Genomic DNA, 66,117 nt, shown 5'->3' with positions numbered 1-66,117 from the left:
ATAGAAAAAAAAACTGTTTTATATGTAATGAGTGCAAAATACTCCAGCACTAAATGGATCTGAATTAAATTAAATAAAATGCTAAAATAAAATTGAAATAACTATTTGTCTAATACACCAAGGGGGTTATTTACGAAAGGTAAATCCACTTTGAAAAGTGCACTTGAAATTGCACTTGGAAGTGCAGTCACTGTAAATATGAGGGGTAGATCTGAAATGAGGGGAAGCTCTTCTGATTTTCTTATCCAATCATGTGCAAGCTAAAATGCTGTTTTTTATTTTCCTTGCATGCCCACTCGAATCCACAGCGACTGCACTTCCAATTGCACTTTTAGTGCAATTTCAAGTGCACTTTGCACTTGTAGTGCAAAGTGGATTTGCCTTTAGTAAATAACCCCCCCCCCCCCAAAGTGTTGCTACTGGCACATGTGTTTACACTTGCACCTATGCACCTGATGAATTATAATAATCAACTGTGCCTGCTTAGTTTGAATTACCAATCTAAAAGTGTGTAGAATTACTTCTATACAGTAAAAGTGCAATACGTGTAAATTTTAAGGAAAACAACAAAAAAATCCATAAAAATAATAGTGATAATAAATGTGCAAATCTCATGTGTAAAATAAAGTTAATTCTCTTCCAAAAGTGAATATATAAAGAAGTATATAATATCGGATTAAAAATAATTTTCACAATAAATATTTATGTAATTGATTCAGTGTCTCATTTATGAATGTGCTCCTTTTTTTTCTTTTTTTTTTCTTTTATCAGTGCTCTCTTCTGAAACAGATTTAAAAATATATACAGGTGCATCTCATAAAATTAGAATATCATCAACAAGTTAATTTGTTTCAGTTATTCAATTCAACATGCGCAACCCATATATTTTATATAGATGCGTTACACAGAGTAATGTATTTCAAGCATTTCTTTATTTTAATTATGATGATTATGGCTTACAGCTAGTGCAAATCCAAAATTCAGTATCTCAGAAAATTAGAATATTACTTTAGACCAGGGATCTCCAAACTACGGCCCTCCAGCTGTTGCGGAACTAAACATTGTAAAACTCTGATATTCACAGACATGACATCATAGTTTGGAAACCCCTGCATTAGACCAATAAAAAAAGGATTTTTAATACAGAAATGTGCGCTTACTGAAAAGTATGTCCATGTATACTATAGTACTATGCACTCATTAGCCTATGGCACTGCTGAGGCATTTTGGAAGAACAGGTTGTTTTGATAGTGGCTTTCAGCTCATCTACATTGTTGGGTCTGGTGTCTCTCATCCCCCTCTTAACAATACCCCACAGATACTCTTCATAGGCTTTAGATCAGGCGAGCACAATGATACCATGATCTTTAAAGGGGTTGTAAAGGTAAATGTTTTTTCACCTTAATGCATTCTATGCATTAAGGTGAAAAAACATCTCACAAGGACGTGCCCCCAGACCCCCCGTTTTATTTACCTGACCCCTCCAAAGTCCCGCACTCGTCCCCGAAGTCCTCTTCGCCACTCAGCCTGGCCACTGATTGGCTGGAGTGGATGGATTGAAAGCAGCGCAGCCATTGGCTCACGTTGCTGTCAATCACATCCAATGATGCGGCGCGCAGGGGGTGGGGCCGTGTGATACAGTGAGTGGCTATAGCCGCCGGCTGTATCGCGAGAGCGCGTCCGCAGGTGCTTCTCACCATGCGAGGGAGCTCGCATGAACGTGAGAAGTACCTGCGGGAGGAAGCAGACACAGCTGCCAAGGGACCCCAGAAGAGCAGCAGGCGTCTGCCTGCACTGTTCCTTCACTCACTGACACGGTGCCTGTTGACCCCTCCCTTTCAGAAAATCATAAGCACATCTGCAATTCGCTAGCTGTTCCCGTGCACACCGATAGGGAGAGATTAACCCATTTGCTAACTCATCACTTACTTCTCTCTATAACATTTTATTGTTCACAAGCACCCTTATTCTTTGCAAATACGTTCCATACATCCACATACTTTTCAGGCACCGCACAGTCAATCAAGATCCACATATCTGTATATGTGGCTTGTTGAGTTCTCTCCATCCACATCATCCTTTTGTACCACTTTTTTGAACATTTCTCAATATTGGGTAGATCAGCAACGATTGCCCTAATTTTGTTGGGTTTCCAGGGAACATAAACTTTCCCTATCTGTGCTTTATATGCCCCATCCACCATGCCTCCTGGTGAGGCAACTTCCCTCAAAGACATTTGTTCTAGTTGTCTTTCATTTAATAGGGACTTAAAGTATTCCCTCCTATCTTGCACACTTTCCGGGGTATGCTGTGACCCTAAAGCTCTTTGTGTTTTTACTGCCTGTTGTCTTGTTAATATTGATGAATACTTCTGACTTATGGGGGTATGTAATCGGTCTACCTTTGTGAATTTTGCTAAAGCACCTGGCCTTGATGGGGTATATTGCCAAGCTTGTCCATCTTGGTCATATGTTATCATACCCTCACTATCTGATAATGATCCCAAGCTATACCGACGTTCGGTCGTACCTTGGGTAATATCTAGGGCTTTGTTCCTTCCCTCCTGAGCTATTTTATGAGTAGCTTGCTGGTGTCGAGGTGTAATCTTAGTGTCTGGAGTTCTCCTCCTGTGGGTCCCCCTTATTCTGCCCTAGCGGCGGCTTCAGACATAGGAGCAGATGCTCCTCCAGACGCCTCCAGAGTGCTAATTCTCTTCTTATGAAATCATAAGGGGAAGCCCAAGCATTAGGTAATTCCTCTTCTTCATCTAAATTTAAGGCAGCTTTTTCTGTACACATTTTATAGGGGGTGGTTTAACATCCTTTTTAGATATTTCTTCCCAATCTGCGAAGCATTCAATCCCCCCACAGTCAGACATTTTAAAAAGTAAATTTAAATAATGCATCAATTGTGGGTGTACTGAGGGACCCCTCTGGCGGCCACCATTTAGAGAGGTCCTCTTTGTACTCCTTTTTTGTAATTTTACACCATTTTACATGATTTTTCAGAGCATCTGGGTCTCCATTCACTTTCATTTTGATGATAGGAGTGCTTGTGTGCAATTTCGCAACACTTAGCCCTGTTTTTCTTGCTATTTTTAACAATTTCTTTGCTCTATCTTTTGTTAACCCAAAGGTATTCATGATAGGTAAAATATTTTTATCTAGCAAATTTCCCATGATTTCTGCTATTTCTTGTTACTTCCTTCAGAAATGACAACAATTTAGAACTCCAGGACAGAGAGCTCTACTGTTTACCTTTTATGGCTGTGTACCAGCAGCCCAGTACACATATTGAGATATCTCACTTTGTTCTACTCTCAGAAGGACGTCTCCTTTCTGAGTGGTAATAGGCTAGTCCCTATCTCGACTCCCTATTCCAGAGAACATACAGCAGGTCATTCACCCATTTGTGGCTATCCGCTGAAGGCAAACCTACCCGCCTTAGGACCACAAACATTCAAAAAAAAATCACACAAAAGATTCAACATTCACCACCTTCTATTCACTCATAGAAATTGTGGTACCTGCATTTTACACATCCCTTAATAACACAACTATATTCATTTCTGGGAGTAAGAAGAAAGGCAAGTAAATATTTTTGCATGCTTAATATTTAGTTTGTACCTTTTAAGATTCTCAGTAAGCATACACAGACAGAATGCAATAAAATCAAAAGGAACATGTCTACCTTCTGTGTCCACACGCCCCACCCGGCTCCTCAATACCGCACAGAAAAGACTGTACTTTTAATATGAGAAAATAAAAATGTTCTCACCTGCGGCCTCTTTGACGTCCCTCCTGTTGCAGGTTGAGAGCCGGTGGTGGAGCTGTAGACAAGAAGACCATTCAAGGGGTCACCAATGTCAAGTACAGCCTTGAAATAAAGGACATCTACGAAGTAGCATTTGTCTTCATGTATGTTTACTTCAGAATACACACTGTACAGAGGATCACACCTTCCAAGGGGATGTGATACAGAATACAATTTTGGTACAGCTTTTTATAAGAAAATGATAACATCACAGTGTAGGGCGGGCACAGGCCCAAATCACAAAAAACACAATACATTCCTGAATAATCTCCTCCACACCACATATGGTCACACAGACCCAACCGCAATAACCAGTAAAAGGTCAGTTTGACAAAATAAAGATTAATTAAGTCAGGAGAGAAATTATATTATAAACAGGGACTTATCCATTTCAATATTTCTGGGAATATTATCTTTTATCACTTCATTGGCAGGACATTTCATGTCATCTGGAGAGCAACAGACACAATCAATATATGTGTTGCAATACTTAACAAATACCAAAAGAATTCAGAAACATTTTTCTAAGAAATACATTTTTATATTGAAGGGGAACTCTGAGTAGTATACAGATATGTGCTTCATATATTTTCATATCTTCACAGTACATACTGTTCGCTGTCATACCCTCCACACTCTTCTCCTGTACATACTGTCCCCTATCATACCCTCCACACCCCTCTCCTGTACATACTGCTCACTGTCATACCCTCCACACCCCTCTCCTGTACATACTGCTCACTGTCATACCCTCCACCCTCCTCTCCTGTACATACTGTTCACTGTCATACCCTCCACACTTATCTCCTGTACATACTGTTCACTGTCATACCCTCCACACTCCTCTCCTGTATATACTGCCCCCTGTCATACCCTCCACACTCCTCTCCTGTACATACTACCCCCTGTCATACCCTCCACACTTCTCTCCTGTACATACTGCTCACTGTCATACCCTCCACACTCCTCTCCTGTACATACTGCTCACTGTCATACCCTCCACACTCCTCTCCTGTACATACTGCCCCTGTCATACATTCTTCCTCTCCTGCAAACACTTGTGTTTGAACTTCGGGATGCACACCCTAATGTAATATGCTCATGGTTGCCAACGGTCCCGAATTTCCCCGGACATTCCCAGGACTAGGACATTTGTCCCAAAATAATTTTGTCCCGGGAAATTCGGTTTGTCCCAGGAAATTCAAATTTCCCGGTTTTCTCCGCCGGCCGCTAGAGGTCCGCGGCCGGCGGAGACAATGTCTCCGCCGGCCGCCATTTTTAAGAAGACCAGAAGCTGGTCTTCAATAGAGAACCTGTGGCGCCACCCACCCCCGCTGCCAGTGTGTGTGTGTGTGTGTGTGTGTGTGTGTGTGTGTGTGTGTGTGTGTGTGTGTGTGTGTGTGTGTGTGTGTGTGTGTGTGTGTGTGTGTGTGTGTGTGTGTGTATAAAGTGCAGTGGGCGGTGCCACAGTTCAAAGTCTCCGCACGGCAACGACGGGATCTCGGGGGCCAGTCTGAATGTCAGAGGGGGCCAGTCTGTGTATGTCGGGGGCGCAGTCAGAGTCTGGATGTCAGAGGGGCACCAGATGGCAGGCAACGTGGCTAGTGATGCGCTCATGGCTCCCACTGATTCTGCATTATGGTGAGTTAAATGATTTGATTTCATATTACAATGTAATAATAGAAATAATGCGCTTCAATCCTCCTGACACCATAACAATCATGCCGCCGGGATGATTGAAGTGCTAACACCAGGTATTTGGAGTATCTTTATCTGCTGATTGTCCAACTCTGGAAAACACATTGCTATTGTGGTGTAGGACCGGGGGGCTGCTGGTCCCTCCAGCCCTCCACCCCCCCCCCCCCTTTCCCTCTCCATCCCGCATTCATCTCAGACACTAACCACACCCCTTTGAGCCATGCCCCATGTAAGCCACACCCACTATTTTACGTAAACCACGCCCATATTTTGCAGCGCTGCGCATGCTGCATTTTCACCTTTTCCTAAGCCACACCTATAACCGCATGTCCTGCCCCCTAATTATAATACAACTCTGCCTACTCTCAAAAAAGTGTCCCGAATTTTTTTTTTACAATGTTGGCAACTATGTATGCTATGCACACCCACCTATGGCCTGTCACTCAGCCACAGACAGAAGACAGAGCAGCCCGAGTGGCCAAATAGAGTAAGGCCACAGTGGCCGCTCTTTCCTCTGTCTTTGGCTGAGTGACAGGCCGATGTGATGACGCCCCCGCCAGGGAATGCCAGTCTGTGCGAGGTGGAGGACTATAACAAAGTCCTGCCTCCTAGGAGGATAGAACACTGATCCAATAATACATTAAATCAGTGTGACGCGTATCATAGGAGGCGGGAACCTGTTACAGTTGCTGCCAGGATATTTGTAAGTGAATCCATTTCAGAGCTCTATGTGATCAGACTGCATTTCATGGGCATCAGCAGGCTTGCCACTGCTTTTAAAGTTCAACATCTAAACTGTCTGACAGATTTTTAAATACTGTATTTCACTATATCAACTCAGATTACTGTTAAAAATAAGTGTGAAATGCATGACCCCGGTGGGTGTAACAAGATGTCCGCTTGCCGCCTTCTCACTGTATCCTTAATGTGGACAAGTGTGGGGTGTAGCAAGATGGCGGCGAGGTAACAAATTCTGACGGGACGTCAAATCCTCACATAACACTGTTCTTTCTCCGCCCCCTAATGAAGTCCAGCTTCCAGTTCAGTTCACGTGCGGTTTCTGTATTATCTAGTGCCTGTTTCCTCCACCCCCTTCAGTCTATCCCGTCCTGCCCTAGTCCTCTGTGCCCAGAGAAGCTCCATAACCAAAAGTTGGTTGTCATGCAAAGGACGAATCGCTATCTATTTAGGTCCTTTGCTGGATGGACAAGTTCTGTGCGCCCCATGCCCGGCTCTGATCTCCCCCGGTTCGGACGCCCCACGTCCGGCTCTGATCTCGCCCGGTTCGGGCGCTCCATGTCCGGCTCGGTAGAGTTGCGGGTGTCCCCGGAGCGCTGCCTGTTCGATGATCCTCTCCGGTTGGAGGTGATCGGACTGATCCCCGGGCAGGAGGTGTCTCTCCGCACCGAGCTGACCGATGAAGGCGGGGAGCCGTTCACTTCACTGGGCCGGTACCGAGCCGGGAGCGGAGGGGAGCTGGATCTGAGCCGGAGCCCGGCGCTGGAGGGCGGCACGTTCACCGGAGTAGAAGCGGAGGGGCCCCTGTGGGCTCTGGAGCCCCGGAATGGTATGAGGAGGATGGTGAAGAAGGACGTGCAGAGCCCCCTGACTGTCCGCTTCTCCCTCCACCGGGAGCCGGCCGGAGATGTGCTCAGCACTGCGGTCCAGGAGAGGAGCTTCATGGGGGAAGGAGTCAGCAGGATCCCGGTGAGGGAGGGCAGAGTGCGGGCCACTCTCTTCATACCGCCCGGTGAGTGACCCCGGGACATGGGGGGACATTGGGGTCACCGGGTGTGACACAGGCCATTGGAGTCACCAGGACATGGGGGAACATTGGGGTCACCGAGTGTGACACAGGGCATCGGGGTCACCAGGACATGGGGTGACATCGGGGTCACCGGGTGTGACACAGGCCATCGGGGTCACCGGGTGTGACACAGGCCATCGGGGTCACCGGGACATTGGGGTCACCGGGTGTGATATTGGGGATCGGGGTCACCAGGGCAGGGCACCGGGTGTGATGGGGGATCAGGGTTACCAGGTGTGATGTGGAAGGATGATCAAACTGCGGTCACGGGGTCACTGGGTGTAACATTGAGGCACATCGGGCTCGCTGGATGTGACATGGAATTGGGGGTCACCTGGGGTGTAATGGAGGAATATCGTGGTCACCGGGGTTACTGGGTAAAGCTTGGGATTGGTTTCACAGGGTATGACATGGAGGGACATCAATGTCACTGGGTGTGACATGGAGGAATGATCAGATTAGGGACAGGGGAGGCTGTATGCGGTCTAAACCTGTGACATTGGGGGACATCAGGGTCGCTGGATATAACACGAAGGGACATTGAGATTCCTGGGTATGACATGGAGGGACATCGGGGTCACTGGGTGTGACATGGAGGGACGTTGAGGTTCCTAGGTAAGACATGGCATCAGGTTCACCAGGTATGACATGGAGGGACATCGGGGTCACTGGGTAAGACATGGGATCGGAGTTCACCAGGTATGACATGGAGGGACGTTGAGGTCGCTAGGTAAGACATGGGATTGGGGTCACCGGGTGTGACATGGAGGAATGATCATGGACAGAGGAGCCTGTGTGCTGTCTGAACCTACACAGGACCGCCAACTTTCCTGCTACTTTCTTTTACTGACTGAACATTTACTGACAGAGCACTTTTTCTTTCTCCCACAACCAGAAGTATTTCAGATCTCATATTGGAAACGGAGACAGTCAATTTTTGAACAGTAGAGCCACAATATGAAAACATTGACAATAACCAGTAACTTGCCAGGTTTATGTTTATAAAGTCAGTAGAGTGTGATAAGAGATCAGTCACCTGCTGGGATACGGTTGCACACCCAGGACAGCAATAGGGATCACCAGGTTGTAACAAGCGGTGGCTTAAAAGAGGACAATTTAAAAAGAGCTACACCCTGGCCACTTAACTCCTAAATGAACATAGCACCTGCATGGGTAAGTACAAATTGCTGTGATCTCGAAGCTCAGCTGCACTTTGCGGCAATTTTAGCTTCACGTACCAAGTTTCACAGGCAGCACCACCTGTCAGACTTGCCTATTGAGGGCTCTGCGCTAAATACATAAGCAAATCACTTGGCTTGCGGTTATGATGCAGTACTTCAATGTCAAATTCCCTTTCGGCTGGATAAAAAACAAACATTCAGGAAGCAGCAGTATCACCTTCTGAATGGATGCAAACTGCCTCTGCAAAGCTTTCCACCATGAGTCGCTTCATAGAGGAGCAGAAGGGACTGCAGCGCCTGGGAAAGCAGCCCACTTTAAGACCCAAACAACTTGTTCTGACACTCATACGGTCCATTTATTTTGTGGACATATGGCTTGGTTTGAGACTGCATTCCAGTGATGGTGAACTGATGAGATTTTGGGAGCCTCAGTTATAGCGCCTGACTCAAAAAAGGATTGTGCATACTACAGGACACGAGACTGCAGACATGGAATGGGAGACGAGCGGAGACTGCAGACGTGGTGCGGGAGACGGTGGGAGACTGCAGACGTGGTGCGGGAGATGGTGGGAGACTGCAGACGTGGTGCGGGAGACGGTGGGAGACTGCAGACGTGGTGCGGGAGACGGTGGGAGACTGCAGACGTGGTGCGGGAGACGGTGGGAGACTGCAGACGTGGTGCGGGAGACGGTGGGAGACTGCAGACGTGGTGCGGGAGACGGTGGGAGACTGCAGACGTGGTGCGGGAGACGGTGGGAGACTGCAGACGTGGTGCGGGAGACGGTGGGAGACTGCAGACGTGGTGCGGGAGACGGTGGGAGACTGCAGACGTGGTGCGGGAGACGGTGGGAGACTGCAGACGTGGTGCGGGAGACGGTGGGAGACTGCAGACGTGGTGCGGGAGATGGTGGGAGACTGCAGACGTGGTGCGGGAGACGGTGGGAGACTGCAGACGTGGTGCGGGAGACGGTGGGAGACCGCAGACGTGGTGCGGGAGACGGTGGGAGACTGCAGACGTGGTGCGGGAGACGGTGGGAGACTGCAGACGTGGTGCGGGAGACGGTGGGAGACTGCAGACGTGGTGCGGGAGACGGTGGGAGACTGCAGACGTGGTGCGGGAGATGGTGGGAGACTGCAGACGTGGTGCGGGAGACTGCAGACGTGGTGCGCGAGATGGCGGGAGACTGCAGACGTGGTGCGGGAGACTGCAGATGTGACACAGGAGACAGTGCGGCCAACACTACACTGTGAGAGACTGCAGACGTGGTGCAGGAGGCAGTAAGGCCAACGGTACATGGCGAGAGACTGCAGACGTGGTACGGGAGGCGGCGAGGCCAACGGTACACTGTGAGAGACTGCAGACGTGGTGCAGGAGGAGGCGAGAGACTGCAGACGTGGTGCAGGAGGCGGTAAGGCCAATGGTACATGGCGAGAGACTGCAGACGTGGTACGGGAGGCGGCGAGAGACGGCAGACATAATACAGGTGACGGTCAGACATTATTAATAGCTGATTTTGGCACCTATTATGTAAGTGTGGAGCGCTTCAGTGACCATTACCAGAGTCTGTGCAGAAGAGGGAGCATAACAATTCCTGCATCTTCATTCCCATGTAAGATTCTTTTGAAAATATATATTTTTTGTCTTGTCCATGTCCCTGTCCTTTGCTGGAATATGTAGCAAGATGTAAAGTACATCAAGCATGAACAATAAAGGCCAACAGTAAACAGCAATTCAAAGATCATATATCCATATGTCCTATTGATGGTGTAAAACATGACTTCTATTCCATACAAGGCATTGTTTAACAGTTGAAATTGCTTTGCAGTTACATTTGGCTAGTACAGTGAAGGAGATCCGTTTGCAGATATAATAATGTGTGTGAATTATGCCCACAGGACCCGGCCCATTTGCCGGCGTAATTGAAATTCAAGGGACAGGCGGAGGACTCCTGGAATACAAAGCAAGCCTATTAGCCAGTAGAGGGTTTGCCACGATGGCATTGGCGTACTACAACTATGAAGATCTCCCAAAGGATATGAAAGCTTTTCATTTGGAGTATTTTGAAGAAGCGGTGAACTATATGCTGCAGCATCCTAAGGTGAGCGATATTGTGGGAGGCATGAATTTATATAATTAAAGGATCAGTTCTCTTTCGGAACATTTTCCATGTTACACCTGTGTTTAGGGTGAAACATGTAACCTGTGCCAGCTCCCTCCACCTCTTCCCCTGTGACATGTCCTCAGACTTTTAACCACTTAAGCCCCAGACCAATTTGCAGCCAAAGGACCAAGCCCCATTTAGCGATTCGGCACTGCGTCGCTTTTACTGACAATTGCGTGGTCATGCGACGTGGTTCCCAAACAAAATTGGCGTCCTTTTTTTCCCCCACAAATAGAGCTTTCTTTTGGGGGTATATGATCACTTTTGCGGTTTTTGTTTTTTGCACTATAAACAAAAATAGAGCGACAATTTTGAAAAAAAAAAAATCAATATTTTTTTTTTTTTTGTGTGACTGCGACATTATGGTGGACACATCGGACATTTTTGACACCTTTTTGGGACCATTGTCATTTATACAGCAATCAGTGCTATTTAAATGCACTGATTCCTATGTAAATGACACTGGCCATGAAGGAGTTAACCACTAGGGGGCAGTGTAGTGTTATGTATGACATGTGTTTGTTTTTTTTTTTTTATTGTAGGGGGTGTGGCCTGGCATGTGACATCACTGATCGTCCTTCCCTATAAAAGGGAAGAGTCGATCAGTGACAGCCACACAGGGAAGCACGGGGAGAGGTTTGTTTTAGACAGACCTCTCATCGTTCTTCAGCTCTATGACCCGATTGCGGGACACCAGCGGTAATTGGGTCTGCTGGTCCCACGGTCACGGAACACATGACCTGGTCAGGAGCGTGCCGCCAGCGGCGCTCTCCCAACCCACGGCTAGGCACTTAAAAAGCAGCGTACAGGTACGTGCTTGTGCCCAGCCGTGCCATTCTGCCAACGTACATCGGCGTGAGGGGGTTCTTAAATGGTTAAACAGAAAACCTGTACAGAAGTATGGTCTGAAAGCCAGAAGACATGTCCGCAAGATCCTACATTGCAGCTGTCATCTACTGGTCAAAGGAGAAATGCTTTCCAGGCTCTAGCTGGAAATAATAAATGCACTTTTTTTTTTCTGCAAAAATATCTGCATTTATTTTTATTTTTTCCATAAAGGTCAAACTATCCTTTTAAATCAGAGGTTGGCAACCTATCGATCGTGAGCGGGTGGTGGGTAGATCACACGCCCAAGGTGCAGACCTGCTGTTTTCATATGCAGTGACTGTGCAGTGCGTCTGCACTGGCTCCTGTCATCCTTCCCAGCTGTCTCCCACAATCCACCCCACACAGCTTTCCTGTCCACTTAGTATTTCATATTCCGGCACTCAGGATAGATGTGAGGTGAGGATTAGCGGAAATGTAGCATGCCAGGTCAGGTAAATTTACTTCAAGGGCCACTAAAAGGCACTTGTTAAAGAAAATTAAAAATGCATTCTACAACACCAGCCGATGAAGCATGCAGGTTTAAGGAGGATTGTGGCAGCTGGATACGGGACATGTCAGAGTCATACATGTTATCAGCCACTCCTAATATCTGAACTCTGCACTACTTATGCATGACCTGCAAATATTACTTACTCATAACTTGTGAACTCTGCTTTGGGGCTCATTCAGATGGACGCCGAGTCCCACCCTCCATGCACGGCTGCTTTTTGCTGTGTCCGCATCCACCTCAGAGCTGCATGCAGGCAGCACATAGAAATAGATGTGCGCACACAGCAGCTGCATGGAGACAGTGGCAATTATACATTTTACATTTGTGCAGGAGCGGGTGCACAGATCCAAACACGGATGCTGTGTGTTCAGATCAATGGACCCACTCCTACATGCATGTCAGATTTCAACATGTGACTGTCCATGCAGCTGCTGCACCTACATCCACTTCTATGGGCTGCCTTACATCCTACTGACCTTTGTACACTGCCCTACATGCTACTGATCTCTGTACACTGCTTTACATACTACTGACCTTTGTACACTGCCCTACATGCTACTGATCTCTGTACACTGCCCTACGTACTACTTGCCTCTGTACACTGCCCTAAGTACTACTTACACTGGCCAAAGCTTAGAGCACACAGCCAGGTTAGCGTTGAAGCCTAGGCCTGAAACTAGTTGAGCAAGTCAACATATGCAGTACCACTCTTAATTAAATTAAATGAAAGCGAACGCTGAGTTGTTCAACTTTTTTTAACTTTTAGGTTGGCCAAATTTAAAATGGGCTCTGCTGACTGCTGCTGCTCTCTGACATCTAACTCACTGCCTAAGACAGCTCCCCCCACCCCGTAGAACACTGTACTCCTCACTATATACTCTGCTGCCACCGCCATTGTTGGTAAGGGAACCCGGCAGTGTAGCCTTACGGCTGCATGCCGTGAATCTTGCTGTGCATGTGCGAGGCTCCGCTCCTTTCTCCTACTGGCCCGGGAGGAGGAGGGGGGAACCAAGCAGCAGTGGCGTCAATGGCTGTGGCCCCTGGAATTGGAAACCGGATACTTGTCAAAAAGGCAAAGGGACCAAATGTGACACTGGAGGGGGAGGAGACAAATGAGTGGGGTGGAACTCCGCTTCAAGCCATGTAAAGTGATAGTTTATTGGAATTTTGCGTGTCGGAATTGCTACGGACGATCGCAATTTCCAATCTGAACTTTTTCCGACCAAAAAATTGAGAACCTGTTCTCAATCTTTTGCTGGCTGGAATTCGGCCAGCAAAAGTCAGATGGAGCATAAACAGGATTGTATTTTCCAACCAAAAGCTTTCATCTGTCTTTTGCTGGCCGAATTTCCGATCATGTGTAAGTGGCATCAGTCTGGTATAATTGGCTCATGCAATCAGTGTAGCAAAAATCAGCAAATGGGTAAGAATGAGTTAACAACTTTTCATATTTTCAATGTTCACCCAGACATGCAGGACTAAATATACTGGGTGGATAGTCGGAAAAAAAAAAAAAATTCTGACCACTCAAATATTGTTGCTTCAATCCACCCAATATTTCTCAACGTTGTTCTGACCTAATTTAGCCATACTTTCTCCTGCAAGGTCTTGCATTACATGCATTTGATGGAAGGCAGTAAATTGTTAAGCATCTAATCCATCCTTTTCAACACAGAGGAACCCTTGAAAAAAAACTTTCTGGTCTTATGGAACCCCTGCTAAAAGACTATATCTACATCTCATGATACATTAGTGTGATGGTCAGTGGGAAGAATGCTCCCTACGCTTGAGGTCATTGGGAAGAATAATCCTCTTACAGATAGCAAAAAATAATCAATGGTGTCAACGGGAACTTATCTGAGAGGCAGAAATAGCTCATTGCTCAAGGAACCCCTAGCAACCTCTGGCAGAACCCTAGTGTTCCATGAAACCTTGCTTGGGAAACACTGATCTAATCAAATGTTTCTAAGTCCTGGCACGCCATTCATAGTAATGTAGACATATGTTGACATGTGTAAAGGCTGGCCTGTATTTGTGGGAGGAGCCTGAGAGGGCTATTTAATCCTCTGTTGGGGCCAGTGTTGGTGTTTCTGGGTGATGCATGTTACTCCCGACTACCTTTCAGAGCGGCGGCCGGCCATAGCAATGGCCCCCCCCCCCCCCCCGTCATCCCTGGGTTCCACCGGCTGTTTGTAGTCTACCCTGCCTGTCCCCCCTTGCAGCCCATGTTCCAGCATCGTGGGGGGAGGCAGCCACCACTTCTCCTGACGCTCATGGGGGGGGGGGGGGGGGGCGGCAGTCCATCTATCCACCACCCACTTCCCCCACTGCTCCATCTATCCAGCCTGCCGCCTGCTTCTCCTGGCATTCATGCCGGTGGGGAGCAGGGGGTGCATTCGTCCTGCCTCATACTCTTCCCCTCTCTCCGCCCGCCCTCTCCCCATGTACTTATGGCTCCATGTGGCAGCCGCCCACCGATTCTCCCGGTGTGGGGGGAGGGGGGTTAATCAGCTGCCGCCAGCTCCTCTCTCTCCCCATGTGCATATTGCTCCGCCCGCCCACCGATTTTTTTTTTTTTCTCCCGGTGTGGGGGGGAGGTGATTGGGCACATCTATCCCCACGAGAGAGCCACACACCGGGGGGGGTTAGTGATCTGCCGCCCACCTGCTCCTCTCCTCTGGCTTCACGAGGGAGGCGGGCCACCGGTGCTCACGGGGGGGGTGGGGGGGGATGGGTGGCTGCTCCTTTCCTCCCCACAGAACTGACATCTCTGCAGCTGTGACTGAGGATGTCAGACCACCCAGAGCAGTCATGACAACGACCAGACAGGAGGTGACAGGTCTGCCAGGGTTGCTGCTGTTATTTGTGAATTTTTTATTTTTTTATTTTCTTTGGTTAGTGTTTCTATCGCAGCCAGCGTTTGTTTTTTCTGTCTTGGTGTTTTTCTGTCTTGGTGTTTTTCTGTCTTGGTGTTTTTCTATCCAGCATGTCTGTCATAGCGTTCTGCCCTAGGTTTTCATTCATAGGGATTTCTGCCATAGCATTCTGCCCAGCATTTCCGTAATAAGTGTTCAGCCTCTGCATTTCTGTCTCGTCATTCTGTCTTTGCGTTCTGCCCCAGCATGTCTGTCTTTGCGTTCTGCCCCGGCAGTTCTGTGTCTGCGTCTCTGCCCCAGCATCTGGCTCGCCATTGTCTCAGTATTTCTGTCATAGCATTTCTCCCCCAGGATTTCTGCTCTTACATTGCTGTCTCAGCTTTTCTGTCATAGCGTTTCTGCCCCAGGATTTCTGTCATAGCATTTCTGCCTCAGCGTTTCAGTCTTACTGTCATTGCGTTTCTGCCCCTGGTTTTTTTGTCACTACGTTCTGCATCAGCAACAAGTTCTGTCATTTCGTTTCCGCCCCGGTGTTCAGCCTCAGAGTTTCAGAGGGGCGTTGTTCACTTATGGCATACTCTGGTAGTTTTCGTCTTTGATTGTCATGTCTCATTGTATCTGTGTTCATGTTTGTACCTGGGTCAGTTAGCTAGGGTTCGGATGTCAGGATCGGTAACGTCTACAGATCCATAAGGGCTGAGGTTTTCGTTTGTTAATTGATTGTTCACAATCTTCTATACATGATACGATGCATGTTCATTCACCACACCTATACGACTACCCACTGTGGTCTGTGGGTAGACTAGCCCTGAGTTTTCAGTTAGTTACCTGTCTCTGCGCTGCAGGTTACTCGGGCTCACTTACCACTTACACGAGGGGGGTTCCGCCATCAGGTTAACTTACGCGCAGTGATCTTGACATTTCTGCTCATGTTCTCATGGGTAGGTTCTCATGTTCTCTTGGGTAGGCACAGAGGGGCGTTGATATTCTCATGTCTGGTTGTCTGTTATTTCTCTAGTTTTGTTTCCAGGTTGGGCTGTCTTGGCATCCATACCAATATCAACCATGCTTGCACTCACTTCCATCAGCCCGGCCGTTGTTGGGGGCTAGTTGATTGGTGCTGATGTTGTTTCGCCACTGGGCTCACCCTTTGGGTCAGAAGCAGTCGTCAATTGTTTCTTCAGTTGACGTCCTGTTGCGTAGAGGTCCTGGTTGTATAGATGTATAGTCTCTCTCAGGGTGTGTGCTAAGCCACATCCCCGTAATGGTGCTTGGGTGGTAGGTTTGGGCAAAATGTCATCATGATTCTGGATTCCACTCTTGGCTCTGATCTTGTCTAGCAGGTTGCCTGGAGTACTGCTCGGGGACGTCAGTCCAGTCGTCTTTTCCGATCCCCAGCCTGTTCCAGGTAGGGGGGCTTCAGTCACTTGGGTATGTCTGTATCATGCCATAGGACTTCTTTCCCTGGGATGGAGTCTTGCCCTCCTTCCTCGGTTCAGGATTCAGACTCGGCAGTTAGGTCTCAGGCTGAAGCATGCCCCAATCATATCCGGTGGGACCAGTATCCTTTGTCTGGCATGGTTTCTCCATGTTTGAAAATATTTATTGCCATGGCGCATGAGCCTTATCCGCTTACTCCATCACATCCATCAGGTATCCAGCATTTCACACTCCTGCTAGTATTTTTTTGCACTCCCTCTCTCACTTCCCCATATCAAGTGTGGGTAGGCCAGGGATGGGGGGCATGTCACTGAGCTTTTTCACTGGTGTTCGTTGAAATAGATCTTCTCGAATATCATTTGCAGGGGTTCCTCGGGCCAGGCCTTGTTCCTTTCCCCCATGTATCCTTTCATTTCACAAGCAGTTCATTCTTATTTCGAGATTCTCGGGCATCAGGATCAATCCAGTCTTTCACTGGATGTTCAGTTGGGTTCAGGGTAGTTTTGCAGGTTCTATAGGGGGTTCCTTCTCATCACCAAGTCAGGAGTCGTGGGTTCTCTTGTCACAGCGGATACTTGCTGGATACTTACTGTTGCCATCCGGGCGCACGTCATTATACGTAGTGGCTCATTCCCTTCTTCACCTAAATTTGTGTCTTTTGCCCTCTTTCAGGTATACTGACCTGCTAGGCCAAGGCACACCTCGGGCCTTGGTTCCTAGGAGTATTGCATTTCCCACTTGAAGACTCTGACTACAAGTGTAGCCTGTACTTGTGGGAGGAGCCTGAGAGGGCTATTTAATCCTCCTCCTCTGTCGGGGCCAGTGTTGATGTTTCTGGGTTCCCACCCATTCCCCCAGCTTTCATACATACTCATAGTATTTTCTTATTTTTTTCACTCAGGGTATGTCCTCTTTCAGATATACTGACCAGCTAGGCCAAGGCACACCTCAGGCCTTGGTTCCTAGTAGTATCGCATTTCCCGCTTGAAGACTCTGGCTATAAATAACCATTATTAGTAAGTATCCAGTTTGAAATCACGATGTGTGAGCACATAATGCACAGAAATGCAGTCAAAGTAGATATACCACAACCAAAAGAAATGTGAACTAACTTGCATGACTGGACATGCAAACGTATGTTCGTATCTTTTTAAAGTTCTCAACTTGAAGGTTCATATATATTGGACTAACTGTAATCTATCTACACTGGGTTTACACCTCCAGCACTATTGCTGTGTCCTCCAAGATATTCGTGGTAGACCTCTAGCATGCCTTAGCCACAGTGCAAAAAAATTTTTATCGTACATCATAGGACACAGAGTCTCAAGTAATTACTTGGTGGGTTGTAGGCCTACCTTCAGGTGTTGACACTGGTATAACCAATACAGGAAGTTGACTCTCCTATATAACCCCTCCTCCTTCCAGGAGCACTCAGTTTTTTCGCCAGTGTCTAAGATGTTGGTCACAAGTGAAGATGTACTCTAAAGGAGCTCCAGTAGGGGTCCATGCTGGATTTAAAGAAACCTCCACAATCAGATCCATCCTTGCCACTAAGGCCATAGGATGGTACCTGGACCTCGATGCAAGAACAAGGTTTTGCCTGTAATGCTTCTCTTTGAGAGCTGGACCCTAGGAACCAGGACGCTTTTTGGTCTTGCTACAGTTCCTAAAGTTATCCTGAGGGGTGCTATACAAGGCCCAAAGGAGCGGAACCCCTTTTTAAAGGGGCCCCAGTCTTTGATCGTGTTTAAACGCAGCCTGCCGTGATGGGTGAAAGTTGGATCTGTCTGTTAAATCAGCAGTATCCTGCAGCGAGGACAAGGTAAGGGAAGATGCTTTGCTTTTTCCTTCAATATACCTTATATGCCTTATAAATGTCTCCTCTATAAGGAGTAACTTACACTACCTATGATGTGTCTTAGTGCAGCTCTGTCTCAGAACATGTGTGGTCCCAGTGGCAGAGGGGGTTCTTACTATAGATCTTGTTGGATTTGGTAAAAAATACAGCAGTTACTAATACAGAGATGTGTATAAACTTCTATATGGGTGCTGGCTGATTGGTTGACGCAGCTGCTTTAGCTGCATGGTTTAATTACAACCCAGCACTTCCACCTAGTATGCCCTATGCTCCTGTGGTTTAAAAAATAAATAAATATATAAATCTGCTGACAGAACCCCCCCTCTTCCCCTCCCCCCCCCCTTCCCTCTTGTAGAGGTGTATAGTACGTTCACCTTACTTTGTGTTGGCCATCCGGGTCCCTAGCAGGGCCTGAGAACGCAGAGGGGCATGTCCGCAAGGTCTCATGGCACTGTGTATGGATGTAACGTCCACACACACAGCACTCGCCGCCTAGCTGAGGGGAAGCGCTGAAGATGCCAATCGGGTTCCACCTGAGGCTTTATATTACAGACACTCTCATTTCAGAAAGTCTTTTTAACTGAAGAGAGGCAGTCTGTCACACTAAGAGACACCAGAGTGCTGGACGCGTAAGGGTGTAAACAGGCATTTCCAGACAGATTGTTACTTGGTAGCAAAAGAACTGTTATTTTGTGTGTACCTCTGCTTGTGCTTTGCACTATGTCTTCCAGACCTACCGTAAAGGTACCTAAGGTGTCACCCCCCAGGTGCTGAGAATCCCAGTTATGCCTCCATACGGTCTTCCTCTTCGGAGAGATCGGACATGGCAAGCCAGGGTGAGTTATTGGAAGCTAGCGGTGTTGCAACTGCTTCACACACTTCAGCCCCTGTAGTGGTGACTGAAGATGCATTTTCCTCTGCCTTGCAAGGCTTAGAAGGAAGATTAGTGGCTTTAATCGCATCTTCCATCCAGTGTATAGGAAGCATCCTAGATCCCCCTCCCCCACCTTAGACTCTTTACAGTCAGTGGAGGTCCCAAGAGAATTATGGGGACAGGATGGGGTATTGCCCTCAGATGATCGGGAGGAAAGGCATGCGATTATTTCTCTGCGGAGGAAAAAATACTTGAAGTTCCCAAGGATCCCTGCTTCACAATCTGAAGTACAGAGGCTTGCAAAGATGGTTCGCTCTACTTGCATGCTACCTCTAACAGAGTTAGCTGAAGGGCCGGTCTCTTCCTTGGGTTCTTTGAAGCCTTTACAGCCTTTGCATGCATTTCCCGTCCACGCATTACTAAAAAAGCTTATTTATACCGAATGGGATCATCCGGATAAGCATTTTTTCCCTTCCAAAGAGACTCGCAAAGCTCTATCCTATGGAAGAAAGATTCACTAAAAGATGGAAAGTTCCAGCAGTTGACGCTGCGATTTCCAATGTGAAAAAAAAAAAAAGTGGACAATGCGCTTATGCTTAAAGATCCAACAGATAAGAAGTTGGAAGGTCTGTTAAAATCCTTTTTTTCTTAGCGGGTACTGTTGCTCAGCCTGCAATTGCAGCTATAGGCATCTGTCAATCCTTAAAGGACCAGTTCACAGATGCTCTCAGATGAGCTCCCTGCACAACAAGCACAGGAACTGGCCGAGCTACCTAAAGCATTATGCTTTGCTGTAGACGCTATGAAGGATTCTATTCACCAGGCATCATGCCTTGCGTTTTGTACTTGTAAATATGCAAAGGACCCTTGGTTAAAGGGTTGGTCAGCTGAGATGCCTTGTAAGAACCTTCTGACTAGTTTCCCCTTTAAGGGAGAACGATTATTTGACAATAGTTTGGCTAAATACATTCAAACAATTTCCAGCGGAAATAGTACTCTTTTGCCAGTCAAAAGAAAATATAAGGGTCTTTCATTTAAACTGTTCGGTCTCTGCCATCAGACCAGGCATAAAGGAAGACCTGGGGCTGCAAGTCTTCAAAGCAGAATACAAGCCCTCCTAACGAAGAGGCATCTCCCCTCACCAAGGTGGGGAGATTCAGGACAAATGGACTCTCTCCACAGCGTCTCTAGGATACAAGCTAGAGCTTTGAGAGTTTCCACCATCTCGTTTTCTGAGATCCAACATTCCCAAGGATCCAGGGAAAAGGCAATCCCTGTTGCAAGCATTAGACCGATTATTGGCTCAAGGGGTGATCAGACAGATTCCCAAACAAGAGCAAGGTTTGAGGTTTTACTCAAACCTAATTACGGTGCCAAAGCCAAATGGGGATATCGGACACCAAGTCTAGATCTATATAATCTAAATCGGTTCCTGAAAATCCGCTCCATTTGCATGGAGTCAATCAAGTCAGTCATTTCCATCCTGCAAGGAGAAAAACTTCTGGCGTCCATCGACATCAGAGATGCATAGCTGCTTGTCCATATATTTCCTCCTCACCAGAGATTTCTGCGGTTCTAAGTAGAACAGAAGCATTTTCAGTTAATATCCTTGCCCTTCAGGCTTGCTACAGCATCTCGGGTATTCACTAAGGTATTAGCCTCACCTCTAGTCAGGTTAAGGGCACAGGGCATAACTGTCTTTGCTTACTTAGACGTTCTATTGTTAATAGACCAGTCAGTGGCTTGCTTGAAGCAAGGTGTAGCCATCACAAGCAGTTACCTGGAAGGTTTGGGTTGGATTCTCAACCTAAAGAAATCCTCCTTAAAGCCACTAAGAAGGCTGGAGTATCTGGGCCTGATCATAGACACAGCCCAGAAAAGGGGTGTTCTTGCCTCCCACAAGTATCCGCTCCATACAGGAGCTGGTGAGGATGATCAGGTCGAAGAGAAATCCTTCAATTCGCCTTTGCATGAGGTTGTTAGGGAAGATGGTAGCTTCATTCGAAGCAGTTCCCTATGCTCAATTCCATTCGAAACTGAAAGCAGTATTCTGGCTGCTTGGAACAAAACGATTCAAGCTATGGACTTGCCAATGTCGCTGTCCCCATGAGTGTCCCAAAGCCTCAGTTGGTGGTTACTATCTTGGAACCTGCTGAAGGGAAAGCCCTTTAGATCAATTATCTAGAAGGTAGTAACAGATGCCAGCCTTTCAGGTTGGGGAGTAGCAGCCTTGCCCATTGACATCCTAGAGATTCTGGCAGTGTATCTGGCTCTAGAAACCTGGACCTCCAGGTTAAAGAATTGTTCTGCCAGGATCCAGTCTGACAATGCCACGGCTGTGGCATATATCAATCACAAGGGGTCACCAAGAGTCTCTCAGCTCAGAGAGAGGTGAACCAGATTCTAAATTGGACAGAAGAGAATGTCCCATGCCTATCGGCAGTTTTCATTCCGGGAGTAGAGAATTGGCAGGTGGACTATCTAAGTCGCCAGCAGTTATTCCCAAGAGAATGGTCTCTTCACCCCAAGGTGTTTCAGGCTGTTTGTCAAAGATGGGGGACTCCAGACGTAGACCTTCTAGCATCCAGATTCAACACTAAGCTAGTCAACTTTGCATCCAGGATAGGGGACCCACTCGGATACGGAACAGATGCGTTGGCGACCCTGTGGGATCAGTTTTTACTGATCTATGCACTTTTCCCTGATTCAGTTGCTACCTCAAGTTCTTTGCAGGATCAAGCTGGAAAGAAAATCGGTAATACTGGTAGCACCAGCATGGCCCTGAAGGTCATGGTACGAAGAGATCGTAAGGATAGGAGTGGAGGGTCCAGGGCTCTTCCCTCTAAGGCCAGACCTGCTATCTCAGTTGCCGATATTCCATCCTACTTTACGAACGCTAAATTTAACGGCTTGGCTATTGAGACCCACATTCTGAATAAACGTGGGCTTTCCAGGTCAGTTATCTCTACTTTGATTATTGCTAGGAAGCCAGCTTCTAGAGCTATATATTATAGACCATGGAAAGCTTATGTTTCCTGGTGTGAGTCCAAGGGTTGGTACCGTCGGAGATATATCATAGGCAGAATTCTTAACTTTCCACAATTAAGCATAGAGATGAAGTTGGCCCTGAGTACTATTAAGGGCCAAGTCTCAGCCTTATCGTTTTTTTATTTCAAAGACTGCTTGCTATGCATTCTTTAGTCTAGGGTTTCATGCAAGGAGTGCTGCGGATTAATCCGCCAGTTAAATCACTCTTAAGCGCCTAGAGGCGATTCAGTTCGCATTGTGCGCTATATAAGTATTTCATTCATTCATTCATTAAGCCCTTTTGGGACTTAAATTTAGTTTTGTCAGAGTTACAAAAACAGCCATTCGAACCGTTGCAGCATGCTCCCTTAGTCTTTCTGACTAGGAAGCTGATATTTTCGTTTGCTATATCCTCAGCAAGGAGGATTTCATAATTGGCTGCTCTTTTTTGTAAGTAGTCATATTTGATTATTCATGAGGACAGAGTGGTGTTATGCCCTCGTCCAGGTTTTTTGCCAAAAGTGGTTTCAGGCTTTCATCTGAATGAAGATATTGTCCTGCAAGGGATTTTTCCCAAGACCTTGTTCCAGGGAAGAAAGGTCACTAAATTGTCTTGATGTAGTGAGAGCAGTGAAAATGTATTTAAGAAAACTGCTCCAATTCGTAAGATTGTAAGAATGTCTTATTTCTTCTGCCAGAGGGTCCTAAGAAGGGACAGGCAGCGTCAAAATCACTGTCGCTTAGTGCATTTGGCAAGTTATAATTCAAAGTTATAATTTAAAGGGAAAGATTCCCCCTTTTCAAGTTAAGGCGCACTCTACCAGAGTGGTTGGTGCTTCTTGGGCAGTGTGTCACCAGGCCTCCAGGTCTCAAATCTGCAAGGCCGCGACTTGGCCTTCAGTACATACGTTTGCAAAATGTTATCAAGTGCATATAAGATGGAATGAGGATATCGCCTTTGGGCGCAGTGTGCTGCAGGCAGTAGTATAAGTCCTCAGGTCTGGGGGTTACCCTACGGGTTGTCTCTCCCTCCCCTTAAGTAGAATTGCTATGGGACATCCCACCAAGTAATTACTTGAGACTCTGTGTCCTATGATGTATGATAAAGAAAATAGGATTTTTAAAACGGCTTACCTGTAAAATCCTTTTCTTGGAGTACATTATAGGACACAGAGCTCCCGCCCCTCTGTTTTATGGGGTAAGAGTATATTACTTGCTTGGCTACAAAAACTGAGTGCTCCTGAAAGGCGGAGGGGTTATATAGGGGAGTCAACTTCCTGTATTGGTTATGCCAGTGTCAACACCTGAAGGTAGCCCTATACCCACCAAGTAATTACTTGAGACGCTGTGTCCTATGATGTATTCCAAGAAAAGGATTTTTACAGGTAAGCTGTTTTAAAAATCCTATTTTTTCATCCACTAAATAATTACTATTTTAATTGACTAAATATGACTAAATACAATTGAGATAACTAAAATGGCATTTTAGTCAAAAGACCCCTTTCACACTGGGGCAATGGGTGCGTTGGTGGTAAAACACTATGTTTTTAGCGGCGCTTTACCACCAATTTCACAGAGCTATTCGGCCGCTAGCGGGTCGCTTTTACCCCCCCCCAGCACCCAAGAAAGGTTAAAAGCACCGTAAAGCGCTGCTGCAGTGTAGCCGCACTGCCCCATTGATTTAAATGGGCAACACCACTCCTTCACCGCTCCAAAGATGCTGCTAGCAGGACTTTTTTTTTTTTTTTGTTTTTTTTAAGCATCCTGCCAGCGCACTGCTCCAGTGTGAAAGCCCTCAGGGCTTTCACATTGGAGACACAGCAGCGGCTCTTTCAGGGTGCTTTGCAGGCGCTATTTTTAGTGCTGTAGTGCCTGCAAAGCGCTCCAGTGTGAAAGGGGTCTAAGTAAATTTTAAAGTCAAAATTGCACTGCCACATAAGAATACTTGGTACGTAGTATTAAGCTGCTAAAAGAAAAAGAATGAAGAAAAAGGCCTTTCTTATTAAAAACAAATTACAATTTTTTTTTTTTGAGTTGTACTTCTGTATAAAAGCAATATATTTTGTTTATGAAAATTTGTTTTATTTATCAAGAAATTATATTTCACAACGGCTAAATCTGTGTCTGTAGTGCATGTTCAAACCTTAATACCATAAATAAACATGTTAATAGATTTTTACTCCAGGAGTATATATTGAGTTTGGAAATTCTAAAGAAATGCTTAAATAGTGCATTAATATTTAACTAAACCCATTCAATTTTAGTCGACTAAAATACACTGGAGAATTTAATGACTGAAATGTACTGGAAACTTTAATCGACTGAAACTAAAACGATTCAGGTGACTAAAACTTAAATGGCATTTTAGTTGAAAGGCTATAACTAAATTGAAATTTGTCAAAATTAACACTGCTTAGCCATTACCCGACTTTAGGCAATAAACATCACATGCCAGAGTTTCTTTTGACCTATCCTCAGCCGGCAACCACACGTCAAGGGGCTGGGGGGGGGGGGGCACTGATGCCATAGGTGTGTTTCATCCATAATTGGATCGGTGGGGGCTTATAAATGCATTTACCCAAAACATCCCCTTTTTAACCTAAGGGGGAAGGGAACAAAAAAAGTATCATTTACAGTTGTGCTCATAAGTTTACACACCCTGGCAGAATTTTATGATTTCATGGCCGTTTTTCAGAGAACACAAAAACATTTTTCACTCGTGGTTAGTGTTTGGCTGAATCCATTTTTCTCTTATATTCACTGACCGACACAGCTCCTCTCTGTAACAAATGGGTTTGTTAGCCTTATCACTAGGAGAATACTAGGCATAGTTGTAATACAACACTTAGTTACGCCCAGGGGGGGCAGTCCCTCTGGCTACAAACCCCCACCCTGCAAAGCAGTATCAGTTTTATTTTGCTTAGCAAAGGAGAAGGACCTGAGAACTCTGCGGGCCCATCGGTCCTTGCTTTTTTACGCAGAAGCTTGGGTTTTTGTGCAAGATGAATGATCCTGTGATCAGCTATCAACAGCTGGCTGGGTGACAGGCTGGATACCCTTATCCTTGTAGTCTCCCCAGTCTGGCCATCAAGCGTGTGCAGGTCGCAGCTATGGCTCGGCAGGCCATGACATACCTCAGCTCCAGAGGTGGTCGGTGAGCTTTTATGCTCCGGGGCATACATCTGACCGGGCTACTGATGTCTGCATCACAGTATGCCAAGGCCAATAGCCTACCCTGTACTGATCAGGAGTAGGTCTACAGTGGAATGTCTCCCAGCTCTTCAGGACTCTTAAGTACAGCTCTCCCTGACCCGGCAGGGCTGAGCAGCTGGGCGTTCCCTGGGAGGTCGATTCGGGGGTCCCTCACCTCCCTCTTCTCTCCCCTGTCCCTATCTTCCCTCCAACCCCTCACGGGGGGGTTGCATGTGGCACTGAGTGGTGTGTGTGTGTGTGTGTCCGTGTCCCTGAGGGCTCTCACCTGGGATAGGGGGCTGGCTGGTGGTGCCTGGATCCTGTGTATTTAGCTCCCGGGAGGTGCCTGTGAGGTCTGGCTGTGTTTTCGGTACAGCGCTGTGTCTCTGCCACATTTTTGTCTCTGTCCCTCATGAAGCTGGCTGGCAGCCATTTTAGGTGTGGGCCAGGGCAGCATGTCTTCTGGGCTTCAAGCGGCCATTTTCCCAGTGCTTTCCTATTCAGGACACTGTCTGCCATTTTCTAGAAGCCTGAGTAAGTTTGTGTTCAGCAGCAGCTACATGTGTTCTCAGCTTCCTGTTTGTTACTGGACACTGGGCGGCCTTTCTATGTAGTTTGAGCAAGTTTTTTTGCAGATCGTTTTAATGACAGTTTTGGTTTTCTCTGCACCTGGGAGCACTAGGGGTCTACAGGCACTGCTGTGAACAGCGCGGAACTCCTCAGGGTGGTGAGTCCGGCGAGTTAGAACCCCTCAGTCAGCAGCAGCAAGGAAGGTGGGACTGTCCCAAGTCCCCTGCGGGTGGCAGACAGGATAGGGTCAGCATGGCTTCAGAAACTTGTGTTTCTTCCTCTGAAATCCAGACAATTGCACCCGGGTCACCTGCGGACTGCACAGTTCCCATGGACACCCTGACGGCGGTCCTCAATTCGTTCATTGCCAAGATGGAGGCGGTGCGTGGGAAGAAAAGTGCTAAAAAGTGGCCCCTGCCCCCCATCCTCTGGGGAGAGCTCTGACGCAGACTTGGGTCCTGCTGAAGCTGGTGACCCCTGTTCTGTCTTGTCAGACGACGCTGACGAGGACCATTCGGACAGTGAGGATGAGTCCGAGTCCGGGCGCGGCAAAGCGATTGTTGGAGTACTTATCACAGCTGTGCATGATACCCTGAAGGTTCAGGAGCCAGCGGATCCCTCTGCTGATGTACCTTTTGGGTCCCGCAAGCCAGCACGTTCACCTAAGGTGTTCCTGTATCTGACTTATTTTGACAAGTTCATTTACAAGGAATGGGGTCGCCCGCAATGGACCTTTTTTGGTCCCTTTTCGGACCTTTGCGTTACCCCTTTGAGGAAAGTCTTCTCAAGAAATGTTCGGCTTCTCCGGTCGTGGACCCCCCAGTATCCAGGTAAAACAAAGTGACCACGTTCCCGGTTGAGTGGACTCCTGCATTCAAGGATCTCACGGACAGGAAGGCCGAGGCGGTGGCTCGTTCCTTGTTTACGGTTGTGGGGTCTGTCGTGCGACCTGTACTGGCATCCCCACTTGTGTAGCAGACACTAACTCAGTGGGCAAAACTTTTGCACCGCGAATTGGGAGAGCAACAGGCTTCCCCTGTCTGCATGGAACTAGCAGACCAACTAGTGCAAGGCCCTAAGTACGTCTGTGACGCGGCCCTCTGTTATCCAGGGCCTCGGTGTCAGCTGTGGTACTGAGGCGCTTAATTTGGTTAAAATGCTTGTCTGCTGACCAGGAATCCAAAAAGCCCTGACGGATCTTCCCTTCCTTGGCGACCGGCTCTTTGGAGCCTCATTAGATGACATTATTAAAAATGCCACCAGTGGTAAGAGTACCCTACTCCCACAGGCCAGGAAGGCTAGGGAGCCATGCCGTAGGCAAGGGCCCACTTTTTTCGTCTGCCTGGAGCTTTGACACAACATCCCCAGCTCGACAGGACGTCCACGGACGGTCAAATACGTCCCTGGAACCGCAAGCCTAACAAGCCTGCGGATAAAAGTGCTAGTGCATGAAGGTTTCTCCGGTGGGGGGTCGCCTTCCGTAGTTTGCAGCCCGGCTTCCCCTCCAGCATTCCCGTATCCCCGGTTCGCCGGGAGGCCCTGTTGGGGGGGGGGGGGGGCGGTAAGGGATTTGCTGAATCGCGGGGTGACTGTACCGGTTCCGGACTCGGAACGCTTCCAGGGATTCTACTCAAATCTGTTTGTGGTTCCCAAGAAGGAAGGGGTACGTCCGATCTTGGACCTAAAAGCCCTCAATCACTTTGTGAAAGTGCACAGGTGCAGAATGGAATCGGTTCGCTCAGTAGTCGCTGCACTTCATCAAGGGGACTCCCTGGCATCCTTGGACATCCAGGATGCGTACCTGAACATACCCATATGCCTTCGGCATCAAAAGTTTCTGCGATTTGCAGTCGGGGAAGCCCACTACCAGTTTGTGGCTATAAATTTTGGTCTGGCATCAGCCTCCACAGTCTTTACCAAGGTACTGGCTCCAGTTTTGGCGTTGCTGCGACAACGTGGGATCGCGATCTTGGGATACCTAGACTATCTCCTCCTAAGAGCACCTTCCGTCTCTAACTTTCACAAAGACCAAATAATATCCACTAACTTGAGTTATTTTTTACCAAAGATATGTAGCAGTATAAATTGTGGCCAAAATTTATGAAGACAAATTAATAATTTGCAAAATTTTATCACAGAAACAAAAAATGCGTTTTTATTTCAAAATGTTCGGTCTTTTTTTCATTTATAGCGTAAAAAATAAAACCCAGAGGTGATCGAATACCACCAAAAGAAAGCTCTATTTGTGGGAAAAAAAGGACAAAAAATAAATTTGGGTACAGTGTGTCATTCAAAGTGTGAGAGCACTGAAAGCTGAAAATTGGTCTGGTCATGAGGGGGGTTTAAGTGTCCAGTTGTCAAGTGGTTAAAGGAAGGAGATATGCCTTTTATTTTGCACCTTAAGTTTTTCATTATGTTAAAAAGAAGATAATGCCTTGTGCACTTTAACTTGATTTGATAAACAAATAGACAAAACTTATGTTTATTTGTCTTGTCTTTTCGGATCAGCAAAGAAAAAAAAAAAGATCCGATCCATGACTCTGATCCGAGGAACGTTCCGATCCCTGAGGTTTTTAATCCGTTGCACCCCTACTCTCCAGCTCACTTTCTTTTGAGCTAACCCCCCCCCCCCCCCCAGCATAAGCAATGTTATCTTTTCTTTTGTAGACTACTAATCTAGGGTGACCAGACATCCCCGGTTTCCGGGGACAGTCCCCGGATTGCAGTGGTATGAAGGGGGGCATCTGTTACTCTCGCCCTGGGTGAAACATTTGGGGGGGGGGGTGGACAATCATTGATGTGCATCCCCCAAGTGTGCTGTGTTGCCCCCCTGCCCAGGGACTCCTGTAGTCTAGCCTGTCCCTCATGATCCCTCTGGTGAGAGCGGCCTATGTGTGTGTGTGAGAACAACGGAGGGGTCGGCGGCTATTGGAGAAGCTCTTGGCAGGGGATGCTGAGGAGCAGCTGGGTGTTGGGAACAGTACCTGGTGCTGGGGAGAGCCCTGCTCTGATTATCATGGAGGCCATGGAGAAGTGAGCAAAATCAAACAATCTACACTGTTCATGTAGGGGGGGGGGGGGGGGGGTGTGAGTAGTGCAGGAAGCGGGTAGGTCAGTATAAGTGGTCAGTATAGAACTCGGGTAGGTCAGTGTAGTAGTCAGTATAGGAATCGGGTAGGTCAGTGGTCAGGGTAGGAAACCAGGTAGGTTAGTTCAGTGGGCAGGTAGGTCAGTGTAGGAATTAAGTTGGTCTGTACTAGTGGAAGGGACTCAGGGAGTGCTAAATGTCTGGCGGGGGTGCACATTTTTTGCCTTGTCCCGGGCGCTGACAACCCATGCTACACTTCTGACTGCATATATAATTTGAGGAAAATATGCATATAAAATAGTTTTTCCATGTGCCAATTAAAAAAAATAAATGTCCCCGGATTTCATTTTAAAAATCTGGTCCCCTTATGCTAATCACACCACCCCTCATGTAATGGAGATGTACAAAGCCAGATATGTTTGAAGTCCAGCCTGTGTGATAACCTAAGGCACCATCCATAAATACAGTAGAGGAATTAGTGTAGCCATGAATGGACAGGATGTTTGTAGGCTCACCAGGGTAAAATAAAGGGAGAGTGGGGATGGCGGAAAAAAAAAAAAGCAAACTGTCGGTCATCACATCTATGGATTGGTAAGCGGCAATAAAGTTAACCCATTGTAAAGGCCTTTTTTTCACAGGCTGCAACTGCTTTGAAAATATAAATCACAATAAAAGCAGTTTGTTGCCTTGGAAAGAAGACCTTCCATCTGTAGTTTCCAAGATTTTTAGGTGGATGTGTGATTAAATGTGTAGTTGTTTGTTTTGGATCGCTTTCCCCTAAAAAGCTTGTTGGCCATTTGTCACAATAGTAAGCTGATAGAGCTTATCTCTCTTTCTACTTCAGGTTAAAGGTCCAGGAATAGGTCTTCTTGGCCATTCTAAAGGTGGAGATTTGGTGGTTTCTATGGCTTCCTTCCTTAAAGGTATAACTGCAGCAGCTGTTGTAAATGGAGCTGTGGCCAATTCTGCAGCAGACCTTCACTACAAAGACATCATATTGCCTGCCATTGGCTATGACGCAAAAAAAGCTAGGTTCCCACAGCCAGGATTTATTGATATCCGGGAAGTTTTTAACAATCCACTAGAAGAACTGAATCGTCAGAGCCTTATTCCTGTTTGGAGAGCAGATTCCAAGTTTCTCTTTCTGGTGGGAGAAGATGACCGGAACTGGAAGAGCGACTTTTATGCCCAGATAGCCTGCAAACTTTTGGAAGAACACGGGAAAGAAAAGCCAGAGGTTGTGTACTATCCCAAAGCTGGACATTATATTGAGCCTCCTTACTACCCACTATGTAAAGCTTCCCTACATAAGCTTGTTGGTCTTCCATGTGTTTGGGGAGGGGAACCAAAAGAGCAAAATTTTGCACAAGTTGATTCCTGGCAGAGAATTCAGGCTTTCTTCCATAAGCACTTAATTCGGAAAAGCCCCTCAAGCAAAATGTGAAGGCTATACCATAGGAATTGGATCATAAAACGATCATTATTGAAGATATTGTATTCTGATAACCATACATGCTAAATACAGGTTTATTCCACATATTACCTGATTTAAAAAAAAAAAATTATTTCACATACCACTTTTATATCTTTACTAACACTTACATTATGATTACGGGGTTCAGTAAAAGTTAATGCCATGGACTGGGACAAACTAGAACATTTCCAAGGGTGCATGAGCAGCTGCAGCAACAATCTGAGGAATTCATGCTGTAGACACTCTTTTTAGAATTTCATTGCTTCACTGCGTGACCCTTGATGTCATTACCCAGATATGGCCATGGCCATACTTGGACAGTGATCTCAATTGGCTTCCTCGCCCATTTGTTTACTTTCAGCTATTGGCAGGGGAATCTCCTAGATGGCAGCCAAATAGAACTGGGATGAGTCATTGATTGCTATTGCATCTTCCCAGCAAATATGCCCAACTCTTAAGTACTGGCATCTCTCTCTATTGACCAACTCAGAGCTGATTGCAATTACCACTGGTTAACTTATCTGCAGACTGGCGGTTATTCTTTTAGACTTTCAGCCATAGCAACAGATTCTAAAAGTGTCAGTAGTAGAAACTATCTGGATATGGCGTATTAGTTTCCGCTGGTACTAAAAGCTGGTGCAAAGCTATTTTTTTTTTTTTTTTTTTTTTTAAGTTAAGCACAGATCACTTTAAAGGGGCCATACCTCTAAAAAAGTGTTGTTGCTTTATTGAATTCCCCCCCATGTCAAGTTAATAAAAGATAACTCCTTGCAGCACACCTGGCATTGTTATGCTGCGTACACACGATCTGGCTATCTGGCGGACAACCTGCCGGACTTTGCAACGGAGGTCTGCCAGACTTTCCGAATGACCGGACCTGTCCACACCCGACCGGACTTTTTGGTGGACAATCCGCCAGAATTTTGAAATGAACGGACTTGCCCACACACGGAGAAAAGTCTGTTCATTTTGAACGTGGCTCCAGGTAGACGGGACTAGCGAAGGAAGCCAATGTCGCCGCCTCCACCGGCGAGATTGACACATCGTGAGCCCCGTCACCTGGTATGGATTTAAAGGGGAACCCCTACGTGGAAAAAATGGTGTGAGGGTCCCCCCCCCAAAGTCCATAGAAGACCCTTATCCGAGCACGCAGCCTGGCCGGTCAGGAAAGGGGGTGTGGACGAGCGAGCGCCCCCCCCCCCCTTCCTGAGCTGTAACAGGCCACGTGCCCTCAACATGGGGGGGTCGTTTGTGGAAGGGGGGCCCTGTGGCTCCCCCACCACAAAACACCTTGTCCCCATGTTGATGAGGACAAGGGCCTCTTCCCGACAACCCTGGCTGTTGGTTGTCGGGGTCTGCGGGCGGGGGGCTTAGCAGAATCCGGGAGCCCCCTTTAATAAGGGGGCCCCCCGACCCTATGTGAATGAGTTTGGGGTATGTAGCCCCACCCGTTCACCTGGGGAAAAAGTTACATAAAAACACACACAACACAGGTTTTAAAAATACTTAAAAGCACCCCCCCCCCTCATGTTGAGGCCACACGGGCTGGTACGGCACAGGGGCGCCCCCTTTCCTGACCGGGGGTCTGCTATGGACTTTGGGGGGCCCCCATGCCATTTTTTTGGCGTAGGGGTTCCCCTTTAAATCCATACCAGGTGACAGGGCTTGCGAGGTGTCAATCTCGCTGATGGAGGTGGCGACATTCACTTCCTTCGCTAGTCCCGTCTACCTGGAGCCACGTTCAAAATGAACGGACTTTACTCCGTGTGTGAGCAAGTCCACTAATTTTAAAAGACTGGTGGACTAGCACACAGACGCACGGATTACAATTTTGAGTCAAGACTTCTTTCTAAGTCCACTGGAATTTTGGGAAGGAAAAAGTCAGCCAGAGTCCACACACGGGCTGATTGTCTGCCAGACTCTGGTCCGCCGGATAGTGTGTATGCGGCATTATAGTTTTCCCAATTCTTGGAACTATCATTATAGCTGGTCAGCGTAGTTTGCGTGGAAATGTGGAGAAAATTACAAAGACGTGAATTAAAAGTTATTTTAAATATTTTGTTATGGTTGACAGGTGTCCTGTTGAACTTGACAAAGGGTGAAGACGCTTGAAACTGTTCCAGTATATGTTCTTTGCAGGCTAACGTGTCTTTCTTTTTAAAGTATACTTCTTGTAATGGCATTTTAAACTGTGTGGCATCTGCACATACTTGGAAAATATTGGTTGTATTTTATGACAACCAGTATTAACCACAAACCGTTATGAAAAAATAGCGGGGTGTGGGGAGGCATATATTGCTTTTTATAAATCAGCCACGTAGATTTTATCTCTTTATTCACTTGAATTGCTGCTTGTGTTTTTTTGGGGGTTTTTTTTGCGCATATGCAGGCTATTTATTCCAGAAGAGACAAAATGAAACTCCCCTGCCTTAGCATGTACACTAAACTACGCATGATCAGTATACCTGTACTGAGGTGTGTGGTATACATTTCCACCACTGTTTGTGTGCCAGGGTAGCTGAACTCCTGCACAGGCGCAAGAGTTATGTCATTTTGTGCAAGTCAATCAAAATGGCCACCGATGGACCCAAGTCCATTGGAGCGAAGGTAAGTATTTTAGACCTTGGCTCCACTTTAAGGCCCTCAAACTGTAAGTTTACCTGTGAGTCTGTGTGGACACATTCCCAGGGTGAATAAGTCATTAAATATAGTCTTGCAGTGTTAAAACTTAGGGAGTTCTCAAACATTTGGTTTTAGTTTACTTGAAATGTCTTCTTAAATTTTAATATTGTTATTTTATTAATAGAAATTAATTATAAGTTCAAATGAAAAATGCACTTAAAAGGTACTTTCACCCAAGAATGACCTACTCTGCTTCCTCCTGCCTCTGTATTACAATTGGAAAGGACACACATGCCAGGGGTCTACAGGACCCGGCAGATGCATGTCAGCAAAGTTCCGCAAAACCCCCCAGGCATATGCAGAAAGCAACAGATCTCTGAAGGTCTATGGGACTTTACAGAGACAGCTGTGTCTGTGCATGCGTGGGTTATTGGTACTAGATGGCGGTCTGGGAGCAGAGTGATTAAAACAAACTTTGGCTGGAAGAAGGCCAAAATGGGCTCCATGGAGTTTGTTTTTTATTTTCATACAAGAACAATTACCATGGACTAAAAAAATGTTTAGCTAGGTAGAGTGAAGTTCCTCTTTTAACATGTTTTGCACTAATTATAGAGGGAACCATACAGTATAGTATTTATATGCATGGAAAGGTTCTGGTATGACCATGCAGTCAGTGGGATAGACTGCCTTTCCTCCCTGAAATAATACTCAATATTTATATTGTACACAGATGGAAACATACCTGTACTGTATTTTTACAGTGTAAGCTTCCAGACCAGTATTAATTTAGGCATCCAGAGTTGCCTTCAGATACCTGCTGATATATTATGGAACACTGGAATCTTTGGAGCCCTGAAAAAAAGTACTTTGCTATGCAAGTACTGATGTTGCCTGGTTAACTTATCAGTTCTCTTCTCTCTGTTGGTCCCCCAACATGGCAGTAGACTTTACCGACCAATTGTGAAACTTGGAGTTTGTATATTTTCTCCATGCATCTTCCCGTAACCCCAAAAAACACACTGCTTATAGGTTTCTGCCTAAAATTGTCACAGAGGGAGTAATTGTGTACGTGTTTTATGGTTGGATCATTAGATTATAAGCTCCCTTGAGATAGTGACATGACTCAAATGGTGTAGACTTCTATGTAAGGCACGTTTGGTGTCATTAAATGTGGGTTATAATAAGCCCCTTTCATATTGGGAATATGTTTTTGTATCTTACAAGTGTTAAAAATACAACAGTCCAAAGGTTTTAAATTGTGTCTGTATGCAGTTTAAGAGCGTTTTGCAAGACGAGCAAAATTTTTGAATACATTTTCTACTTGATATACAAGTAGCGTCATGTCATAACTGAGTATAAAAGAGAAGAGAGGCACCTCTAAAGCCGTGTACACACGATCAAACAATCCGGTGGAAAAGTCCGGCGGACTCAAGTCCACCGGACAATCCGCCCGTGTGTGGGCTCCGGCTGACTTTTTTTTTTTTTTTTTACCCAAAAGTCCGGCGGACTAAAAGTAGTTTTGCACATCAATCTGTCCGCCGGACTTGCATTTCGGCAGACAATACAGCCGTGTGTGTGCTAGTCCGCCGTTAGTTTTGAAATGAACGGACTTTTCAAGTCCGGAGAAAAGTCTGCTCATTTTGAGCACGGCTCCAGGTAGCCGGGACCAGCGAAGGAAGCGTTGCTGGCCCCCGTCACCTGGTATGGACGTAAAGGGGAATCCATACTCCGAAAAAACAGCGTCCCCATGTTGATGAGGACAAGGGCCTCTCCCGACAACCCTAGCCGTTGGTTATCGGGGTCGGCGGGCAGGGGGCTTATCGGAATCCAGGAGCCCCCTTTAATAAGGGGGCCCCCGGATACCGCCCCCCCCCCCCCCACCCTGTGTGAATGAGGGAGTATAGGGTACAATGTACCCTTACCTATTCACCTGTAAAAAAAAAAAAAACACAACACACAATCTGAAAGCCTCACTTTCAGATCGCTCTACTGGTCACGATTGCAGGTTGACAGCGTTGAGAACCGGTGGTGCCGGGGATGGTCTATGTGGACAGCTTTACCCCGGATGCCTGCATACTTAAATGTGCCTCTTATAGTTGTCAACCATGTGAGTTGCTAAATGTTGTACCTTCATTAAATATAACCATATTGCTACACTTTGAGGCACCTCTCTTGTCTTTGGCCACTTTCACACTGAGGCGTTTTACAGGCGTGTTTGTGATAAAAATAGCGCTTGTAAACTGCCTCTTCTGCAGCCCCAGTGTGAAAGCCAGAGTGCTTTCACACCGGGGCTGGTGCGCTTGTAGGACAGGAAAAAAAAGTTCTGCAAGCCGAATCTTTGGGACAGTGCTGGAGCGCTGTACACACCGCTTCACAACCTCCCCTGCCATTGAAATGAATGGCCAGTGCTGCTGAAGCACCTGCAAAGTGCAGCAGCGCTTTGTGGGCACTTTTTTAACCCTTTTTTGGCCACTAAAACGGCGGTAAAGCGCAGCTAAAACTTGCAGCGCTTTACCGTCCACGCAGCCAGCACCCCAGTGTGAAAGTTAGCCTTTTATACTCTAGCACCTGCTGAATTTTGCTTCTGATCCCCTTGTGGAGGCTTCCATCACATTGCTATACTCTTTTTATATGGGCTATAAACTGAAGAAATTATGAATAAATGGTTGTTGAAACAAATCATTTGAGTTTCCATTATGGTATTTCTTATGAGGAAATTCGCTTTGATATACAATTATTAAATTTAATTAAATATTATGCTCGCAATCCAAGGTTTTACTGCATATACTTTTCAGAATAATACCTGTATCATCTATCCTGTCTGCTTGTTATGTTAATGTAGCCTCTGCACATTTTGCCAAAAATTATTTGCTGCATTCAGGGTTTCCAAAGTAGTTTGATCTTCATTTATGACAAAAATATTGTTTCTGATTTGATATGATCAAGGTTTGCTTTTCTCTTTGTTTATAACAAATTTTTATCAAAATAAAGATATATGACACATTTTTTAAACAGAAGCATGTTTTATTTTCGGTGATTAATATCTAGCACTGGACACTACTGCCTCAGTGCTTAGAAACAAGGGCAGCACAGTGGTGTAGTGGTTAGCACTCTCACCTAGCAGTAAGAAGGGTCACTGGTTCAAATCCCAACCACAACACTACCTGCCTGGAGTTTGCATGTTCTCTCTGTGCCTGCGTGGGTTTGCTCCGGGTACTCCGGTTTCCTCCTACACTCCAAAGACATGCATGTTAATTGGCTTCTGTCCAAAATTGGCCCTAGTATATGAATAAGGATTGTGAGCTCCTTGAGGGTAGGGACCAATGTGAGTGTGCAATGTACAGGGATAGGAACAATTGTGGACACTCACTCAGGTTGAACTGGATGGACTGGTGTCTTTATTCAACCTTGCTAACTATGACTACTATAAGTGTACTGATTTTGGAGGCCAGGAAACTAGCGATTTCAAAAGGGGTTATCAATCGCAGTCTCCATATTTTTATCAATACAAGTGTCCTTTAACCCTGGTTCACACTATTTCATAAGAGTTTGCACACGTAGTCACAGCAGCCCATGCATTTGAATTGGCTGCTATACTAGCTAGAAACATGGGTAAAGAAGTCCCAGAACTGTTTTTAACCACTAGAGCCGTCATTCGGCTATAGCGCGGACCTGCTTTGCCGGGACGACGTCTATTGACGTCCCGTGCACAAGCGGCCGGCGCATGTGGCATGCTCTGTGATCAGCGAGTCTGAGACTCGCCTGATCACGGATCGGAGCAAGGGGTCGATCCCGACCCCTTACCATGTGATCAGCTGTCAGCCAATGACAGCTGATCATGTGACACAACAGAGCCGGTAATCAGCTATTTTTCCTCCTCGCGCTGACAGCGTTCGGAGAAAAAAAAAAAGCCGATCACCGGCGGCCGTGATCAGGACATAAGTCCCGATCACGGCCAGCTTATCAGTGCCCACCTGCCAGTGCCACCCATCAGTGCCAACAATCTGCCTTAACATGCTGTGTATATGCAGTGCCACATATCCGTGCCCATCAGTGTCATCTACCAGTGCCACCCATCCGTGTCATCTTATCTTTGCCCATCAGTGCCGCCTTATTTGTGCCCATCAGTACTGCCTTATCTGTGCCTATCGGTGCCCACCAGTGCCGCCTCATCAGCGCATTTCAATGAAGGAGAAAAATGACCTGTTTGCAAAATTTTATAACAAACTATGAAACGTGATTTTTTTTTTTTTTTTTTTTATTTTGCATCTTTGTTTGTTAAGCAAAAAATAAAACTCCCAGCTGTAATTAAATACCACCAAAAGAAAGCTCTATTTGTGGGAAAAAAATGATAAAAATTTAATTTGGGTACAGTGTTATATGGCCACGCAATTGTCATTCAAAGTGCATCAGCTCTGAAAGCTGAAAATTGGTTGCAAGCTGTTTGCTGAGGGGGGTATTCGGAAGGGGTAGGGGACATCCACAGACTGGCCGCCGACATACTACTGGCCCCTGACATACTACTGGCCCCCCGACATCCACATACTGGCCCCCCGACAGACTGGCTCCCACATTCACAGACTGGCCCCCGACATCCACATTGACAGACTGGCCCCCCGACATCCACATTGACAGACTGGCCCCCCGACATACCACTGGCCCCCACATTCACAGACTGGCCCCCGACATCCACATACCATGACTGGCCCCCGACATCCACATACCATGACTGGCCCCCGACATCCACATACCATGACTGGCCCCCGATATCCACATACCATGACTGGCCCCCGACATCCACATTCACAGACTGGCCCCCGACATCCACATTCACAGACTGGCCCCCGACATCCACATTCACAGACTGGCCCCCGACATCCACATTCACAGACTGGCCCCCGACATCCACATTCACAGACTGGCCCCCGACATCTATATTCACAGACTGGCCCCCGACATCCACATTCACAGACTGGCCCCCGACATCCACATTCACAGACTGGCCCCCGACATCCACATTCACAGACTGGCCCCCGACATCCACATTCACAGACTGGCCCCCGACATCCACATTCACAGACTGGCCCCCGACATCCACATTCACAGACTGGCCCCCGACATCCACATTCACAGACTGGCCGCCGACATCCACATTCACAGACTGGCCGCCGACATCCACATTCACAGACTGGCCGCCGACATTCACAGACTGGCCGCCGACATTCACAGACTGGCCGCCGACATCCACAGACTGGCCGCCGACATCCACAGACTGGCCGCCGACATCCACAGACTGGCCGCCGACATCCACAGACTGGCCGCCGACATCCACAGACTGGCCGCCGACATCCACAGACTGGCCGCCGACATCCACAGACTGGCCGCCGACATCCACAGACTGGCCGCCGACATCCACAGACTGGCCGCCGACATCCACAGACTGGCCGCCGACATCCACAGACTGGCCCCCGACATCCACAGACTGGCCGCCGACATCCACAGACTGGCCGCCGACATCCACAGACTGGCCGCCGACATCCACAGACTGGCCGCCGACATCCACAGACTGGCCGCCGACATCCACAGACTGGCCGCCGACATCCACAGACTGGCCGCCGACATCCACAGACTGGCCGCCGACATCCACAGACTGGCCGCCGACATCCACAGACTGGCCGCCGACATCCACAGACTGGCCGCCGACATCCACAGACTGGCCGCCGACATCCACAGACTGGCCGCCGACATCCACAGACTGGCCGCCGACATCCACAGACTGGCCGCCGACATCCACAGACTGGCCGCCGACATCCACAGACTGGCCGCCGACATCCACAGACTGGCCGCCGACATCCACAGACTGGCCGCCGACATCCACAGACTGGCCGCCGACATCCACAGACTGGCCGCCGACATCCACAGACTGGCCGCCGACATCCACAGACTGGCCGCCGACATCCACAGACTGGCCGCCGACATCCACAGACTGGCCGCCGACATCCACAGACTGGCCGCCGACATACTACTGGCCGCCGACATACTACTGGCCGCCGACATACTACTGGCCGCCGACATACTACTGGCCCCCGACATACTACTGGCCCCCGACATCCACAGACTGGCCCCCCGACATACCACTGGCCCCCACATTCACAGACTGGCCCCCGACATCCACATACCATGACTGGCCCCCGACATCCACATACCATGACTGGCCCCCGACATCCGACTGGCCCCCGCCCCGACATCCACATTCACAGACTGGCCCCCGACATCCACATTGACAGACTGGCTCCCGACATCCACATTGACAGACTGGCCCCCCGACATACCACTGGCCCCCCACATTCACAGACTGGCCCCCGACATCCACATACCATGACTAGGCCCCGACATCCACATACCATGACTGGGCCCCGACATCCGACTGGCCCCTGCCCCGACATCCACATTCACAGACTGGCCCCTGACATGCTGCCTTTGCCGCGTGGAGAAATTTAACTGTGGCGCCGCCCACCACACTTTACACTGACACAAACACACACTAGCAGCGGGGGTGATCGGCGCCACAGGTGTAGACCTACTTCTGGTCTTCTTAAAAATGGCGGCAAAAAACGGGAAATTCAATTTCCCGGGAAAAACCGAATTTCCTGGGACATTTCCCGGGACAAAATTAATTCGGGACAAATGTCCTAATCCCGGGAATGTCCCGGGAAATTCGGGCCAGTTGGAAACTATGCCCTCTCCTCATTGGCTCAATGAGCCAGCTCCCATGACTACTTGTCTTTGCAGGTTTAAGTGAAACCCAAGTGCTGTGAAGTTTCTTCAAGACAATCCTTTGTTTCCTTTTTTCCTGGTGCTATCTTGTTATCTGCAATAAAGTAGACTCACCTAAATTTTACAAGAAATATCAGCCTGAGCACTGGTAGACGATGCATTTGGATGATTATTTTGTCAATTTCCAGTTGGGTGAGATTTTTATTTTATGTTTTTCATACTGCTTGCCCCATCACAAACCCTACAAGAGACCTTTTTATAAAGCAATTTAACAACACAATTAGACACAAATTGGGTTTTTCAGTAAATCCTAGGTGAGATGTTTACAGTGTATTAGTGACTAGGGATGAGGTCAGGCCATGTTCACATCCTATTCTAGACCCTCCTGAGCTATCCTGCTAGGAATCTGTTACTGCACAAGTCCAATCAAAAGTGGTCACGGGATTCCCTGTCCCGGAGTTGCACATATACAAAGGGAACATATGTGCAGCTGTGGGGTGGGGATTACCTCGGCTTTATGAATGGCTTTGTGCAGTCACAGTTTCTTCATAGTTTCATAGTAAGGTTGAATAAAGACACCAGTCCATCCAGTTCAACCTGAGTGAGTGTCTACAATTGCCCCTATCCCTGTACATTGCATACTCGCATTACACGTCCCTACCCTCACAGAGCCCACGATCCAAGGTCCCCATTCATATACTAGGGCCAATTTTGGACAGAAGCCAATTAACCTACCTGCATGTCTTTGGAGTGTGGGAGGAAACAGGAGTACCCGGAGGAAACCCATGCAGGCACAGGGAGAACATGCAAATTCCAGGCAGGTAGTGTCGTCATTGGGTTGATGGGTTTGGATCAGTATCTGAACATGCTTGAGCTCATCCCCGTTGGCGGCCCCTTTGCCTACAGTTCTGGGCGGCCACCTGCAAGAAATTTGTAAAGGTCTGCAACAGATTTATCACTTGGACTCCTTTCACACAGGCTGCTTCAGCAGCGATGCCCATTCATTTCAATGGGCAGGGTGTTTTGGGAGTGGTTTATACACTTTCCCGCACCACCCCAAAGATGCTGCTTGCCTGACTTTTTTTTCCCCGTCCGGCAAGCGCACTGCCCCAGTGTGAAAGCACTCAGACTTTCACACTGGCGAGGCATGAGAGGCGTTTTACAGGTGCTGTTTTTGGCGCTAAAGGGGTCTTAAAATGAGACCAGATTTTTTTTTTTCTCTAAATGGATACATAATTAATAGGTAGTCAGAAGCAGGTTTTATTCTGTTGCTATTTAGACCAGCTATACCAGGATATTTAACATTCAGGCTGCTGTCAATTTCTTTACAGTTTGCTAGGCAATGCAATCTACTGTTTCAGCGAATCACACATTTTGGTTTAACTTTATTAGAAGTGTACACTGCTGCAGAAAAATCCTGCATGTCACGTTTTTTCCACTCCACACATCAAACCACTATTATGTTGTGAATAGGGCACATAGAAAACAATAATTTTCTATGTGTCACGTATCAATGCTAGTCACTGCAAGGGCACATAGAAAACAACTGTCACCACATAGTGTGAATGAGCTCTTAAGTCATAACCTTGTATATCTGTTGCAAAATCTGTCCTGCTGCACCTGTTCAGCATTGCCTTGCTGTGAAACAGAATTGATAAATGCCAAGGCTCTGGGACTGGCCGGAGACGTGTGATGTCACTCCTGCACATGCGCGTGGGAGCCACCAGTCATGGCACTTGCTAGTGAAGAAATGGGACGGAGGGACGTTTCTTCACAGCACATGCACCGATGACATCATTGGCGAAGTACAAAGTAAATATCTCCTAATCAGCATACGTTTAGGAAATATTTACTGTACCTAATAGGTAAGCCTTATTATAGGCTTACCTATAGGTACAACTTGAAAATTGAGGTTTACAACCTCTTTAACTCTGCCCCTCTCTATCCAAAACATTAAACATTTTTTCTAGAGCGCCACATGAAGGTAAATTGAAACCTAAGTCATTTAAACATGCTAACAGGTAGCTAAATGGCAGAAGATACCATGTACTATATGTCTCTGCTGCAGTAAAAGCTTCTGCCCTGCCTGCCATATATTTGTATTTTTTTTTTTTTTAATAACGTGGGCAAATGCTGACATTGCATTGCATGTGCAAATAGGCTGTGCATACGTGCACATTAGAACAAAAGTTCATAAATTCTGCGCTTTGCGGCTCTTCTGACTGCCTACCCACAAATTTACATGGTGTAAGCTAAGGTTCATTTACAGTGCAGCGGTTGCAAAGCTTTGCTTAGCGGTGCAGCAAATTTAAAGCAGTTGTAAACTGTGGCTGGCAAAATAAAAAATTAAAAAAACACCTGTAAGGCAATTGTATAATGTGCTAGTATGCATTGCCTTAGAACAAAGCACCAGGTCACCGCTGAGAGGGCTGACATCTTCCAACGATCTTTCTTCCATAGTTCCGGCACAAAGCTCTGAAGTAGCGCATGTGCCAGTGATGTCACTGGCTGTATGCAGGGCGAATATCTCTTAAACGGTGCAAGTTTAGGAAATATTAATTTTACCTACAGGTAAGCCTTATTATAGGCTTACCTGTAGGTAAAAATAACAAAGCGGGCTTTACTATCTCTAACTTGCCATATGCTTTGGTAGGCATTCTGTTTGCCAAAATGTACCCATTAAAGTCAATTGGACTGTAGCAAAACTGTTTGCCAAATGCTTGGCACACAGATGCTACACAGAATTTTTATGTAAAATTCCCTCCAAAAGGCATTCAGGAGATGGCAAATCGCCTGCAAACTGTCACTCCTCTGTCTCTGAAAAAAGGAGTCCAACCATGGATTGTATTTCAGGGGGGTTGGTAAAGTACACAGACCATGTAAAACAGGCCGAAAACCTAAAATGTTGGCCTTGCAATGAGAGAAATTGGCTCATTAGAGAAGGCTGATACTAGTAAAAGAGATGTAAAGAAAAGGGGCAGCAGAGACTAAGATAGAATGATAGTTTTGCTGAAGATTTGAGCATGAATTTGTGGAGACTTGAGGCTCAGTTCTGACATGGTCCATGAAGTCGCCTCTATCTCCATTTAGAGGAGTTATGTGGCTCCCTATTTGGCTTTGCTTGAGGCTGAAAGTCAGAGACAGCTGGTCTCCTTAACTGCCTGACTTCACACACCCAAATAAAAAAACAGATCACTTTGCTTCTCATCCGGTTATTATCGGTTTTATATATTTTTTTTGAAATCCACTACCAATGCAGAAACGGACGCTAAATAGACAGTTTGTCTATTTATATCCATTTTTTTCCAGCCGTTCCATTTGGGGATTGAAGTGTGAGGTTAGGCAGTTGACAGATCAACAACTGTCAAACTTCAGATGACCTCTGCCTCAGTGGCAGCAGTTCTCATAATTCTATCCTGAGATAAGCCCAACTGAACTTTCAGTTTTAATCCGCTAAATACGTCCCAAGTGCATTCAAACAAAAGGTGTGCAAAGTTTTACAGTTTGTTTTCATTTTAAGGGCCACCTTACACTGCAACGCAGAGTAGCAGGAGGGATTCACCGCTTTGGCCACTCTCCGGTGACGGTGTAGTGTCAAATAGTGTCCCCCATCAGATAGTGTCCGTCCTGTACTGCGCTTAAGCAGCATAGAGGACAAGGAGAAGCCAAACATCTCCGAAGATAAACGGTGCTGCGCAGTGAGTCCAGGTTGAAGCCCCACCATCCAAGTGGACATAAAAAATAGCCGTGCGAAGCGAGGCCACGCCCGAGGCGTGGCGTGCAAAGCGAGCCCGCGAGGGGCCCTGTTACTATGTGCAACCGTATGTCCACTTGGATGGTGGGGCTTCTTCCTGGACTCGGTGAGCAGGCGCCGTTCTTCTTCGGTGACTTTCGGAGTCTCCTTCTCTGTGCTGCGCCTGCGCAGTACGGGGCGGACACCATTCGATGGCCGGACACTTTTTGACAGAACACCGGCTGTGCTAGGGGGCCATGTGGTGTGCAGTTCAGTGCATCACATGGCTCGATCTCTTTTTTTTTTTATATGTATTGTAGAAGCTTTATTTGAAGTGTACAAAACGTGAACTTCATTCATTGCCATGTCTGGCAGTGCAATGAGCTGCCCAACATTGCAATGAGATTAGGGCCCTGCACTGCGATTAAATGCAGATAGGCTAGCCTGAGTTGCAGTGTAACTGGGGGGCACATTGGAAAAAACCTTCCTGTGTGTCCCTGCGAGAAAATGTCTGTCACTGCACAGCCTCTAAGTAGAAAAGCCAGTCCTAGCCTGCGGCTGCAGAGTGGGACGCATGCTCTTTGTGCAAAAGCAGTCCCCAGAACCTCCCCCCTATCAAATCAGATCTATAGCTCCGCAATTAGAAAGCTCCTCTCTGGTTGAAAAGCTCTAGTGCTGACTCAGCAGGGAGCATGTCAGACCTTTGCAAATGGATCACTTCTCCACTAAGAGCAAAGCTCTCACTTTGCAACATGCTGACAGCTGATATTTAATTCAATTGGGCTTTAAATCTGTTCTGGAAATTATGATCTATGGATCTCCATAATAAATGCATTCAGAGGGGAAGCTGATCACACAGAATCCCAGCAGGACCTTGAAGATTGTGGCCACATAGGATGCATTAAGGTGAAAAAACACGAACCTTTACAATCCCTTTAACATGCATTTTCATGCAATTTTGCATGGTCTTTAGACCTGTGTCTAAACCCGCTGCTCCTCTGAAAAGCAATCCATGTTCAGAATGTTCTTCAGAAGCAATTGACAGTCAGTGAAGAGGTAATGTGACACTTGTTTTAACCCCATTATTGCCAAACAAGCTGCAACTGCATGCATTGCACGAAATCACAACCTTGGCATGTGAATACCACGTTTGCTGCAATTTCAGCGTAAAGCGGGAACTATACTCACCTTGGCTCAAGTGATGTGGCTAGGGTTGCCACCTCATCCCTTTAAACCTGAACACATATTAATTAAACAGGTTCTGTAGCTCATTAAGGTGGTAATTAAACTCATTTGGTGCCTTATCTGAATCAAATCAGCCTCAGAACCTGTGTAATTCATATGTGTTCAGGTTTAAAGGGATGAGGTGGCAACCCTAGCTGTGGCATCCAGCCGCTTTCATTGGCTGGCTGGAGTGCAGACAGCGCTTTAGCTTTGACAAATTTCCACAGTGTGCTGCATGTGCACTGTCAGGTAAGTAACATTAGGGCTCCATTCACACTCATGCGTTTTTTCATGTTTTTTGTAGAAACGCAGGACATTATTTTTAACATGGGTTCCTACGGAACACGTTCACATCAATGCATTTTTGTGCCTCTGTGTTTTTGGAAAGGATCAGAACTTTTTGAAATGCAAAATGTTGCTTTTTTTGTTCAATAGACTTCAATGGAGAAGCTACAGAAAAGCATGTAGTGCATTTTTAGTTTGATCTTGCAGGTTTTAATTTGCCCAACAACAAATTTGCCCAAAACCCCCCCCCCCCCCCAAAAAAAAGCATAAAAAATGCAAATTGTGGCAAAATCGCAGTAAAAAATGCATGTTCAAAAAACGTTAAAAAAAAAAAAGCACTGCAATGTAATCGTCAATCAAAGCCTTTGACACTTATGAAATCTTTGTAATTATACTTCAGTATAACATCTGACAAAAAGATCTAAAAACACTGAGGCAGCAAACTTTGAACATTTATATTTGTGTCATTCTCAAAACTTTTGTCCATGGCTGTACTCTGTGCCTGACATTTGGATTTGCTCTGTGATCTGCTTAGCTGGTCTGCCTGCAGGTCACATGACTGAAAAGTGTAGTCAGCTGAGGATTGTTGACATACAGAGCAGAGACACGATGCTGCGTGGAGGGAGTCTCCTTGCTGCTGGGCTCCTGAGAGGCCCTTATAGCTATACACGGCTAAGCAGGCTGGTGTCCCTGTGTGCGTCTCCTCAGTCTGGGATGGCAGATGACAGGGTACACATCACAGTGCAGGGGCTCAGTCCCAGACAGCAGGTGACACTGAGAGCTCTAGTGACGGATGAGCAGGGCTGCCTGTTTGACTCCTGTGCCCACTATGAGGCTGACAGCTCTGGCACTGTGGATCTGCAAAGGGACGCCTCCCTCGGAGGGGACTACACGGGGGTGCTGCCTATGGGGCTGCTCTGGAGCCTGTCCCCCTCCATCATGGAGAAACCCTTCCAGAGACTGGAGAAGAGAAGAGTCATGAAATCCCCCATGATCACAGAGCTGTTGGTGCACAAGGGGCACACCCACCCCAAAGCTATACCCGGGCAGGTAGCGGCTCGGACCAAAATCGAAAGATTGTTCTATGCCCCCGGAGTGCGAAGAATCAGACTCAGAGAAGGGGCAGTTCGGGGCAGCCTGTTTTTACCTCCAGGTAATAATATTTATTGGTGGGCAAGTCGCTAAAGCATGATGTACTTTTATTACTCTGTGTTGTTTGTTAACTTGAAAATGCTTCCAATTTACAAAAGGAATTAAAAACTGTCTGCATGCTAAATTATTTAAACTCCCATCTGGACCACCCACCGTGGATAGACGTTGCTACTTTGACGTTAAATACCATTGTTATAGCAGCAGATAGCTGCCATAACCCCGGTGTTTTTATTCACGGCGGGTGGTCCGCTTTGAGATAAAAGTGGTCTCTGCAGCGGATTCACCACAAGATCACTTTAATAGGCGGTAGGAGAGGTGCACCCCCCCCTTTCCGCCACGTCCCGGATGTCTGCGCTACTTACCGAAGCCGTTGCAAGCTGCGGAAACAATCTGGTCCTGAGGTCTGATGGGCAGGAAGTCAAGTGAATGTATGATGGCCCCCACTTGACGCTATGCCCTTGGAGGACCGGAACGATGTCAAACGTCACTTCCACTCTCCAGCCCTAAAGGGACAATTTATTTTTTGGAAAGAAAAAAAATATTTAAAAAAAAAAGTTTTATTGATTTTAAGTGTAAATGTAAGGTCTGAGGCCTTTTTCACCCTCTATCTCACATTAAAGAGGTAAAGAGATGTTTACATGTTTACATTCCTTGTAATAGAAATAGAGGTGATGCAAAATATTTTTTTTTTAAAGAGACAGTGTAAAAATAAAAAGTAAAATAAATAAGACTTTTTTTTTAAAGCCCCCCCCCCTCCCTCTGTGCTTGCACGCAGAAGCGAACACAAACCCAAAGTCGCGCCCACATATGAAAACGGTGTTCAAACCACATATGGGAGATATCACTGCAATCATTAGAGTGAGAGCAGTAATTCTAGAACTAGACCTCCTCTGTAACTCAAAACTGGTAACCTGTAGACATTTTTTACTTTGCCTATGGAGATTTTGAAGGGTCAAAGTTTGTCGCCATTCTAGGAGCGGGCGTAATTTTGAAGCATGACATGTTGGGTATCAATTTACTCATTGTAACATTATCTTTCACAATATAGAACATTGGGCTAACTTTACGGTTTTCTTATTTATTTTTATTCAAACAAAGTGTATTTTTTTCCAAATAAATTGTGTTTGTAAGACCGCTGCGCAAATACAGTGTGACATACAGTATTGCAACGATCTCAATTTTATTCTCTAGGGTGTCTGACAATGTTTGGAAGTTCTAAGTAATTTTCCAGCAAAAAACAAAACAAAAAAAACGATTTTAACTTGTAAACAAATGTAAAAAATAGGATTGGTCTTTAGAGCAGAATTAAACCCATCAGTTTAAAGTGGTTGTAAACCCCAGACATGAAATATGAACAAAGCATATCCCACTCTAGTGTGCACTTGTCTCAATTAAAGTGGTTGTAAACCCTTACAACACACTTTGACCTACAGGTAAGCCTAGATTAAGGCTTACCTGTAGGTCCAAGAAATATCTCCTAAACCTATATGGTTTAGGAGATATTTGCCCCTCGAAGACAGGCACCGCTGTCTATGGCACATGCGCCGTAGACAGCGGCGCACTGAGCGCGACATCTTTAACGACGGAGATGCCCCACGTGTCGGCTCCTGTGCGCATGTGCGGGAGTGACATCATTGCGGCTTCGACGAATGACAGCGGCGGAGCTGCGAGACCCCACCGAGAAGATGGATGCGCCGGACTACAGGGGACAGCAGTGACTTCGCTGGCTCCTGTGTCAGGTAAGTGACACATAATGGACTACTATGCGATGCATAGTAGTCCATTATGCTTTGCCTTTGCAGGGAATGAAAGAGGAAGTAAACCCATTAGACTGTGCCCAGGCTCACGGCGGAGCTTCATCGTAGGGGAATTTCTTTTCCGGCTACGGCCAGGAAAGCAGAACTTTTTGGATTATTGTTCCCTAGCTCGGCACAGCCTTCTAACAGTATGTCGCTGGTGTCGGTGCAAAATTCGCTTACGCAGATCCATGCATTGTTAAACACACTTTCCACTTCCATGTCTCAGATGCAGGACAGAATGGAGGTGGTGGAAGCACATGCAGCTAGAGCTTAGGCGCCACCTGTGCCCCCAGCTCCAGTCCTTCCCTGTGCTCCCGCAGGTAATGTTGCCATATACCTGCTGGTGGCAGCTCCATCTCCTTTAGCAACTCTCCTGTCTGTATCTCCGGCTCACTTTATTCCCGCCAATTTAAAGAGAGACATTTTGGAGGGGAAGAATATAAATTTGGCTTCCTTGCTGATAGCTTTGCAAGATATCATGGAAAAGGAGTCCTATGCTTGCGGTGAAGTGTCGGTTGTGCTGAAGACCAAGAATTTCAGGCTCAACTGCAAGCTTAGTGTAGCTGAATTTGTGCTAGCATTCGGCATTTTCCGTGATATCATTTGTGCGGTCGGTCCCGACAGGAGGGTGGAGTTTGATTTGTATCAACACAAGGTGGTGGATCTGGCTCACAAGTATGGAGGATGCAGTTTTTATGATTATCACTGGTCTTTTTTGGCCAAGGTGGCGGCCACTTGGGCTCAGTTCCAGGTGGTCATGTGTTGGAGCAATGTGGACATGGAACTTTTCTGCAGACACTTTGCCAACCAGAAGTCCCCGGTATGCAGCTTCTGCCAGTCCTCTGCGCATACCTCTGCTTGGTGTCTGTTTTCTGAGGCCCCGAGCCCGTCGGGGGTTAGTAAGCAGGGGGTTGCTGTCTCCTCCACGGGACCTTCCAGTCAGGTGGACAAGCTGGGTAGGACTAGCCATTTCTTAGGCAAATCGCAGGTATGCAACAATTTTAATCATTCTGGCTGCAATTGCAATCAGTGTAGACTTCTGCACGTGCGTTCCAATTGTTTTTGTGCTTATCCTAAGTCTTCCTGTTTGGTCAAACCATTTAGTTCAGTCAATGTTTCCATTTTAGGGGTTTATCTAGAGGGTCACCCATCCTCTGATGTCAGGTAATTCATGGTAGATGGTTTCACATTTGGGTTCCACACATGGTTGATTACGTTGCCTACAGAGACCTTCGAATGTAGGAATCTTTTGTCGGCTGACCACCATGCTACGCTAGTAGACAATTTGTTGGAAATAGAGGTAGCTAAATGTTTTGTAATTGGGCCATTCACGTCATCACCTTTCGGTATGTGGAGGGTCAGCCCTATTGGGGTTGTATGTGGGAAGTTTTGTTATAAACACCGTCTCATTTATGATTTGTCCGCACCTCATTTTTCGCACGTCCCAAGTCTTAATTCACTGATTCCTTCAGAGGCGTTTTCATTGAAGACCTGACTGTAGAATCAGCCGTTCAGCTCATTCTTCAGTCAGGTAAGGGGGTGTGGCTGTCCAGGGCTGGCATTGCTGATGCGTTCAAGTTACTGCCGATCAGTCCTACGCTGTGGAAATGGCACGGCATCATAAGGCAGGGTTATTACTATTTTGCCACCAAATTAACCTTTGGGTCTAAGAGCAGTCCCTGTTTGTTCGATATTTTCTCCCAGGCTCTCCATTGGATCGTGGGTCATTGCAAAGGCTGTCTTGGGGTGGTGCACTACCTTGAGGATTTTGCTCGTCGAGGACCCCTGTTGGCCACCCAGGGATCTGCAGTGTCTCAAGGATCTGTTTGCCGAATTGAATGTGCCACTGGCTGTTCACAAGGTGGAAGATCCCGCCAACATCATACATTTTTTAGGGATCATGCTTGATTCCAACCACATTATTGCAAGTTTGCCCAAGGAGAAGTTGGACAGAATTCGTTTTATTGTACATGCTTTTGTTCGGTCCCCTCTCTGCTCGAAGAGAGAGTTTCAGTCACTCTTGGGCATGCTAAATCATGCAATGAGAATCATTCCGTAAGGCAGGGCTTTTGTCTCCAGATTGTTGGCCCTTTTGCCCCTTTTTCATGATGTTGACGCATGTGTCAGCTTGCAAGCAGAAGCACGCGCCGACTTGGTCATGTGAGACCAGTTCCTGCGGGATTGGAATAGCATGTCGTTGCTCTTTCCTCAGCCTTCCAGCTCTTCACCCAGGGTGTTCACTGATGCAGCTCTGTCAGGGGGGTTTACGGCCATGTGTGGGGTAGAATGACTGGCCAGCCATTGACCCCGGGAGGTGTTCCAGTTGCCTAAATTTGCGCAGACTTCAGCTTTATTTGAAATCTACACAATTGTGGCAGCAGCGGTCACTTGGGAGCCAGTCTGGGCAGGAAGTTCAGTCATTTTTTTCACGGACAATCTGGCCACCGCCAATATCATCAATAAAGGCAGGTTCAGGTCCCTGGTCATCATGACCTTCATGCGCAGGTTGACTTGGTTAGGTTTGACTCACAGGTTCCATTTTCAGGGGGAATTTATCAGCAGGGATTTCAATAGGGCGGCCGATGCATTATCACGTTTTAAAATCGATAATTTTTTTTCTTGCAGCACCCGGAAACAGAGCGGGTGGGCAAGCCGGTTCCTCCTTTTTCCCGGCTCACCATGGACTGACAAGGTTTTGGACGCTGGCGATCGGTTTGGCCAATACATCTTTATCCAGCAACATGTTCAAAACCTACTCCACAGGATGGGGAACATTTCTAAATTTTTTGAGGCGTCATCCTTCCAGCGGTCCGTGGGATATCAAATCTTTAATGGCGTTTGCGGCCTATTGCCACAGTGAGTTAGCTTTGTCCGCCAGTACCATTAAGTCATATCTCGCAGGCGTACAGCATTTTAACCAGTTGCCGACCGCCGCACGCCGATGTACGTCGGCAGAATGGCACGGGCAGGCATAAGGGCTTACATGTACGTCCCTTGCCTCCCGCGGGCCGGGGGCCCGATCGGGCCCCCGCCCGGTGCCTGCGGCGGTCGGTATTCGTTCGGGAGCGATCCCGGACGAGGGGACGGCCATTCATTCATGGCCACCCCCTCGCGATCGCTCCCGACGAATGAAAATGCTCGGTGACATCACTTCCTCTCCTGTAATGTAAACACAGGAGAGGAAGTGAAGTAATCTCTCCTCGTGTCGGTCTTTTTCGTTCCGGCACGGAGGAGAGAGGATCGGTAAGTTGCACCCAACACTACACTTACAGTAGAACACGCCAGGCACACTTTTCACCCCCCTGATCACCCCCAATCACCCCCCAATCACCCCTGCCCCCCCCAGTCACAGTGACACCAAGTGCATTTTTTTTTTTTTCTTTTCTTTTTTTTTTTTTTGCATTGGTGTCATTTGTGACTGTAATAACTGTTAGGGCAGTTAGGGCTAGCCCCCTTTAGCTCTAGGGTGCCCCCTAACCCCCCCAATAAAGGTTTAACCCCGTGATCACCCCCCGTCACCAGTGTCACTAATAAGCGATTTTTTTCTGATCGCTGTATTAGTGTCACAGGTGACCCTAGATAGGCAGGTAAGTATTTGGGTTCGCCGCAGCTTTTTATAGCGTCAGGGACCCCCATATACTACCGCATAGCCCCCTGATTGCCCCCCAGTTAACCCTTTCACCAGTGATCACCATATAACTGTTACAGGTGACGCTGGTTGGTTAGTTATTTTTTTTTTGTTTCAGGGCACCCGCCATTTATTACCTAATAAAGGTTTAACCCCCTGATCACCCGGCGGGTGATATAAGTTTTTTAGGGTCAGATAAGGCCTGCGTCGCCCCAGCGTCAGGTTAGTGCCAGTACCGCTAACACCCACGCGCAAAGCATACACCTCCCTTAGTAATATAGTATCTGATCAGATATATATTAGCGTTGCCAGCATTTTAGGTTTCCCAAAACGCATTGTTAGCGGGATCAGCCCAGATACCCGCTAGCACCTGCGTTTAGCCCCTCCGCCAAGCCCAGCCCAGCCCACCCAAGTGCAGTATCGATCGATCACTGTCACTTACAAAACACAACACACATAACTGCAGCGTTCGCAGAGTCAGGCTTGATCCCTGCGATCGCTAACAGTTTTTTTTGTAGCGTTTTGAAACAGTCGCTGACAGGCTAGGTGCTTTTTTACCTGTGAGTCTCACTAGTGTACCCCTAAATTTAGAGCCCAAAATGGCAAAGCGAAGGTACACTAGTGATGAGGCCTACACGTTTCTGAGAATGACAGATAGTGAAGAGGACGTCACTCATCTGTCAGATTCAGGCTCAGAATACGATCCTGTAGAGGACAGCGGCTCCATGACAGATAGCTCTGACGACGGAGATGAGGCCGCTGCTAAGAACAGGTGTGCCCAATCCCGTATGTATTCTGTTGTTGAGGTGCAGGAACCGCAGGTCACTCGTATGGAGCAGAGACGTACTAGAGCCGCTCATCCTTCTGGTGAACTGGCAAGCACCAGCGGCCTAGTACACCCTGGACCTACATCCAGCACTGCAGTAACACGTGGTGACGTGGCGAGTCCCATAAGTGCAGTTCAAGCTGGCGAGGTGGCAAGCACAAGTAGTGTCCCGCTGCCACCAAGAAGACAAAGACAGGCCCGTCGTACCCATAGTGCCCTTCCTGCAGAATTCGCCAATCCTATTTGGGTGCCCACCACTTCTGCAGAACCCGTACTTCCCCCATTCACTGGCCAACCTGGCATTAACGTGGAAACAGTTGATTTTACGACACTTGACTTTTACTCACTGTTTTTCACCGAAGATCTCTTTAGATCTATTGTGGACCAAACCAATTTGTACGCTGCTCAACACATCGCCACTATTCCCCAGTCCGCCCTTGCCAGACAATGGAAACCAGTTAAGGTTTCCGAATTTAAAATCTTTCTGGGCCTCTCCCTCAACATGGGCATAACCAAAAAGAGTGAGTTGCGGTCATATTGGTCCATTGACCCAATTCACCATATGCGCGTGTTCTCTGCTTCCATGTCCAGGGCACGATACGAGATGATTTTGCGGTTCATGCACTTCAGCGACAATGAACTCTGTCGTCCTCGTGGAGACCCTGAGTACGATCGGCTCTACAAAATTCGGCCCCTCATAAACCACTTCAACCAACGTTTTGCAGCCTTGTTTACTCCCGATCAAGTTGTCTGCGTTGATGAGTCCCTGATTAAATTTTCTGGTCGCTTGTCATTCAAACAATACGTCCCCAACAAGCGTTCCAGATACGGGGTCAAGATGTATAAGCTCTGTGACAGGGCCACAGGCTATACACGTAGTTTCATGGTTTATGAGGGAAGAGATAGTCACGTAGAGCCGGAGAACTGCCCTGACTACATAGGAAGCGCTGGCAAGATAGTGTGGGACTTGGTGTCACCCTTATTCGGAAAGGGGTACCACTTGTACGTGGACAATTATTACACAAGCGTGCCACTGTTTAGTCACTTGTTTGATCATCAGATTGGAGCATGTGGCACCGTGCGACCTAATCGCCGGGGCTTTCCCCAGCGGCTTGTAGAGTCCCGTCTTAGGCTGGGGGAGAGAGCCTGCTTGCGCAGTAATAATTTGCTCGCTATGAAGTGGAGGGATAATAAGAATGTTTTCGTTCTTACCTCCCTTCATGCAGACACGACGGTCCAAATTTCTACGGCGACTGGTATTGTGGAGAAACCCCTCTGTGTCCACAAATATAACCTTAACATGGGAGGGGTGGACCTCAATGACCAGTTGTTGGCGCCGTATCTAGTTGCCCGTAAGTCCAGACGCTGGTACAAAAAAGTGTCTGTTTATTTATTCCAATTGGCTATACTGAATGCTTATGTACTACACAAAGCTTCAGGACGGACTGGATCCTTCCTCAAATTCCAGGAGGATATCGTCAGAGCCCTTCTGTATCCAGGCGGTGCTCCACCTCACCTTCCCCTACCAGATGCAGTAAGCCGGCTGCATGAGAGGCATTATTCTTATGTCCTCCCGAGTACCCCTACCCAACGAGCCCCCCAAAGAAAATGTCGTGTCTGCAGAAAGCGCGGATTTAGGCGTGACACCCGTTCTTATTGTCCCCGCTGTCCTGGCAATCCTGGTCTTTGTCAGGGTGAGTGTTTTGAACGCTACCATGAACTAGTTGAGTATTAGCGTAGGGTACAGCATTGCACAAGCTAGGCACACGTTCACAGGGTCTCCCAAGATGCCATCACATTTTGAGAGACCCAAACCGCTGGAACCGTTACAACAGAAGTGTTAAAGTTTACATAAAAAAGTGTTAAAAAAAAAAAAAGTAAAAAAACCAAAAATAGTTGTCGTTTTATTGTTCTCTCTCTCTCTCTCTATTCTCTCTCTATTGTTCTGCTCCTTTGTACTGTATTCTATTCTGCAATGTTTTATTGTTAACCATTTTTTGTTTTCAGGTACGCCATTCAGCTGTAGCGTGGATTTATTTATCTTGACAGCAACAGCGTTTGCTCCCACGATACGTAAAGCCACGACTCCAGCGCTGTCGGAGGTGATTTCACCACCACAGTTAAAAAAGAGCATATATGCCGAAGCATGGGGGCATAAGGGGTGGAGGAGCGATTTTGCTCCTAATGCCACGTACATACAGTCAAAATTCCGACGGAGGGCTTGCCCGTGGAAAAGTTTGAATGTATGTACGCGGCATAACTTTTTTGCGGGAGGATGCCCCCATGCTTCGGCATATATATATTTTAGGCACAGATTGTGTTAAATGTGTTATTTTTTGCGATTTTTTTTGTATTTGCTTTGCAGGTATGGTAAGTCCTACTGTTATACTGTAATGTTACTTTGTTTTATTGTTAACCATCATTTGCTTAGCAGGTACGCCATTCAGTTGCAGCGCGGATTTATTTATCTTGACAGCAACAGCGTTTGCTCCCATGATACATAAAGCCGCGACTCCAGCACTGTCGGGGGTGATTTCACCACCACAGTTAAAAAAGAGCATATATGCCGAAGCATGGGGGCATAAGGGGTGGAGGAGCGATCTGCTCCTACCTTTTGCGGGAGGATGCCCCCATGCTTCGGCATATATAAATGGTGCATGTATGCCCACCATTAGAAAGTGGGTGGATGAAGGGTGGTATCTAATGGTGGGCATACCCACCGATCAATATTTTTTTTTCGTTCAGCCCACAGGCTGCATGAAAAAAAAAATACAATATATGCCCAACCAGTTCCAGCAACATACTGGTATGTTGCGGGACTTTGAGTGCTTATACCAGAATGATGCCTGCAGGTTTAGGTATCATCTTGGTATCATTCTTTTCAGCCAGCGGTCGGCTTTTATGTAAAAGCAATCCTAGCGGCTAATTAGCCTCTAGACTACTTTTACAAGCAGTGGGAGGGAATGTCCCCCCCCCCCCCCGCACCATCTTCCATGGTTTTCTCAGGCTCTCCTGTCCCAACAGGGAACCTGAGAATGCAGCCGGTGGTTCCGCCAGCTGACCATAGAGCTGATCAGAGACCAGAATGGCTCCAATCATCTCTATGGCCTAAGACACCGGAAGCTACGAGCATTTCATGACTTAGATTTTGCGGGATGTAAACAGCGCCATTGGGAAATTGGGAAAGCATTTTATCACACCGATCTTGGTGTGGTCAGATGCTTTGAGGACAGAGGAGAGATCTAGGGTCTGATAGACCCTAATTTTTTTTAAAAAGAGTACCTGTCACTACCTATTGCAATCATAGGGGATATTTACATTCCCTGAGATAACAATAAAAATCATAAAAAAATATATATAAATGAAAGGAACAGTTTAAAAAAAAAATAAAAAAGCAAAAAAAATAATAAAAAATAAATAAATAAAAAAAAACACCCCTGTCCCCCCCTGCTAAGGCGCAACGCGGAACACAAGCGTTGGTCTGGTGGCATATGTAAACGGCAATTGCACCATGCATGTGAGGTATCACCACGAAGGTCAGATCGAGGGTACTAATTTTAGCAGTAGACCTCCTCCGTAAATCTAAAGTGGTCACCTGTAAAGGCATTTAAAGGCTTTTAAAAATGTACGTAGTTTGTCGCCGCTGCACGTTTCTGCGCAATTTTAAAGCATGTCGTGTTTGGTATCCATGTACTCGGCCTAAGATCATATTTTTTATTTCATCAAACATTTGGGCAATATAGTGATTTTTAGTGCATTAAAATAAAAAAAAGTGTGTTTTTTCCCCAAAAAATGCGTTTGAAAAATCGCTGCGCAAATACCGTGTGAAAAAAAAAAATGAAACACCCACCATTTTAATCGGTAGGGCTTTTGCTTTAAAAAAACACTTCATGTTTGGGGGTTCAAAGTAATTTTCTTGCAAAAAAAAATATTTTTTCATGTAAACAAAAAGTGTCAGAAAGGGCTTTTTCTTCAAGTGGTTAGAAGAGTGGGTGATGTGTGACATAAGCTTCTAAATGTTGTGCATAAAATGCCAGGACAGTTTAAAACCCCCCCAAATGACCCCATTTTAGAAAGTAGACACCCCAAGCTATTTGCTGAGAGGCAGGTCAAGTCCATGGAATATTTTATATTTTGACAAAAGTTGTGGAAAAAATACATTATTATTATTTTTTTTATTTTTTTTGCACAAAGTTGTCATTAAATGATATATTGCTCAAACATGCCATGGTTATATGTAAAATTACACCCCAAAATACATTCTGTTGCTTCTCCTGAGTACGGGGATACCACAAGTGTGAGACCTTTTGGGAGCCTAACCGCGTACGGTACCCCAAAATCCAAGCACCACCTTCAGGATTTCTAAGGGTGTAAATTTTAGATTTCATTCCTCACTGCCTATCACAGTTTCGGAGGCCATGGAATGCCCAGATAGCACAAAATCCCCCCAAGTGACCCCATTTTGGAAAGGAGACACCCCAAGCTATTTGCCGAGAGGTATGGTTAGTATTTTGCAGACCTTCATTTTTGTCACAAAGTTTTGAAAATTGAAAAAAAGAAAAAAAATATACATTATTTTTTTTTTTCTTCATTTTCAAAAACAAATGAGAGCTGCAAAATACTCACCATGCCTCTCGGCAAATAGCTTGGGGTGTCTACTTTCCAAAATGGGGTCATTTTGGGGGGTTTTGTGCTATTTTGGCATTTTATGGCCTTCAAAACTGTGATAGGTAGTGAGGTGTAAAATCAAAAATTTACGCCCTTAGAAAGCCTGAAGGCGGTGCTTGGTTTTCGGGGCCCCGTACGCGACTAGGCTCCCAAAAAGTCCCACACATGTGGTATCCCCGTACTCAGGAGAAGCAGCAGAATTTATTTTGGGGTGTCATTTCACATATGTCCCTGGCATGTGTGAGCAATATATCATTTAGTGACAACTTTGTGAAAAAAAAATAAAAGTTTGTAATTTTCCCGCAACTTGTGGCAAAATATAAAATATTCCATGGACTCAACATGCCTCTCAGCAAATAGCTTGGGGTGTCTACTTTCTAAAATGGGGTCATTTGTGGGGGTTTTGTGCCATCTTGGCATTTTATGGCCTTCAAAACTGTAATAGGTAGTGAGGCGTGAAATCAAAGATTTACGCCCTTAGAAAGCCTGAAGGCGGTTCTTGGCTTTTGGGGCCCCGTACGCAGCTAGGCTCCCAAAAAGTCCCACATATGTCGTATCCCCGTACTCAGGAGAAGCAGCAGAATTTATTTTGGGGTGTCATTTCACATATGCCCATGGCATGCGTGAGCAATATATCATTTAGTGACAACTTTGTGAAAAAAATAAATTAAAAAAAAAAAGTTTGTAACTTTCCCGCAACTTGCGGCAAAATATAAAATATTCCATGGACTCAACATGCCTCTCAGCAAATAGCTTGGGGTGTCTACTTTCTAAAATGGGGTCATTTGTGGGGGTTTTGTGCCATCTTGGCATTTTATGGCCTTCAAAACTGTAATAGGTAGTGAGGCGTGAAATTAAAAATGTATGCCCTTAGAAAGCCTGAAGGCGGTGCTTGGTTTTCGGGGCCCCGTACGCGGCTAGGCTCCCAAAAAATCCCACACATGTGGTATCCCCGTACTCAGGAGAAGCAGCAGAATTTATTTTGGGGTGTAATTTCACATATGCCCATAGCATGTGTGAGCAATATATCATTTAGTGACAACTTTGTGAAAAATTTATAAAGTTTGTCATTTTCCCGCAACTTGTGGCAAAATATAAAATATTCCATGGACTCAACATGCCTCTCAGCAAATAGCTTGGGGTGTCTACTTTCTAAAATGGGGTCATTTGTGGGGGTTTTGTGCCATCTTGGCATTTTATGGCCTTCAAAACTGTGATAGGTAGTGAGGAGTAAAATGACATATGTATGCCCTTAGAAATCCTGAAGGCGGTGCTTGGCTTTCGGGGCCCCGTACGCGGCTAGGCTTCCAAAAAGTCGACCACATGTGGTATCCCCGTACTCAGGAGAAGCAGCAGAATGTATTTTGGGGTACAATTCCACATATAACCATGGCATGTGTGAGCAATATATCATTTAGTGACAACTTTGTGTAAAAAAAAAAAAAAAATTATTTTTTTTGTCATTATTCAATCGCTTGCGGCAAAAAAATAAAATATTCAATGGGCTCAACATGCCTCTTATCAATTTCCTTAGGGTGTCTACTTTCCAAAATGGGGTCATTTGGGGGGGTTTTGTACTGCCCTGCCATTTTAGCACCTCAAGAAATGAGAGGCAGTCATAAAATAAAAGCTGCGTAAATTCCAGAAAATGTACCTTAGTTTGTAGATGTGACAACTTTTGCGCAAACCAATAAATATACAATTATTGACTTTTTTTTTACCAAAGACATGTGGCTGAATACATTTTGGCCTAAATGTATGACTAAAATTGAGTTTATTGGATTTTTCTAATAACAAAAAGTAGAAAATATCATTTTTTTTCAAAATTTGCGGTCTTTTTACGTTTATATCGCAAAAAATAAAAATCGCAGAATCAGTCAAATACCTTTAAAAGAAAGCTCTATTTGTGGGAAGAAAAGGACGCAAATTTCGTTTGGGTACAACATTGCATGACCGCGCAATTACCAGTTAAAGCAGCGCAGTGCCAAAGTGTAAAAAGACCTCTGGTCATTTACCAGCAAAATGGTCCGGTCTGAAAGTGGTTAAGACCCTTCTAGTCCATCCATTTTTGCTGCTCACCCTCTCAAGGCCTTGCTGAGGGGTATTCTGCAGTCACAGGGTCAAGCGCAGGCTTCCAGATTGCCTATTTCCGGTCAGATGGTCTGGGATATTTAGGATTTGCTGTCATCGTCCCCTTTTGGCTTAGGTCTCAGTCTGGTGCTCAACGCAGCTGTATACTTAAGTTTCTTTGGCTTCCTCAGTCAGGGGGAGGTTTCACGGGTCAATCATCATGCACCTTTCCTGTCCAAGAGCAGACTCAGTAGGTACCCGGATCATTTCGCCCTGCAGCTCAACAACAACAAAACTAGGCAGGTGGGTCAGGGTTACGTGGTCAAGTTTTTTTACGGTACCAATAGCAGGTGGTGTCCACTCCAGGTACTTGACTCACTTTATAGGTTTTTGGCTACATCCCCGCTGGACAGCCCTTTGTTGCCATTTCCCTCAGATCCTCTAACTTCCAAACAGTTCATGGCACACGTTAGGATCCTGATCGCAAAGTTAGGCTTGAATCCAAAACTATTTACTGGCCATTCTGTTAGAATCGGGGCGGCGTCTGCCGCTTGTAAACAGGGGGTGCCTCCTTTCATCATCAAGCAAATGGGGCGATGGAGATCCTCCTGTTTTTGCAGGTACATCCCTCATCCGCATAAGGAGGTCAGCAGGGCATTCGCCTCTTTGTTGGATTGATCTTTTGTTATTTAATTTACATTAAAGTTTCTGTTTCTCACCTGCTCATGTGTCTTTTGCCCTCTTTTCAGGTATACCGACCTATCAGGCCAAGGCACAACGCAGGTCTTGGTAATTTAGTACTTGTGTGTCTAGGAGGACTCTGACTACAAAAAAATATATATATATATATATATATATATATATATATATATATATATGTGTATTTTATTGCTTTCAGTGTCTAGTAATTCACTGTACAGCATTACCCAGACTAGAGGAGTGAGAGTAACATTAGGAGCCAATGAGCCTCTACTGCAGAGCACATGTGCTGACACAGGAGGAGGTGCTGCAGGGGTGTGTCATTGACCAAGCTGTACAGATCTAGGGACTGGCTGTACTATCTGGCACCAAAAGGCTGCTTACAAATCCTTTGAAAGGTATAATAGTTCCCATAAATGTTTTTCAGATGTGTATTCAAGCTGTATTCATGCTTAGGGTTTAGCTAATGAATATGACACATTATTCCACGTTATTGATTCTACATTACATTCACAGGGGAGGGATCATTTCCTGGAGTGATTGATATGTTTGGAGATGAAGGTGGTTTGGTAGAATATCGCTCCAGTCTCCTAGCCAGTCATGGATTTGCTGCTTTGGCCCTGCCATACTTGGCTTTTGAAGACCTTCCACCAGCAATGACTGAATTTCACCTGGAGTACTTTGAAGAAGCTGCCAAATTTCTATCCCAACATCCTAAGGTAAGAACAGAACTGTATTATAAACTATGTTTGAGAGTTGTCATCTCTCTAATGCAATTTAAAGAGGCTCTTAAAAACATACTGTATAAAGCAGGGGTAGATAACCTTTCAGAGGTTTAAATCTATCTGGACAACATGGAGGAAATCAAACGCCCCTATGGTGGGGAGTGGGAATAATGGGAGGCGGGCAAAAAAAAGCCCCCAATAAATGGATGGAATGAAGTACACAGTGTGTCACAGTAGTGTTATCTGCCCCCTTTCACATCACCCTCCACAGTAGTGTCCTCTGCCCTCCTCCACATCACCCTCCACAGTAGTGTCCTCTGCCCTCCTCCACATCACCCTCCACAGTAGTGTCCTCTGCCCCCCTCCACATCACCCTCCACAGTAGTGTCCTCTGCCCCCCTCCACATCACCCTCCACAGTAGTGTCCTCTGCCCCCCTCCACATCACCCTCCACAGTAGTGTCCTCTGCCCCCCTCCACATCACCCTCCACAGTAGTGTCCTCTGCCCCCCTCCACATCACCCTCCACAGTAGTGTCCTCTGCCCCCCTTCAAATCACCCTCCACAGTAGTGTCCTTTGCCCCCCTTCACATCACCCTCCACAGTAGTGTCTTCTGCCCCCACCCCCCAGCAGTGTCCCCAGCCTCTTTCACATCACCCCCCCCCCCCCACTGTAGTGTCCTCTGCCCCCTTCACATCACCTTTCCCACCGTAATGTACTCTGCCCCCCGCCACAGCAGTGTCCTCTGCACCCTTCACATCACCCCCTCACTGTGGTGTCCCCTGTCCACTTACCATCACCCCCCCTTCCCCACTGTAGTATCTTCACCTCTCCCCCCCAAAGCAGTGTCCTTGCCCTTGGGCTCCCATTGTAGTTTCATCTGCTTCCCACAGTAGTGTCCTTTGCCCTCTTCACAAACACACAGCGCTGTGTAGGTAGCACTTTCCTACCTGACAGTGTGTGTACAGCAGAGCAGAGAGCAGGAGGAGGCAGCACAGTAATGGATGGACGGTGTTAACTTTTAATATTAACAAACTGGTGATTGGATGCTAGGACTGCCTGGCATTCTAGCAACCAATCACCTGGTTGACTTGAAAGGTTACACCCACTCTTGCCCTCTGTCCATTACTGTGCTGCCTCCTGCTGCGAAGATGAGATCAGTGGAGGCAGCAGAGGGGAAGGATCAGCAAAGCAAGCAATGTTCACAATCCACCTGTTGAGCAGGATCCCCTTGTATAAAGGGAAGGTCAAATGACCTTCCTCTGGATCAAATGGAGTAATTTATAGGTTACATTTAAATACCATATATCTATTTGTAAATCAAGTTCAACGGTTTTGGGTAAAAAAAATTTTTTTCATTTATACATTTTTAAATGATTTTATTTTTCATTTATTTAATAATTTTCCATTGTTATAAAATCTTTATTTTACATTTAAATATTGTAAGCGGTACACCCATGGCATTGGTTTTGCCGAGCCCTAAGAAAATTCAGTTAGGGAGACTCAAATTTTCTTAGGGCTCGGTCTGAACAGAGCAGGTAGGGAAAAAGAGGTAAATCGTGTCTCTGGCTCATTTAACTATACAGTATTTGTAATTTGAGTTTCAGCTATTCAGCTCAAAAACAGTCTTTTTTAAGAAAAGCATTTAAGGTGTATATCGGGGGGGGGAAAAAGAAAAGCATAGACAATAATATTTTAGACCCAAGATAAAAACTAGCAGGGTTAATAGTTGTCCCTGAGATAACACAGAAGGTGCGCACAAGACTCGTCTGAATTTCTGATATAAACATCAACAGGTATTTTTTTGCACTTATCGAGCAGTTCGTATATCTAACAGGCCCAAAGAAAGCAAATGAGTTCATTGTTTGGGCTTACATACATTTTAGTCCTGGTTCACACTGACAGTGGAAATGAAATCGTGGGAGTTCAGCTGAACTCGCACAATTTCTTTCCTGCATGTTAGTCCCGACTTTGGGGGCGATTTCAGAGACATCGGTGCAGGTTTCTGCACAGGTGTCAATGCAAATCGCACCCCAAAATTCCCAAAAGTAGTACAGAAACTTCTTTGTGATTTGGCATGTGATGTTAAATCACATGACAAGTTGCATCAATGTGAACCGGGGCTTAGGGGTAGTGCCTTGTAAACATGTGAAAAGGATTCTAGAGCTCCAACTTCTGTAAATACCTGACTAAACATTTATACCTGTAGTTTTAATTTTGTATATATCACTGTACGTTATTTGTTAATTTATGTAAGCATGTTAATCAACGATTTAGATTATGTTCTCATTTCTTTTCCATTTTGCTTTTTTCTGGTTTCTGAAGGTTCGAGGTCCTGGAGTCGGTGTAATAGGAACCGGCAAAGGAGCAGATCTTGCGCTTTCCATGATTACGTTCCTACCCCAAGTGGTCGCAGCAGTAAGCATCTCAGGCTGCTGTGCCAATACCGCTGCCAGCTTATCTTACAAGGATTTAACTATCCCAGGCTTGACATACAACATGAGTCGGGTGCAAGTGTCTGAAACAGCAGTGTTTGATTGTGTCTGAAGCTCTGGATGATCCTCTTGATCCAGATAACAGTCAGTGCCTCATCCCAGTAGAAAAAGCCAATGGCACATTTATGTTCGTTGTAGGTGAAAATGACTTAACCTGGAAAAGTTCTGTCTATGCTCAGGCAGCCATAGATCGCCTTCAACAACAGAGCAAAAATAACTTCACACTGCTAACTTATCCTGGAGCTGGCCATCGAATTGACCCTCCATGCTCTCCATTCTGCCTGGCAGCAGTTGACCGGGTCTTGGGTGTGCCTATTCTAGGAGGCGGGGAACTTAAAGCTCACTGCCAGGCTCAGGAAGATTCCTGGCAAAAGATTCAAGACTTTTTTCACTTTCACCTAAGATGAAAAAAGACAATGAGTACAAATGTTAAATGCCAATGGAAGTGAGAAGAACCTTTATAAGGATGTGACAAAGCCTTTGGAATAGGTTGTGATTTGACTGATTCTAATATTTGCACTATGACTCACAATAAAAATCTGTACTTGAATTTTCTGCCTAAACAACCACTAATAAATCGCTTTTTGTTAAAATTGTATGAAGATTTGGAACATTTCACCACACACAATGTTAAAAAAATATAGTTACATACAGTAAAACCTTGGATTGCAAGCATAATTTGTTCCAGAAACATGCTTGTAATCCAAAACACTTGTATATCAAAGCAAATTTTACCTTTGGAAATAATGGAAACTCAAGTGATTCATTCCACAACCATTTATTCATAAGTCCTTCAGTTTATAGTCTATTTAAAAATATTATAGCAATGTGATCGTTTGTGTAATAAAATGTCCATCCACAAATGAATGCCTCCACAAGGGGATTAGGAGCAAAATCCAGCAAGAGCTCCAGAGTATAAAAGAGAAGAGAGGCGCCTCTAAGTATAGCAATATGGTTACGTTTAATGAAGATACAACAACATTTATCAACTCACATGGTTGATGATTAAAACAGTCACATCTAAGTATGCAGGCATCTGGGGTAAAGCTGTCCACATAGACCATCCCCCACACCACCGGCTCTCACTGCTGTCAGTATGGAATCGTGACCAGGAAGACTACCCCGCAGTAGAGCAATTGAACCGCTCGTGGAGTGCAGCATGGAACAGATGACATGGATGAGGAGGATGGTCTATGTGGACAGCTATAACCCGGCTGCCTGCATACTTAGATCGGCCTGTTTTAATTATCAACCATGTGAGTTGCTAAATGTTGTACCTTCATTAAATGTTATTATATTGCTACACTTATGCCCCGTACACACGAGCGGACTTTTGAACATACAAAGTCCGACGGAATGATTCCGTCAGACTATTCGATCGTGTGTGGGCTGCAACGGACTTTTGATTCGCCAAAGTCTGACGGACTTTAGAATATGGAACATGCTTCAAATTTTTCCGACGGAACTCCGCCGGACCCGGTCCCTCCGAAAAGTTCGCTCGTGTGTATGCTATTCCGACGGACTAAAACCGACGCTAGGGCAGCTATTGGCTACTGGCTATGAACTTCCTTATTCGAGTCCAGTCGTACGTCATCACGTTTGAATCCGTCGGAGTTTAGTGTGATTGTGTGTGGCCAAGTCCGCTCAGTCGAAAAGTCCGTCAGAACTCTGTCAGAACTCCTTCGGAAGTCTGTCGGACATAAGTTCTCTCGTGTGTACGGGGCTTTAGAGGCGCCTCTCTTCTCATTTATACTCATTTGTGATATGACACTAACTGTATATGAAGACATCGCTCAGTATATCAAGTCAAAATGTATTTAAAAATTTTGCATGTCTTACAAAATCCTCTAAAACCAAGGTTTTACTGTAGTTTGTCATAGTTACATAGTCAGGTTGAAAAAAGACACAAGTCCATCTATTTCAATAAAAAAAATAAAAAAAACATGCAATCCCATATACTGTACACAATCCTATACCCACATTTGATCCAGAGGTAGGTGAAAAACTCCAAAGCAAAGCATGATCCAATTTGCTACAGCAGGGGAAAAAATTCCTTCCTGATCCCCCAAGAGGCAATCGGATATTCCCTGGATCAACTTTACCTATAAAATGTCAGTACCCAGTTATATTTTGTACACCTATGAAAGAATCCAGGCCTTTTAAAGCAATCTACCGTGCTGACCAGAAGTTCAAAAAAAAATTCATAAAAAAAAAAAGGTAAAAATGAATATTTTGCAAACTACATGCCATTAATTTAGGTATTATATTTACCTTGGGATAGACAGGTCCTCACAATAGAATAAATCACTTGTTTTGGGTATCTGTAATGGAAGTGATGAGGCACATGCCATTTAAAAAAAGTTCTACTACGGTCTACTGATATGATGCTTAAAGCAGCCCTCAACAATTCCATTCGCCTGCTCGCATTTTGTGAGTGTAATTTGAGGGCTAACGAGAAAGGGCTGTCTGGGAGCTGGGGGGCGAGCACCATTAGCAGCCTGGGTTTAATGGGAGTCCTTCTTCCAGCAATTGTGGAGGGGAAGAGAGAGGAGAGCCACCCGGATGATCAGAGCAGATAACAGCTTTCATTTCAATTGCTGTGTTCCCTGCCACTTGCTGTCACATACAGCCCCTCCTCCTGGTCCTGGGACTTTGAAAGATAGATCATGTGTCCAATCCTGCATCTGTGGGCACAGGCTGCATTGTTACACACGTTGCATTAGTGGGCAGTGCACAGACTGCATTGGTGGGCACAGGTTGCATTGGTGGGCATGGGCAAGCTACATTAGTGGACACAGGTGAAGCAGCATTGATGGACACAGGTAGGTTCTTGTGATGTGATCTTTCTGCAATAAAAACTTTTGGACGACATCTGAAGATCCATGGTGTGCTGTAGGGATGAGCTTCGTGTTCGAGTTGAATATACGTTCGACTCGAACATCGGCTGTTCGCCCGTTCGGCGAATTCCGAACATTA

At 46.2% G+C, this 66,117-nt stretch overlaps 2 protein-coding genes across 2 annotated transcripts; both read left to right on the top strand.

Moving 5' to 3' along the window:
• Positions 1–6,524: 6,524 nt before the first annotated feature.
• LOC143942995 (acyl-coenzyme A thioesterase 1-like) lies at positions 6,525–33,501 on the top strand. Its single transcript, XM_077464468.1, has 3 exons — positions 6,525–7,261; positions 10,396–10,598; positions 29,809–33,501. Exons 1-3 carry the CDS (start codon positions 6,535–6,537, stop codon positions 30,406–30,408), a joined length of 1,530 nt encoding a protein of 509 aa, XP_077320594.1. The 5' UTR covers positions 6,525–6,534; the 3' UTR covers positions 30,409–33,501.
• Positions 33,502–45,619: 12,118 nt separating this feature from the next.
• On the top strand, positions 45,620–63,737 carry LOC143942997 (acyl-coenzyme A thioesterase 1-like). Its single transcript, XM_077464469.1, is given in 4 exon segments — positions 45,620–46,232; positions 60,438–60,640; positions 62,972–63,184; positions 63,186–63,737. Coding segments are annotated over 4 exon segments (1,377 nt in total). The 5' UTR covers positions 45,620–45,634; the 3' UTR covers positions 63,549–63,737.
• Positions 63,738–66,117: the final 2,380 nt, after the last annotated feature.

Source organism: Lithobates pipiens, unplaced genomic scaffold (genome assembly GCF_037356315.1).
Source record: "Lithobates pipiens isolate NorthernLeopardFrog02 unplaced genomic scaffold, aLitPip1_a1.2 Scaffold_30, whole genome shotgun sequence".
In the NCBI taxonomy this organism is placed as follows: domain Eukaryota; kingdom Metazoa; phylum Chordata; class Amphibia; order Anura; family Ranidae; genus Lithobates; species Lithobates pipiens.
The sequence above is the reverse complement of the archived record's forward strand: the minus strand, read 5'-3'. Positions and strand labels throughout refer to the sequence as shown.

Excerpts from the sequence above, each read along its gene's own strand:
- LOC143942995 (XM_077464468.1), top strand. The coding sequence starts at position 6,535 with ATGAAGTCCAGCTTCCAGTTCAGTTCACGTGCGGTTTCTGTATTATCT. Across the intron at positions 7,262-10,395 it reads CACTCTCTTCATACCGCCCG|GACCCGGCCCATTTGCCGGC; the intron begins GTGAGTGACCCC and ends TTATGCCCACAG. Across the intron at positions 10,599-29,808 it reads ATATGCTGCAGCATCCTAAG|GTTAAAGGTCCAGGAATAGG; the intron begins GTGAGCGATATT and ends TTTCTACTTCAG.